General features: G+C 53.7%; 1 protein-coding gene across 3 annotated transcripts; it reads left to right on the forward strand.

The window, feature by feature from the left end:
* The first annotated feature begins 5,648 nt into the window (after positions 1 to 5,648).
* CDH22 (cadherin 22) lies at positions 5,649 to 56,500 on the forward strand. Of its 3 annotated transcripts, XM_062623748.1 has the most exons (11): positions 5,649 to 6,249; positions 10,928 to 11,222; positions 20,436 to 20,555; positions 30,056 to 30,223; positions 30,774 to 30,961; positions 31,735 to 31,988; positions 38,541 to 38,677; positions 45,935 to 46,056; positions 46,341 to 46,458; positions 54,372 to 54,623; positions 55,894 to 56,500. In XM_062623748.1, exons 1-11 carry the CDS (start codon positions 6,025 to 6,027, stop codon positions 56,430 to 56,432), a joined length of 2,418 nt encoding a protein of 805 aa, XP_062479732.1. In that variant the 5' UTR covers positions 5,649 to 6,024; the 3' UTR covers positions 56,433 to 56,500. The 3 variants fall into 3 exon arrangements, with proteins under 3 accessions (XP_062479732.1, XP_062479734.1, XP_062479733.1); XM_062623750.1 differs by lacking the exon at positions 54,372 to 54,623; XM_062623749.1 differs by lacking the exon at positions 20,436 to 20,555.
* The last annotated feature ends 13,002 nt before the right edge of the window (positions 56,501 to 69,502 follow it).

Below are 69,502 nucleotides of genomic sequence, written 5' to 3' on the forward strand. Positions count from 1 at the left end.
GGTGGCCGTTCTGAGCAAATGGAGCAGTCCCAAGGCTGGTGCAGGCAGCTCATGCAACTCTGGAGGTTGTGAGGAGCCAAAGCAGTGCATCCAGGCCTGCGCTAGCTCAGGTAGCAAGCTGGGGTAGAGGAGGGAGGGCTCTCCTACTCCGTTGCATTTTTTGTAGCTGATGGGGAGCTCTCTATGTTCTTTGGCTTATCTCAGAGGAACAGTACTGCTGTGACAGTCTCCCTGATAGAGTTGGAGGCACAGGGGGCACTGCCTCCTGCTGGGATCAACCCTCCTTGGGCTGCAGGGCTGCTACTGCCCTGGCTCTGGGACTGTAGCTCTCTTGGGCAACAGTGTGGTTTGGAGGTGTGGGACTGTGATGTATTGGGCAGTGCTTTGTGTGCTGTCGCTGCCTGTGTCTTCCCCTTCCCTCTTGCCTGCTTCTCCCTGCATCAGCCTGCATTTGTAAAATGAAATAAATATTGACACGGATGGGATGCTATTCAATTTGTCCTGATCACTGGGCTGCAGTGAGTTCTGACAGAGCACAGTGTAAAACATAAGCTCAGGATGTAATTTCTACTGTCAACATGATGTACAGTATGGCTGTGCCAAATACACACCGACAAACTGCACAAGCTCTTGTAGAGAGGGAAGAGGGGAGTTGTGCTGATAATTGGGAATCAGGATGACAGCAGCAGGAGAGGCGGTGTTGGGTTGAACATGGCTGGTGTGGGGCTGGTGCTCCATTGCCTGGCACTGTGAGTGCTGGGCTTGCTGCCGTGGGGTGCCTGTGTGCAGTGCACCCGCAGATGCGTGCTGCTGCCTGCTTCGGATGCTGTGCTGTGGCTCTGGATGCAACTGCAGCTCCCACTAGTTATTTATGGCTCCACTGCTCACGTGTAGCAGAGAGAAGTGGCATTTCCAGCTGCTGGTGGAAGGTCTTCAGTAACATAGGGAAATAAATGTTGTGCGAGTCCTGATTCCTGTGCACGGGATTTCTGTGGCTCTTTGCAGCCCTGGGGTACTTTGAATTCTGTTGCTGCAAAGACACAAGCAGGACTTGGGGCTCTTGGGTCTGCTGTGCCTGGAAGAGTTCTGTCGTGTGATAGCCAGAAAGAAAGATGTGCACACTGAGAAGAGGCGTGACACTGACCCTTGCTCTGGCCCGAAGGTGTGACAGAAGACAAACAGGCTGAGAATTTATGAGTGGAGAAGAATTTGGCTTGTGTCAGAGCCTTGCTACAGATGTGTCCCTGGGTCATTGTTTCTAGGTAGCTCTAGGCACAAAGGGAGTGCACTCTGGGTATGCTGGAGCTCACAATAGGTTGTGCAATGGGCTGTGCAGTCTAGTACCTGACTGTCTCAGAGGCAAACTGGGTACGCCACCCCCATTGCTGCCCATAGGAAGAGCATGTAAAGAGCTGAGAGTAGCTGAGCTTTGGACTCACGAGACAGCCACCAGCAAACCACGTTAGTTCAGACGAAGCAGCAAGATGAGAAATGTGCTAAATGTAATAAACACAAGGTTGTGGTTCCCACAGCAACGCAGCCCAGCCCGTGCTGGACCAGCTCAGCAGGACCCTCCTCCTGTGGCAGTGGCTGCTCCATGGAGTGCTCGGATGCAGCAGGGCTGAGCAAGTTGCCTTGGGAACTGTGGGCCAGGCTGTGCCCAGCCAGGGAGCAGCAGCTCTGCTGCAGCTGTGCTCACCCACTGCTTCATCTTTTGCCCTGGCTTCCTCTTCTAAGCCTGGCGTTCCTGTGTGTATTTAAATTGGTACTTTTGGTTTATTGATACTGTTTAGGATTTAGCTACTTGCTTTTATATGCAAGTAGCAAGTTAACTCCAGCAAGGCTGCAGGAAAAGGCAGAGTGAATGACTAGGGTGCCAGTGCAGTGTGTGGCTGGGGTAGTCGGGCTGTGGCGGGCATCAGTGGCTTGCAGCTGTCACTCAGGTATGGAATGGTGCAACGAGGGTGGCTCTGACTGCACCCATGAGCCGGTACTGGTGCTGTCTGCAGGCTCTGTGCCCTGAGCACTGCACTGAGACTGGCAGGGCAAAGTGCTGCCTTCTTGCCAGCCCAGCTGGGGCTCTTGGATGCTGATGCTGCTGGTGTGGTGCCTGGGTTTGCACCATTGGGTTGGCTTGCTTTTGGTCTCCCTGTGTAGTCAGGAGGTACTCAGTGGCTGCAGACCTGCTCTCTGGCAGCAGCCCTGCTGCCTTGTCAGGCTTCTGGGAGGGCTTTATGAACCAGCATGGAGGAGCCTGGATGGCAAGGAGAGGGTGTCAGGGTGGGAGAATTCAGCAGCTGGTGACTGCCTCTCCCCAAGGCTCTGCTTACACAGTAGTCACTGAGAACATGTGCAAATAGACTATTTAAGTTCTCTTTCTGGTGGTTGCATTTACCAAATACAACTCATTTGTACTCTGACTTCAGGCACATCTGGGGGCATTGCCTGAGAAAGTGCTGCAGAGTAGCAAAGGCAGAGATGCTGGATATGGTGTTCTTGCCACACTTAGTCTTTGCCCTGGGTGCTGGCCTGAAGCTTTTGCTCTGGCTTGGCTTGTGCTGTTTGGCTTATTGACATCTCTCACTGTCTGGGGAACATCCTCCAAAATAGCTACAAATTTCCTGGATGTGAGAAATGGGAGAGATGCTGTTTGAGGCAATGGTATGCTGTATCTTAGAATCATAGAAAGGATTGGAAAGGACCCATCTAGTTCTAATTCCCCTGCCATGGACAGGGACACCTCCCACTAAACCATGTCATCCAAGACTCTGTCCAACCTGGTCTTGAACACTGCCAGGGATGGAGCATTCACAACTTCCCTGGGCAACCCATTCCAGTGCCTCACCACCCTTACAGTAAAGAACTTCTTCCTTATATTTAATCTAAACTTCCCCTGTTTAAGTTTTAACCCGTTACCCCCTGTCCTATCACTACAGTCCCTAATGAAGAGTCCCTCCCCAGCATCCCTATAGGCCCCCCTTCAGATACTAGGAGGCTGCTATGAGGTCCCCACGCAGCCTTCTCTTCTCCAGGCTGAATAGACCCAACTTTCTCAGCCTGTCTCCATATGGGAGGTGATCCTGCCCCTCTACTCTGCTCCTGTGAGACCTCACCTGGAGCATTGTGTGCAGTTCTGGTGTCCTCAACATAGAAAGGACATGGAACTGTTGGAACAAGTGCAGAGAAGGGCCATGAGGATGATCAGGGGCTGGAGCAGCTCCTGCCTGGTGATCACGCTCCTTCTGATGCAGCCCAGGATACGGTTGGCTTTCTGGGCTGCAAGCGCGCACTGAAGCCAGCTCATGTTCATTTTCTCATCAGCCAACACCCCCAAGTCCTTCTCCGCAGGGCTGCTCTGAATCTCTTCTCTGCCCAACCTGTAGCTGTGCCTGGGATTGCTCCGACCCAGGTGTAGGACCTTGCACTTGGCAGGGTTAAACTTCATAAGGCTGGCATCAGCCCTCCTCACAATCGTGTCAAGGTCCCCCTGGATGGCATTCCTTCCCTCCAGCATATCAACCAAATCTTCTTATATGTATTTCTATATATCCATGTAAGCCTCATAAGTAGGTTTGTACGTGTGCTGTTATCATCAGTATCTCTTGCTCTGAAGCCAGCTGTGGGTGGGCAGCCTTAGCTCCATTGCTCCAGGGCAGGGACCTTCATATCTGTGTTTGATCAATGAAGGCTGCAGTTGCTTTACCCTGTGAGACTTCTAACAGCAGGATGGAAAGACTCAGTCCATCACTCATCAACAGGCCACCTTGCTCCCCTATGTATAGTCTCCAATGAGAAATGTCTGATGGTGGGCATTGTCACCAGGTTGGCAAGACTGGCCCTTCAGGAGCAGTGGCAGGAATGGCTTCTGCATGGGGAGGCCTGACTGCAAGAGGGAGTCATGCCGTTGCCAGCAACCCCCCATGGCTGGTGTAGAGATGTCTTAATAGCAAACAGCCTGGGAAGGAAGAGGGGTGGGGAGGAATGTTGGTGCTTCTGTACTGTGATTGCCAAGATAAAAATATACTGGAGACCCTGTGCTCATCGGAGCATGAAGTGCACAGGGATTGCACATGCTACAGCTGATGCACACGTGTGTGTGGAATTAGCATGTGTACCTGGAGGGCATGTGTACACCCACGTAAGGCACAAAACAGAAAAGAGTGCCAATGTGTGTGTGTGCTATTAATTGTGCATGGCATAGAACATGTGTGTGAATAGATCTGTGCACACTGCGTGACACGCTACTTGCAAAAAGGCAGTGTGGAATGATGCCTGGCATTAATGCCTCATGTTTCTCAGCGTTTGTTCAGATGGGCAGATGCAGAGATGTCAGTGGAGCTCGCTGGATGCTTTGGGAAACTGCCCTGCAGTCACACCAGGCAAATGGCAAGTGCAAGTAAGAGCTGGGGAAATAGTTGCAAGCTGCCCCTCCTCTAAACTGCTGAGGTTGTTAAGAATTATGCAGAGGGCTGTGTGAAATAGAATCCAGTTCCCCTTCTATGGGGAGTAGATGGATATCTACTCCAGGAGCATCCCCCTTTCCATTCATCCTCTTCCCCATCCTATTTAGAGTGACAGATGTTGAGGAGATCAGCTCTGCAAACCAATGAAGATGTTTCATGAGTGGTTCTGGCTGTGACTGGTGTCGCTGAGCTCTGGTGGAAGCTCAAGGTGTTGGTTCAGGGAGAGATGGATGCTGCATACCCATCCCCATATCCTGGTCAGGCCTCTTCTCCCCAGGTGCTCACTGAACGCAAGCTAATCTTGGCCACAGGTCTCATGTCTTTACCCTTAGTGCCTTGTGGGTGGCTTGAAGCTTACTTCACAGCCCTTTCTTACACTGTTAAAGTCAGGCAGGTGGTGAGCCAGCGTTTCCCAGTGTCAGGTGCTGCCATCCCCAGCATGAGGGACTGGTGTGGTCTGGCCCTGTGCAGGCAGCAGCAGCTCTGCCATGCTAGGGTCCTGCCCACACATCTCCCACCAGTGCGAGCAGTGATGACCTGTGCTGGCAGCAGACTCCGCTCCCGTCCTCAACCAGGGCAGCATGGTAAGGAGGTACCTGTGACGGGGGCTCCTTGGTCTTGGAGCTCTTGCTGGAGCAAGCAGACATCCATAGTGCTGCAGAGCCTGCTGTAGTTCTATGCAGTTCTGCCCTCCCTTCCGGGGTGTCTGCTCTAACAGGGGCTGGGCTCTGTGGTGGGGCACCTGGGGCAGGGCAGGGTGGGACACAGCAACCAAGGCTGCAGGCAGCAGCACGGTGGGGCATGGAGACCTACTCTCACACCAGCACTGACACCTTGGTCTTTTCCAGGCTCCTGGGGCTGCTGCCGGCTGCCCTGCACCTCCCTGTGTGAGCCAGCAGATGATGGAAGTGACCGGCATCAGCTGGGCAAAGGACCCTTCGCAAGGTGCTGGAATATCATCTCTCGAAAGATGGGATTTACAAATGGGCTTGTGAACTGCATGTGTGACATAGGCACCTCTGCTACCAGAACCCTTGTGCAGTAGCCCAGGGCCAGCAGAGAACAGGCAGACGCTGGCCACAGCAGCTCATCCCGGTAACTCCTCTGTGAAACCGTGCATGGAGAAGCTTCTCTTCCCTTCCCCTCCTGTGGATGCCTGCTGTGGGTACCCGTACCCCACTCGCTGCCTGCTGGCGGGGTGGGCAGCCAGCAGTGCGTGACCCTGTCCCCCAGCCAGAAACGGAGCCACACTGCTCTGTCCCTGGGGACAAATGCCAGCCGCCAGGCTCATCTCTGGAGGCCCAGGAGCAGCTGGTGAGGCACCAGCACTGACTGCTCCCGTGCTAGCAACAGGCGGTCTGGGACGTGTGTTGTCACAGAAGTGACTCCAGCCTGCTGGGACAGAAGTGTTCCAGCTGCAGAACATGGAGTGCAACAAGGATGGGAATGTTCTGCATTGACCAGGGAGCCTTCTGCTGCTAGTGTGGACTTTCCTCGTCTTCCCTAAAGGATGCCAGTTGCCTGTCCAAAAGCTACTGCTCACGCAGCCTCCTGAAGCGCAATGGCGAGCGGTCTGCAGGGCTTCTTGTGGACCATGCTGCTGCTGTTCTGCGCCATGCAGGAGCTGGGAGCCTGGGCCATGCACACTTCTGTTGAGGGCCCTGGCCTTGGGCAGCAGGAAGACCCCGCGCTGCTGGCCAGCGGGCGAGTGAAGCGTGGCTGGGTCTGGAATCAGTTCTTTGTGGTGGAGGAGTACACGGGCACGGAGCCGCTCTATGTGGGGAAGGTAAGGTAACCTGATGTCTCCATGGGGCTGACCAAGCCAGCAGCAGCACAGAGTGTGCCAACAGCATGGTCGAGCCTGGCAGGGAAAGAGGGTCTGCATGAAGGTTGCTTGTGGGGGCCCAGTTAGAGAAGTACTTTCTGGACTGGGATGGCAGGAGCCCGGTCCCTTCTGGGGTGGTGAGGCTGATGTGCTCCCAGAGACTTTGGGGCAGGAGCACACCAAAGTTCACATCTGTGTTCTTGCAGTCATGTGCTGGGTTCCCATGGTGTTTGGGGTGGGTGCAAGAAAGGGGTGCAGCTCTGGGTGTTGTGGGTGTGCAGTGTGGAAGGCTCAGCCACATCTCTGGGAAGATCTGCTGGGCTCAGCAGATGTTCAGACCAGGCTGGCATCTGCTCATGTGCTTACGCTAGTCCCTGCCATGTCTTGGGAGCCAGTACTGTTGTAGCACCAAGAACTTTCCTGATACAGTAGTCGCTGCCTTAAGTGCAACCCTGACTTCCTGAAGGTGGTCCATCCCTTGCCCTAGTCCTTTCAACATGTGGATAATGTGCTGCTGGGTTTTGTTGGGTGGCCCCTCCGTGTGACTCCCTCCTGGTCCTGGAAGGACTGTTCTGTGTTGCACCTGCAAGCTACAGAGGCTGTTTCCTCGCTAGTTCTCTCTGCAGGCTGGGGCTGGCAAAGGAGGTGTCCTCTCTCTCTTTAAGGCAGGGAAATTCTGCTCTTATCTGTGGCCAGAGCAAGATTGTGATAGGATTTATGTATCTCTGGCTGGCCTGCACACTGTGCTGTAGAAGGTGCTTGGTGTGGGGGTGCAGGGCTTGGAGGGACCCTGAGGGTCAGCACTCGGTAGAATTTTCTTAGGTTTTGCAGTAGCTCTGCCCATCAGGCCTGTGCTATGGGTGCTGCTGGGTGCTGGCCAGGAGCTGCACTGCATTACTCTGCTGCTCCCAGGACCATGTCCTTGCTGGGCTTTGCACAGGCATTTGCATCCACAAACATCCAGGGAGAGGCAGTGGGAGGTTTGGCCTTGTGGTAAACAGTGCATCCTGCTCTGCCGTGAGAAGATGTGATGCAGTTGCTGGAGCACACTGGTCTTCCCTGTGCTGGACCAGTCCCAAGCTCCCTCTGGCTGTCTCCCTTCTCTGCAAGCGGGTTGCTGTTGGTGCTGTCCTGGCTCTTGCCGTTGCTTGTGTTGCCGTTGCTGCAGAGAGGATGCTGGCAATCCTGGGGCTGCTGGCAGGTAGCAGTGCCTTCTGGGCAGGGCTGGGTCAGAGCTCTGCTTCCCTGATGTGTGACCTGGGCCAGGGGGAGGCTGGCCATGGGCCTCTGCTCCCTGTGTCCTGGGGCTGAAGGAGCATTTTGCCTCAGGGTTCCAGAGCTTTGGCCCTTTCTGGGAGCTGTGGGGAAGCTGTCCTGTGGCTCCCACATGTTGGGATGATGTTATTTGTACACCGATGAAGGTAGCGCTGGCTGTTGGGACCAGAGGAGCACGCTGCAAGCCAGGTAGAGCCGCTGCTGGAGGCGCATGGGCTGTCCCCAAAGGAAATGCCCAAGAGCTCATGCAATAGGGATATCTGACAGCCTTGGCTGTCTGGTCATCAGTCTGGAGGAGGCTTGAAAATGGGCTTTTTGGCTAGGGGCCAGCTGGGATTTCAGCGGTGATTTGTGTCCATTTCAGCAGACGCTTGAGAGCTGCACTCCTCTGCCGCCACACTTGATGCAGTTACAGCTAATTCACAGCTCCCCTGGGAAGCGACTGGAGGCATCAGGTCCTGTCAAACTCCAGAGGTAGCCTAGCAACCACCTCGGCTCCAGAATGAGCCCAGGCACCTGCCACTAACCCGTTTGACAGCCCCCTTCCACACCATTCACTGCGTCACCCACCCTGCTCAGGATAAAGGCCAGCCTTTGCCAAAATCCGATCCCTGTGAGCTGCTCCCCAGGGCAGCTCCTGGGTCAGGCTTTCCTCTGGAGGAGGTGGGGTGGCCGCCTGGAGCTGCCAGCCCTCATGGCACAGCCGGTGGGCTCCGGAGCCTTCCTGCCCCAGGGACCCAGGTCTCCCTGTGGTGTAGCAGGGGCTCGCCCTCCATCAGCACCTCCTGCACACTTCCGTGTGCTTTTTGAAGGGCCGATACCATTTCTGTAAAATCTGGGCTCTCCAGCTAATCCTTCTGAACTGTAATTTCCCCCGAGGCTGCTGTCAGTTTGATGTGGATTTCTTTGGGTTTTTTAAATAGAATTATGGGGTCAGCACTAGTTACAAACTTCTGCATGTGGACAGATCTATTTTAGATAGAGGAGAGGATTAAAGGGAAAAAAGCAGATTTAATTAAGTTGCTAATATTTAAAGAAAATTGATGAACTCGGGCTTTAGGAGTTGGAGCAAACAGAGTGTGCCTTTATTACGGGCTAGTTTGTATTTGATTTTCTTTCTCTTCCAGCCTCAGAGTAATTTTTGATTTGTGTATCTGTGCTTCCTGTTTAATTGTTTTTAATAAGGAATGTGCACCTCTGCTCACATTTAATTTTGATTTAATTATTAGTATGTAATTAATGGCTTTGTAAAATTCCTCCTTGAAGCATTCTAGGACAAGGAAGCTATTTTCCTGTTTAACAAAGTGAACAGATCAGCGTTTTGTCCACCTTCTGGACAAGCCTGGCTGCTGCGGACACTTGTCCTTGGCCAGGGGAGCTGAGCTGCAGGCAGGGAATTCCCTCCATTCCCGGGCACAGCACACCAGGGTAGAGCTGGGGGAAGGTGCAGAGGGTCTGTGCTGTGCCAGGGCTGCCTGGTGCAACTGGGGTCTCCAGGCCTGCATGGGAGCATGCTGCTCCCTTACCTGCCTGCTGTAGCGGCAAGAGCACCCCTGGATGTGGTGGTCTGGGCCTATGGCATCTCCCCTCAGATGTCTGCAGTCTGTTATCCAGCCCTCCCCCATTAGTTGTTGTTCAGCCAAGCAGCACAGATTTAGCTCTTTTAATCTTCCCTTGTAAATCAATCTCTACAGCCCCTTGAGCCCGGGATCCATTTTTCTTCCTAGCATTTCAGTTTGCAGGGATCCGGTGTCTGCTCCAAGCAGTTAGTGATGAGCAAACATGTAAAGAGGATGTGCTGAGAGCACAGTGTGGTTCTAGGAAGAGGTGCTGGGTGGTTTATCTCTGGCCTAATTATTAACCGTGAGCCTGGTGTTTGGTAGGAAAGTGCAGGTTTCTGTTACCTGTGCTGTGCAGACCAGGTGCCTGGTTCTGTGCCGATCCCTGGCACAGTAACGAACACTAAGGAGAGGATGATAAAGTGGAGTGGCAGCAGGAGCTCAGCAGCCAGGGAGGAGGGCTGAGCTCAGCTCCTTGAGCTACCTGAGTGAAGGTCTCCTTTCCAGGCAGATGTTTCAACATGGGCAGTAATATGTGAATGTTCTGCAAAATGCAGTGAATTGTCTAACGCGTGGGCCCCTCATGAAATAAGTATATAAACTGTATCTAACAAGACAAATATAATGAAGGCATCATAAAAAAAGAGGCAGCTCTGGTATAAATTCTTGCTGGTGGAGCTGTATGTCTGAAAGGTGGATTATAGAACTGCAGTTTTGAAGATTGAATGGCCCATAAACATTTTCATATTTCATTAGCTGATTAATGGACAGGTTTTTTGGGACACACACACACACACGACTGCTCATTTTAAGCAGAAATTGTAGGAAGCAAATGAAAGCAGCTGATGAAACCTTTCCAGGGTCCTGTCCTGTTACGGATTGTCCCAATTAATGCCCATGCTGCTCTCTGTCATGATGCATTCTGCCTGTCCAGTTACCGTTAATAGATTTCTCATAAGTGGCTGGATTGTAACACCCTCATAACTCAGTTTAATGCCACCAATAAAATTATCTCTGGATGTCTGGCCTGGCTTTCACTCAGCTTCTGGTCCGTGAGGAGCTCTTTACCCTTTCTTTTCCTGATTTCAAACACTGTCTTAATTAGAAAATGAAGTGGAGATTGGCTGCAAAAGCGTCTTCCACAGGGTCTGTTTTTCATCCTGAACATGGGCCTGATTTGACACGTTCTCCTGCAGTCTTTGCTTGGGTGGGGGCTGTGGGTGTGATGTTGTGATGGGCTGACTACCCTGTTGCCTTGCCACATAAACCCAATACAGATGTTCAGCGAATACCTGAGCTCTCAAGCAAGGAGACTTGTCAGCACCAACTGCTCTGAAAGCAGAGAGTGGCTGTGGTGGGGCAGAGCAGGCAGGTAGGAACAGATGCTGGTGGAGAGCTGCTTCTGTACCTTGGTCTGCTGTGTGCAGCCTGGGAGAGATGATCCCACACTGGGGTCTGGAGTCCTTGCCCACAGGGAAGCTGCTTTTTTGGGGGTGCTGTTGAGTTGTCTTTACAGCTTCCATTATCTCTGAACCTCATAGTGGTGGGTTTGTCCCTTGGTTTGTGGTGTGGGTGGGTACTGGCAGGATTTGTGATCTGCCAGATGTATGGGTGGCATAGGAAGGACCGAAGTTCCAATTTATTGAGCCTTTTTCCATGCCCAGGCATCAGTTGGTGGTGCTCTGCCCCTCTCCCTGGTGGCAGACATCACACAGGCACCATGAGCTCCACATCATGCAGTCTTGGCCACAGGGGCACAAGCATGGCCCCAGCCTGCTCCTACCCTCTCCCTCTTTCCCTGACAGATCCACTCAGACTCGGATGAGGGGGACGGCTCCATCAAGTACACTATCTCCGGGGAGGGCGCAGGGACGATCTTCCTCATCGATGAGATCACAGGTGACATCCATGCCACCGAGCGCCTGGACCGGGAGCAGAAAACCTTCTACACGCTGCGGGCTCAGGCCCGCGACCGGCAGACGGACCAGCTGCTGGAGCCCGAGTCAGAGTTCATCATCAAGGTGCAGGACATCAACGACAGCGAGCCGCGCTTCCTGGAGGGGCCCTACATCGGCAGCGTGGCTGAGCTGTCCCCCATCGGTAGGTCTCCTGGCTGGGAGGAGGGGGGCTGGGGAACCTGTGCGCAGCTTTGAACCTGTCAAGCCTTAAGCCTGCTGCACCCTGCAAAACCGCCTCCAAATCCCAGGGATTCCAGCTGAGACCAGAGCCAGGGAGCCAAGAGGGAAAAATAAATAAGGTGGCTTAAGGAAAACAAGTGAATAAATCCTCTGAGCTGATTGCCAGCCTGAGGCTGAGCGCTCAGTCTCAGCCCTAAGCTGTGCCCTGGGGATGGGCCATGGCAGAGCCAGCTGCCCACTGGGCATTTACCCTGGTTTTGCACAGCCCCCTCACTCCCAAACACGGGAAGGGAGGGGACAGAGACCAGCTGAGCCCTTGCACGCCTGTGGTGCAGATCAGCTGGAGTGGTGTTTCTCCCTCTCAAGTAGCCTGTGCCCAGCCCCTCCTCAGGACCATCCTCTGTGTGCTGCTTTGCTGCTATCCAGAGCCCTGTGGTAGCTCAGCCATTCCCTTGTGCATCCCCATGCAGCACTGCCAAGCCCCTCTCACCTGGCCCTCTTGCCTTCCTCTGAGGGCTCAAGAGTTGTTGGCTGAGGTTGGGGAATTCATGTCCCTGTAACAGAAGTGTGGCTTCCCCATGTTACTGTCCCCTTGCCCCTATCCTCTTGCCACCAGCGTCTTTAAGTCCATTGGTAATCAGCCTTGCTGAACTGCTGAGGGGCCAGGATGGGACATGTGCCATGAGGCTGTACAAGTCCATTCCCCTGTGCATGGCAGAGCAGGACAGTGAGCTCTGCACTCACCTCAGTGTCAGGAAGGGTACAGGGTGATGTATGAACTGCAGCATTGCTGCCCTTGCTCTCTGATGCTGGGTTCCTGTATTGCTGGGGCACAGCTCAAGTGCACGGAGACTGGCTGGCTTGCTGAGCTGCCAAGAATGTCACACCATTCCCCATCCACATCAGACAATCTGTTATCCCCCATTGACTGGCCGGGCCATGTGTCAGCATTCACTGCAGGCAGGGAGCTATAAATCACTCTTCTCCAAAGGCTGCATGGAGGTAAGAGACAGCTTGCAAAAGGCTGACTGACATCAAAGATAAGGCAGGTCCCCAGCACTGTCAGCAAGGGATGAGTCAGCGAGGGGAGCGTGGCAGTGCCGAGGAGCAAGGGGGGGAAGACAGGGAGCACCCTGGGGGGGGCTGGGGCAGCCTGGCTGAACTGCATGAGGGGCTCTGCTGCCGGGTGAACCTGCCGAGTCCTGCTGCGCCTGGGCAGGCAGGCCTAGCTGAGGAGGCATCCTGGGAGCAGTGCAGGGGATGCTCAGTCTGTGCTGCTTCAGGACGGAGCTCTGCCTCTCCATGGTTGATGTGCAGCATATTGTAAGACTGGTGCATGGCCTCCAGCAGGTTACAGACATGCAGAAATTGCCACAGCAGAGGAGCTGCCACTGCCTGGATTTCAGTTGACAGATGGAGAACAATCTCTCCTGAGGTATCCCGAGCATTCCTTCCTCTCCGTTTACCTGCGTGATCCTTTCCCGTGTCAGAGTGACCTCTTGGACTAGAGCCACGTGCTCCTGGAGAAATGAAAGACGGCATGTGGGCAGCAAAGCAGGAGGCATCCTGTTCCCAGAGGGAAGAAAGAAATTAATCTGTTTTGCTTGAACAACATTTAAAAAGGAATTCTCAACTCTGAGTATTAGACAAGGATTCCAGTTCTTTGAAAATCACAAACAATTATGGAGCTGCCTGATCAGACTGATGTGAACAAGATGTATCAAAGGAGACAGTTTCTATGCAAAATTGGAGATCAGAGGGAAAGAGAAACACGGTTTCACAACATGAAAGGAGGTGATTCCTGCAAATTAAAATACTTGGAAGTTAAAAGTAAAGAGAAGTGCTGTGAGCAGCGTGGGCTGTGCTACCAAGTGGCATGCTCAGACAGGGGAGCTGGAGCCATGAGCCTGTTCTGCTTTCCAGGCTGATGTCTGTTTGCCTGTGGCAAGCTTGGAGATTCCTGAAGCCTGGCCACCCCAGGGAGCATAAGGGCTCCTCTGTAGCAGCTCAGCCTTGGAAATGGCCCATCCAACAGCGCAGGGAGAGCTTCACGTATCATCGCATGGTGCTGCCATGTGGTCCCCTGCAGTATGAATGCAGAGCCTGGAGGGTACCCACATGCTGCTGCTGCAAGCCCCCAGCTTCCTCTCAGTACTCCCTTGGCTTAGCAGTGATTTGCCCAGGAACAGATAGCACAAATGATAGAATGGAGGCATCCTGCAAAAGCATAAATAAGGAAGCTTGGGAAGAGGGAACAAGGAGCATGCCTTGCTGACTGGATGGAGATGACCTTCTGTACCGGCCAAGGAAGGCTAGGCAGCTCAGGCAGAGCTTGGACTGGTTATTAATGCATTAACATCAGGGTCAAAGCCTGGGGACCTGCTGGTGAACATGCCTATTCTCTGCTCTATTCGAGTACAGATGTTTTGCCGATCTTTGCTGGGGAAGTGGCTAGGACAGGCCCACCCCAGTGGCTGGGGCTACTCCCTAGCTTGGAATTTGTTTGCAGGGAGCTGTTCATTCCCTGTATCTGCTGCTCTGACATCCTTTGCTCAGTGGCCAGGCCTGAAAAGTGAAGAGTGGCCTCCTCCTTCCTCCTCCTGTGCCTCTGCCATCCCAAACCTCATGGAGTTTGTGCTTTGGGTTGCCCAAGTGGGTTGTTTTCCTTCTAACTCATTGCAGCTATCAGCTGCAGCTCTCCATTCCCTGCCGAAAGCATAGTCCCAGCTCCCAGGGATAGTGCCTTTCTGGGGCATAAAGAGGAATAAAACAAATACGGTCAGATCCGCTCTGTGACAGCAGGAGCAGATCAAAGGACATTATTTGCATAATGAAGGAGTACTAATTGGGAGGGAAAGTCAACTGATTTCCTAGTGTCTAAGAGGGAATAATAGGTGAGAGAACCACACAAACTCCCACCAAGTAGCTGGGAGTGTTCTGCAACACACCTGCCCCTTGCTCTGCGCTGGGGCCAGAGAGCGTGTTTGGCAGGCACAGCATACATACTGCTTGAGACTATTAAAGTAAGTCAGAGCCGACTAAAGGCCTCTTTGTACCAAGATCTTTTCTTGACAGTGGCCAAAATGGATGCTTACGGAGGAGGAGGAACAGCACACAGCATCTGTGATGCTCCTCTTAATATTCTTCCAGCCAGCAACCAGTTTCAGCTAGGGTATTTCTTTAGCTGTGGGTGGTTTCCGTGGGTTTAGCCTGCTTCAGTGTCTGTCTTCCATGAACTCATCCAGACTCACTGTAAACCTCTGCAAAGAGCAACGAAAAGGCATCGAATGCTGCTCTTGGGGTGCACAGGAGGGAGGTTTGACCTGAGGCTGCAGGGGGGCAGCTGGAGCTGCAGCAGGGCAGCAGGCTGTCTGTGCTCAGCTTCTCACACGAAGCACCGGAGCCACACACATGAATGAGCCCAAATCCAGCACACAGTGCCTCCTGCGAGACATCACTGGTGGTTGCACAGAGTGCTGTTGTAGCCCAGAGCTCACTTCTGGGCTGTTCAGGGTGCGTGCAGAACCCGGAGTGAGGCACGTGCTAGGAAATGTGCATCCTTCCACCAGAACATCACTCCTCCCTTGGGGCATTTTGCTCTCCTTATTTCTTTGTGTAGCACCAAGTCCAGATTAGAGACGATTTGGCTGTACAGACAGAAACTCGGGGTCAAGCCCTGGCTCTAGCACAAAGCTGGTTGAATGCAGAAGTGATTATTGTGAAGAGAAATTGTTTAGTCTCCACACTGCAGCCAGGATGCTTGCAGGCACCTGAGCTTTTTTCTTTCCTTGATGGACAATGCTCAGAACTCTTGTGTGCACCTGGGAGCTGCTGGGGCAGGAGGAAGCTGGAGCTGGGGCTTGCCCTGCCTCTTGGTCCTCAGTGTCCTCTCCCGCAGTGCACTTGGTCATGGGTTTGTTCCCCAAGACGCCGTGTTTACCTGCTTGGTGCCAGGGCTGGGGTCCACTGAGCAATGTGTTTCTCTGGCCAGACAGCCCAAAGGGTATTTCCATAGTTGTGTGTTTTAGCAATTCCACCATAGCCAGGTTAGCTCCCTCAGGCTTGTCCTGTGGGACTCGAGGGCTCTGCAGAATCTCCTCTGGGTCTGATTTGGCTTTGTACCAAGCCAGGATGTTCCTGAGACTGCAAGAAACTCACTTCTGCTCCAGTAATTTCTAAGCTGCCCTGGTTTATTTTGTTCCCTGATACCCTGTTGGCTTGTTTCTGGGGTGCACCAGCCACTGCCTGTCCTGGGGCAAGACAGAAGCTGTAAATTGCATTGTTTATAAAATCTCAGCTGCCTCCAGCCCCCACAGCAACCAGGTTTCCTGAGACCCGAGTGCTGCACCCGGGCGTCAGTCCAGCGTGTGTGGCTTTGCATGACAAAGCACTCCTCTCATGGTGCTTTTTATTCTGCAGGGCTGAAATGACCATGTGCTGTCCTGGAGCTAGCTGAATCTGCGTGGAAAGGGGCTCTCTAAGCACTGGTAGAGTTGTCCTTTGGGCAGCGTTTGAGCTGGAGGTGCAGGCTGTAGCCCTGCGGCTTTCTGGGGAGCAACTGGAGGATCCTGCCCACACCAGGGAAGGGGTGAGGAGGGGTGGTCAAATTTAGCATTGGCTTTTCCTGCTACCTGCTTGTCTCTTTGTAGGCTTGGAGTGCTTCTGTCCCTGGGGAAGTGATGGATTCCATCTGCTTGCTTGTGGATTCAGTGCAGGGCCTCTATACTCTTGGATGTGCCATTTATCAGCATTTAGCTAAATGTGCTTGGAGCAAGTGACACAGCAAGTGGTCTGGAGCCATCAGCCTCCTGTGTGCAGGTGAATGGCTGAAACTGCTGCAAAGGCTCTGGGTCCTGCAGGGAAGGTGGTGATGGACACTAGAACAGGTCTGTATTAGTATTTCAAAGGGGCTCTGCCCCCATATGTCCAAGCCAAGGCACTTGGTGCTGAGCTGCTGCCTGCAGGGCTGGCCTGGAACTTCACTGTGGCAAATGGCTCCTCGATCCTGGCAGCTCCTGGGGCAGTGCTGGGCACCTCTGGAGCTGGCTGCTGAGCCCCTCTGCACTGCCACCAGCTCCATCCTGCACTGCCGGTGGCTCCTGCACCCAGCCTGGCCGGCACCCGCTGCTCTGCAGCCCCAGGGCTGAGAGGGAGGCTTGCTCTGGAAGTGAGGGGCTTGTCCCCTTTTTCCTCTGGGAGAAACCAGTTTGATCGGTTGTGTCAGATCTCACCTTTTGCAGCAGGAGGGTGAGAGATGGACTCTGACTTGTTAATCTTTATGCAAAATTTATGGTTTCCCCTGGTTCTGTGGGGTGAGCTGGCCAGGGAAGGAGCTGAGGTCTGACTCATTTTACATGTCTAACTATCTCTCTGGATATGAGTTCAGGATTTCTGGTTATGGGAGGTGGGTTATGCGGTACATGATGGATGTTTAGGTTTTATTTGTCATATCTTTTATGGCTAAGATACATGCCAGAGAACTAAATAAAAGTCGTACATGCTGTACTTGCTGTGGGCAGTGCTGTGCTTAGAGCAGGGTGGGAGCCAGTATTCCTAGGCTTGTCTCCACAGGAAGGAGGGGATCAGGGTAAAGTGGAATTCAAGACCTTTGTTCTTCACATTGAAAGGGAAGGGGAGGGAGGAAGGGTGGAAAAGGTATAAATGTGGGTCATGAGAGAATGCTGGAAAGTTGGACTCCTAGATTCCTGACACACTATAGGTGACCTTCAGCAGGCTGCATTGCATCTTAACAGACTAGAAGTTAAGGCACAAGGTGGAGTTAATGGTAACTACCTGCTGTTGTTGCTCATCTGCTAGTGAGATGCTGTGAGAGGAGGTGGGGATGGACAGAGCCTTCATCACCTTCAGGGCTGCTGGCTTCATCCGAAGGGCATTTTGCTGTGATCCTGCTGCCTCCAGCTGAGGGTGCCTTGCTGCATGCTCTTCATGCTGCGTGGTTTCCCCTTGCACTAGAGTGGAAAGTGTTGGCCTCAAACATGGAGCTCATGCCTAGGACCTGGAGCCTGGATCTGCTGCCCCACAGCCCTGTTGCTCCAGTGCTTGGGAGTGCCCAGAAGCCAGAGGCAGCCCCATTGGTCCCCAGCCTTCTGTGGAAAACTGAGATCAGAACCTACCTGGCTTGTCAAGGGCATGGCTTAAAACAACTAAACCTCCCCTCTGGGTGGGCAGGGACCCTGTCTGCCATTGGATTCTGCACTGCTGCATGCACGAGTCCTGACGCAGGTTATTCTGTGTACAGGACAAGTACAGGTGAAGAACTCTGATGGGCTCATGTACATGTGGGTGAGTTTGGATTTCCTAACTCTTGCCTCTGAGGTGCCCAGGCAAGAGGAAGTGGTTCTTGGAGCATGGGGCGTTTGTGCAAGGTTCTGCCTGTGGTGACAGTGGGTGCAGGAGCTGCTGTGGGCACTGGGCAGGGACTCCAGGTGGTTGCTGCCAGGCTGGGCGCAGCAGGAGCCCTCCCTGTGGCTTTGTTGGTGCTTTTTGTGATTCTCAGATTTTGGCATCCGCAGTGTCCCCAGCAGGGCTTCCCTGCTACAGCAGGGAGAGGGTTGCTCCGAGACCCTGCTGATCACTTCCTTCTTCACTTCCTGATCAGAAGGAACATGCCATGAGGGGCTGTGCAGTGGAGTTGCTGGTGTGAGGCTGATTTGCCTTGGCTCATGCTTGCTGAAGGAGTTGTGTGATGGCAGGCAGGAGAGGAGGAGGCAGGACAGACCCTTTTGAGGAAATGTAGCCAAAGAATTTCTGTAACAGTTGTTGGCAAGACAGGGAGCTAGTGTAGCTGTGGTGTAATCTGGATGTGCCTGGCAGGGATGCACCGTAACTTCACTGGAGACAGCAAAGCATAAATAAGTTGACTCAAACTAGCTTGTTGCTGAAGACCGAAGAGGGGGATTCTCATGTTATCAGCAGAGCTGCAGCTCTGAGAAGATGAGAGAGAGGCCAGGGAGAGTGTAAAGCAACCATGGTAACTGCTTGTTTCCTCCAGTGAGCATCCTTTCCAGGAGATCAGAAGCAAATGGGCTGGGGGCAACGCGTACATCCCAGCTGCTTGCATCTGCACCGCTATCTCCACTGGCTTGTCTTCTGTCAGAGTCCAGGCTGGGCTGGTGCAGAAGCGCCCAGGCTGCCTGCAAGCCCTGAACTTGTGGTCTCCTCTCTGAACAGAGGAAGACAAAGGCCCAGGACTGGGGCTCCTCATCCTCCATTTGCATGGTTCCAGCTCCATTTCTGCCCACAGGGACATGACCACTTCTGACTTTGTGTGTACCTCTGGTGTTTGGGGATGTAATGGGTCTAAGTCGCAGATCCTGACAACTAGTAGTACGCCTTGCTCTGGGTTATTCATGTCATGGGTCTAGCCAAGATCAGCCTGTGAGACTGTCTTTGCAGCATATGGGTGGGTGCACTGAAGAACAGGTGGTTTTGTGGTCCAGAGTGTGGTACCTCTGATCCTCAGCTGGTTGCACAGCACCCTTAGGAGGTGTGTGAGGCAGAGTGGAGCTGCTGGATGAAGCAGTGTGAGCTGTGAAATGCTCTCTCCTGGCCCCTTCAGTTTGGGGTGGTCTTGTGCCCTGGAGGCATCTCTGAAGCAAAACCTTCCTGTAGTCACTGCTGGGGGATCTTAGAATCATAGAATCATAGAACAGTTAGGGGTGGAAAGGACCTCAAGATCATCCAGTTCCAACCTCCCTGCCACGGGCAGGGACACCTCCCACTAAAGCATGCCACGCAAGGCTTCCTCCAACCTGGCCTTGAACACTGCCAGCTCTCTGGCTGGGTTTAAACCATGACAACCTCCCATATGGAGACAGGCTGAGAAAGTTGGGGCTGTTCAGCCTGGAGAAGAGAAGGCTGCGTGGAGACCTCAGAGCAGCCTTCCAGTATCTGAAGGGGGCCTATAGGGATGCTGGGGAGGGACTCTTCATTGGGGACTGTAGTGACAGGACAAGGGGTAACAGGTTAAAACTTAAACAGGGGAAGTTTAGATTGGATATAAGGAAGAAATTCTTTCCTGTTAGGGTGGTGAGGCACTGGAATGGGTTGCCCAGGGAGGTTGTGAATGCTCCATCCCTGGCGGTGTTCAATCTTGTCCATTACAAATTACTAGTTTCCCTGCTGGCCTTTGTCAGCTCCTGGTCCTGGCAGTATCTTGCAGCAGGGAGTTTCCCAGTTGGTTTCATCTTTCCTGTGAGCAGCTCCAGGCTCTTTCCATCCTGCACATCATCCCAGCAGAGAGGTAACCAGTGCCAGCACTTGACCTGTAGGGTGTGGATGCTCTGAGGCTGGTGCTAGAGGCTGAACTGGGTAGCCTGTCACACAATCTCTTTTCTCAGAGATGTGTGTAGGTGTAGGTAGGATTAGGCTTCCCCTCCTTCCTCACTTCTGCTGTCTGTAGATCTCAGCCCCTTTGCTCCTGGCCCCATTCTCATGTCCCGGGTCTTGCTTTTGCCAGATTGAATGTGATGTCAAATTAAAGCCATCACAGGGACAGTTGGAGTGAAGCACCCAGTTTAATGAGGCAGCATTGAAAATCAATAACTTAATTGCAGACATTCGATGGACTTTTATCCAATTTGTAGTGCTCCTGCCCTGCTACGTGTAGAGCATGAGGACGTGGTGCTGTGTCTGGCTCTGGGCAAGTGAAAGCCTTTCCTTTCCCATGGCTGTCATCCCTTTGCAGATGTTATCTGCTGCAGAGATGTGGTGCTGCAGTGTGGATCAGGCCCTGTGGGCTAGAGGTGACAGTGTCACTCAGTGCTGGCAGGAAAGGGGCAGCTGTGGTGGTAACATCTCGTCCCCAGCTCCTTCCTGGATGGTCCAGCAGAAGTCTGCTGGGAGAAAAGCTGCTGGCTGCTCAGACCCCAGTGTTCTCCTTGAGAGCAGGTCCTGCTTAGACAGCAGCCCCTGCTCCCTCCTGCCACTCTGCAGGACAAAAGGGGCATTTGCAGCAGTGTCTGGAGTCCTGGCTCTGGGGCTTTTGCAGGGAAGCAATGCTGCATTTGCACTCAGCTGGTCTTGTTTCCATCAGCATGTGTGAGTGATCAGCGCTGGCCTCTGCTCAGCCATTCTGCCAGCCCCTGGCCTGGTGGTTTGTGTTGCATTTCTCCCCTCCTCCCTGACGTTGTTTTCCTCCTTGTCCCTGCTGCAGGCACCTCCGTGATGCAGGTGATGGCATCTGATGCTGATGACCCCACGTACGGGAGCAGTGCCCGAGTAGTCTACAGTGTGTTGGAGGGTGAGCAGCACTTTACTGTGGACAGTAAAACAGGTGAGCAGCAGCACCCAGCTCAGGGCACCAGCCTGCGGCCACGTGCCTTGCGTGTGATGCGCATGGCAATGTGCCAGCCACTGGTGCTGGGGTGCTCATGGCACAGGCATTCCTGGGTGCTAAGAGCAAGCTACATAGCCCCACAGGCTGTTGCCTGGCTGGGTGCAGAGCCTGCAGCAGGCAGCACTGTGCAGCAAGACCTGAGGCTGCCAGCCCCGTGCTCTGTCTGCGCCTGCACTGGCCAGAGCCGCGCTGTGCCCAGAGCAGGACTGCACCCACAGGCACATCAAATCGTGTGAAAGGTTTTAGTACCACCAGAGGGGCCTTACCAAAGGCAGCATCGTTATCACCAGGGCCTTGATTAAAGGTAACACTTTCAATTAAGGATTGGTTTATAAATGTTCTATTAATATTTAATGAAAGAACAGTAGAAGCTGCTCCATTCCTTAATAACTTATAATAGAGCCTGTTGTAAAATGCCTCTGTAATAAATCTGTGGCAGATGATGCTCTGACATACTGGTTAGAGTAGGCCATAACCAGGAGATGCTGGGGTATATATTCTCCTTGCCTCCCAGGAGTGTGACTCTCATTACCCTTAATGGGAGCCTTTCCAGCTTTCTGAGGGAAGGCACTCAAATGCTAATAAGAGGTAGTTAAGGCACAAAGCGTGTAGTAAAGTACCCACAGTTTAATGAAAAATTGTCAAAGGACAAGCAATGCTGGGTAGCTTCAGGTCCTGTTGGAAGGCTGGATAGCAAAGTGTCCCCCACCCTATTGGCACAGGCTTGAGATCAACACCTGGACTGAAGTGCCAAATGTCTGTCAGGCTGACCTGTGTGATAGATACCTAATAGATGTTTTGTAAGGCTCTTTTGATGTAAGTCACAATGAAACTTGTTGGGAGGCTCATGTGTAAGGACAGTGTGAGGAGGGTTATGTGTGCCTGAGCCTCTGCATCGGTGTGGAACAGCACACCCCCTGCAAACTGGTCAGGTGGCGTGGGCAAGCCAGTCTCAGCCCTGTCAGTGCCATCAGCCCTAGTTACAGTGGGTGAAAGGCTCAAATTTGGGTGCTCCTAAGCATGCCTAACAGCAGAGCTCGGGCACACAGTGGAAGATGCATTGTCTGGACAGGCTGGTGCAGTGGGGACAGCGCACAAGAAGCAGCCTGGGGCTGTACCCAGGGCTGGCCAAGAAGCTGCTGCCCCTCGGCTTTCTTTGCTCCCAGATTTGCTTTGGTCTGGGGGTGGGAGGATGGATGAGCAATTGGCTAAACACTGAAAATTCAGGTGCGTGTGAGATCCTGTTAATCTGAGACAGCTTTGTGTGAATGGAAGCCTGTCTGGTAGAATGACAAGGGACCACTGGGAGCAAAATGCACAAGCTGGGACATGCAGAGGCTCAGTTTTCTGCATCAACATTAATGCTCTGTATTAAGGCATAAACTAAAATGTGCCCTGTGGGACTGTGGTGAGAATTAATGTCACCCTGGGAATCCAAGCTTCTTCGTTCCTTGACTTTTTGTGTCTTAATTCTCAAGCTGTCTGTTTCATACACCGGGGGGTTGATTTACTGTGCTACTTGCTTGTGATTCATAAAGGCAAAACTGCTGACAAGTCTGCAGAAGAGTCCTCAGCTCCTCTGGAGCACATCTGTTCCCAGAGTATCTGCCCGTTAAAGCAGGTACGGGGGCTGACTCTTTGGTGATGTCGGAGCTAATGCCACCTCTGGAGGCTGCTCGCCTGGGCTGCAGGGGTGCAGCACGCAGCTCTGCCATGGCCTCGTGCCTGGTGTGAGCTGTATGTCCCACAGGGGCTGCAGGGGACAGCAGGGACAGGACTGGTGCTGCCAGGCGGGGTGGGGGGGGGGCGGGACTTTTCACTGTATGTCTCTGATGCTGGCCAGAGCTAGCACATCCACCAAGCAAATCCCATCCTGCTCCCACTTTTGAATAGGTTTTTAGTGCTCCACATGGGAATGCTGCTTGGACTGACCTGGGTGGCCCAGCTTCTGCTCTCAGGGTAACATTTAATTATCCGTAGCAGCAGCATGGATGCTCTCAGAGCCACCATTGTTACTAATGGCCATAAAAAGAACCATAAAAACCTGGCATGTTACATTTCTTATAATTTATTGTAATGAAAAGCAATTTGTTTTCTCTTTTTGGTTTTGATCTCTTTCTCTGCCTTTTCTTGCAGGTCCATACATGCGTGTGCCCTCTTGCACACTGCTTAAGCCCGTAACTCCTTCCAGCACGGGTTGTCTTGTCCTTCCTTGCTTTTACAATCAGCTCTTTTTGAGCTGTCCTTCATAGCATGGATGCTGCATGTAAAAGTGTGGTACAGGATATGGCTTGTGTGTAGGTTGCTTAGTTTGTCTCCTGTTCTTGGATGTTACTAGCTGTAGTATTCAGCTGCAATTTTGGATTTGATGGGACTTTCAAAGGCATACCCGAACTGTCTGGATGCCATGCTATGCCAGCTCTTATCACTCAATAAGCCCTGAATTCCCATAGTGTCTGACATCTTTTTGGAGGGAGATGAGCGACTAAATGGCCCCATTAGACCAATGCTATCTGCAGCATGGCATTTGCTGGTGTCCACAAAGCCGTGGAGGATGATTCCAGTTTCTGCAGTGTTGAATGATGGTGAAGAAAAAGCCCAGCTGTGGCATATGAGCTTTTATTTTTCATATACTCCAGCCACTCTCTCTCATGCTTTGAGAACTGTTTCGGTGAAACAGTGAGACAGTGAAACAGCCTGTGGGTTTGTGTTGTGTGTCACAAATCAGGTCCCAGAACTTACCCTGCACAGATTGAAGGTCTCGACTGGCTTTTTTGGTGTATGAGTGGGGAGCTTTGTATGCACAGACTTTGGAGGCATGATTTTCTGTGCCAGCTATGAGAATATCCCCTAGGCTTCTTGCAAGAGCCTGCAGGTATTTGTCATATTTCGGCTTTGGGCTGTCTTCCTCACTGATTCTTAGCGTGCCTGTAGTGGGCAGCTGATCTTTGCTTGCTCTTTGTAGCAGGAGAGCTGCATTGCACTGCTCGTGGCTGCCCTGTTGCTGCTGGAGGAGGGTGTGCTTTTACAGCAGTCAGCACATACGTGTGCTATGCTGCTTCTGTTGGGAAACAGCCAGTTCTGGTGGTGGTGGTGGATGCTGGTTCTGGTGCGGGCACTGCAGTGTGACTGCACAGAGCCATGTCTCCCCTGCAGCTCACTGGTGGCCAGGAGCCCCAGCTCTGCCCCACAGGACGTGGGTCAGGAGGTTTAGTGCTTGTTCCTATTCTAGATCCAGGAAGCCCATCATCACCAAGATCCTTCTAACTTGTGCTCTTCAGATGCTGAGACAGGCAGAGAGAGGATGTGACTCCCTGTGCATTTATACACGAGAAAGTGTGAAAAATTTGCAGGCCAATTTTTCATATTGCTTTATATCACCCTGCATTCTCTGCACCTCTGCAGATTATCCACCTTTTTGGGTGCAGATCGCTTCTTTGGTGGGCAGCTGTGTGTGCTGCTCGTATCTGTTCCCATGTTCTTTGTAATGCCTTTTCTCATCTCTGGCCAGCATGGAGACTGGCTGCTGCCTGCAATCCCTGCCCGCAGCCTCAGCAGCAAACCTGGAAATACTCTGCACCCAGAAGATCTTGTTCATCCCTTTGCAAGGATAGAACAATCACGGCAGGTAACGTCCTAGGCCTCATGATATTTGGTGCTTCCCTTAAAACCCAGTTCGTTGGTGTGGGGGAGTGCAGGGGAATCTTGCTTTTTGCTGAAAGGAAATGGTTCTTAAGATCTGTCATCCTCCTGTAGGCAGGGAAAAGGCAGAAGGACTGGGAAGGCTAATTGAAATGCAGTTTGGCATTTAGGAGTACTTAAAACAGTGCCTGAATTCTAAAGCCTGTCTCCTGATTCGGAGACAGCGGGTGAGGGCTTAGCGATACCTATGCCAGGGAGAGCAGGACAAGAAGTACTGGCCTGCTGGCATGAAGCTGATGGTTATTCGTTTGCAGTCATTACTTTGCCTGTCAGCCTTGCCCCCTTTGGAGACTGATCACAGCCCTTGTCCCAGGGTGGTGGGGGTAGACTGGGAGAGAAGCTGTTGCTGGGAGCACGCTGCATGCTGAACTGGGCTGAGGAACCGTCGTATTTGTGGAGGCGGAACATGTTTCTCTGCTGCTCTTGCAAGTTTCTTAAAAATGCTCCTTGGTGCCTGGAAACAGATATTGTATGTGCGTGTCTGTGTGCGCTCATGGGTTTATGCGGGTCTGTGCCCGCCCCTGAAGCTCCTTCAGCAGGGCAGTGCAAAGGGACAAGGGATGGGTGATGAGAGGCTGCAGAGAAGCCACACTTATTAAAAGGAATTGCTCTTACTAGCAAGACTGAATGTTAACAGTCCTTCTCGGAGACTGGTGAAGGAACTTCAGTTTATTTGGGACCAAACTGTACGTTTGGTCATCTTGAGGAAATTAAGGGGTATCTACCCATGTGCAGTGGGAATTAATATTAAATGACAAAGGATTAGCTCAAAAGAAGGGACAAAGAAAGAGCGAGTGTGCTGGCCCGTCCCTCAGAGCTCTGCAGGGGCCTCTCCTGGCTGCTGCCTCTGCTGTCATGGGCAAGGCTAATTCCAGCCGGGAACAAGTGCCTCCTCTCAGGGCAGTGGCAGTAGCTCCCTGGGACCTAAGGAACACAGTGGTTTGAAAAGGACTGGCTACCTGTTATGAATGGTCCTGCATTAAGAAACCTGCAGGCTGCAGCATCCCTCAGCCACAGCAGTTGCGCAGTTCTGCACCCCTCCAGTTAACTTTGCTGTTTAGCTTGGTGATGCTGATACAACCACGTTCCTTTTCTGGATCTCAGCTCTGTACCTTATTTGCTGAAGGGTCCTGAACCTTCCAGCAACCAGGGCAGATGAAGTGCTGGTTCTTGGGGCTAAGGTCCCACCTGCAGTGAGCTGCCCTCCTCCAGGATGTCTGCCTTAAGCAGTGCTCATGTCTGTGCAGATACATTGGTATTTCTAAATCCCTGCAGGCGAGGGCACGGGTGAGGGGGGGCACAGGTGAGGGGTCTCCACTCTGTTTGGCAAGTGCCTTCCCACCCCTGTGCTGGTGCAGAGATCTGTTTGCTTTAACTGACTGGGCTGCTGGGAGGAGTGAATCTGTTTTATCCAGATGAACAGGAGGGGATGGAGAAGCCAGATCCAAACTCTTCTTAGGCATGAACAGTAAAAAGACACAAAAGGCAGGAAGATAAAACTTGTCATCATGAAGGTGGCATTTCCATCCTTGGAGATACTCAAAAGCTGACTGGACGTGGTCCTAGGTAATCTCATCTGCCTTTGAAGACTATCTGCTTTGAGCTGTAGTTGGACCAGGGGACTCCTGAGGATACAACCTCTCCATTAATTTCTTGGTTTATGCCTTGTAGCAGGAACATGTTTCTTCTGACTGCCCTCAGAGGGAAGTGGCCTTGTCCGGAGGTTCTTTGAAGATGTGGAGACGTCTGGGCTGGAAGTATCTGGGAACAGACCAAGGCCCATAATGATGGGGTTCCTGGAAGTCAGTTGCCTGCTGAATGCTTTGTCCTGCTTTGGTTTTATCACCCAAAGGGTGTCTGCAGTTTGAGCAGATTTGATGGTATTCATGTGCTGCAGTAAGCGTCCGCTTGCCTAGTAATTATACTGTTTAATCTGGATCATGCTAGAAAGTCACATGTACCTTGTACCAAAGGGTATGCCACCACGCATCTCTATTATTCAACTATAACAGATGCTGACAAGAGCTAGGGAGATGAGTCTGAGCTGGAGGTTGTTCTTGCTTTGTCAGCAGCATCTGGGAAGGACAAGCTTGGCAGTTGTACTGGCTAGAAAGAAGGTGAATCTTGGGAGATGGTAAGGGCGTTTCCCTTCGTCCAGCAGTGGAGGTCCCTGTCTCTTGTGTCTCTGCGCCCTGAGGACAGGTCTGCCACCATCGCTTGCTGCTGCTTTGCAGAGTTCTTGCGGGTCAGGTTTTGGGAGCAGAGGCTATGCTGCTCTAGGAGGTGGAACCAGGTGAGTTTGCTGCTGGTGGGTGTTCATGGCAGCACTCACAGTGCCATATTTAAGGAACTGGTGTGGAGTGTGTTTGGAGACCCTTGTTTGTCAGGGCCGCTGGGAAAGGATAAGTGGTACCTCAGCCTAAAAGACAAAATAAGCTGACACTCAGGGCAGTACCTGGTGTGGCCCATGCAGCTTTAGGGGGAACAGCTTTCTTGGTGAAAAACCCACTGGGGTTCTTGGAGGCCTGGGACATGGGGCAGTTCCCCCGTGTCAGACTCTGCTTTTCCAGGATGGACTGGGCAATCAGCATCTTGGCAGGAGGTGGTTTCTGCTCACAGCCTGCACCCCAGCCAAAGGCAAGGATTTTGTCTGCCTTGTGCCACTAGAAGAACTGGAGCTGTTTGTCCTGCTCTGCACATGCCAAGTGGTGTGGATTTGCCTCCTGCTGGGACAGGTGACCTTGGAGGTGTTCTGGGAAGTGCCTGAGCACTTTCCTCCCATCTTGCATGGTGTATTATGAGCTATATCTTTACGAGCAGCTCAGTTAAGTCATTACAGCCTTGGTGAATGCATGAGCTTTTTCTCTCTCATCCCAATTCATCACTATTGTGCTGACATGAATCATTTTCATTATAAAATGCTTCAGACCCTGTTAATTAACAGAATTGCTTAAATTTCAATGAGATAGTGCTTACCCAGAAATAATGGGTTCGCATTCATAGTGGACTGACAGGAGAAGCCTGTGTGCATGACCAGCTGAGGCCAGTCTTGTGCAGCCTGGGGTGCTTGGGCAAGGCCAGTCCTGCCTGAGCTCAGGTGGGAGGTTGAGATTCTTGCTGGGGCTTGTGCCTGCAAACCTGTTCATCCCTCCCTTGGTGTGCTTCCTTGGTCCTTTGGATGACGTGGAGTTGGGACTGTGGTCAAACAGCTTCCCTTGAACAGAACTGGGATAAAGGAGCTAGTGCAGACCCTGGGCTCCATCACAGGGTGAACGCCTGCTGTCATCCTATGGAGGGGTTGGGATGCTCCATACAGCACTTCTGCATTGCTCCATGCTGCTTGCCAGAGGCTGAGCAAGAGATGGGCTGAGAATGTGTGAACAGGCAGGTCCTGGAAGTGCTCAAGAGATGGTTGGTGAGACGGAGCCCTCCATTCATGTGACTGAAGGCAGTGGGAGTCCAGGTAATTACAGACTAAAATGATGGAGGGACAAGGGAAGCTGGGTGAAATTGTGTGTGGGAACTGCAAGGATCTGAAACAGTGGTTATGTCTCTAGAATAAATCCTAACAATGATAATCGTTGGGATAATTGCTAGTTTCAGGAAGCAAGGAGAGATAAATATCTCCAAAACAGTGTTGCCAGACCCTGCTGCACCTGCAATGTCATGCAAAGGGGAGGAAATTTCATCCTCCCGGCTCAGTGGTATTTCTGGCTGCTGTTGGGACACAGCACCAGGGGCTCCTGGGCATGAGCAGTCCACCCGCAGCCACGGGCAGCAGCGCACAGCATCACACATGAGTGGGAAGCAGTGGCAGCTGGCTGGCACCCAGCCACCTCTTGCCTCCTTGCAGCCTCCTGGCACCCAGCTCTGCCCTCCGCTGTGCTCAGGCTGTGCTGGAGGCTTCTCCCAGTGTCTGCCTTGAGCCAGGCGGTTTGGGCAGCTGAGCTGCTCCGCCGTCGCTTGCTCTGGGGCACCTCAGCAAATACAAGTTGTTGAGAGCAGGGGGGTGATCCCTTGGCAAGGGGGGAGCAAAGTGTTCCCTCAGTCCGGACCCTTCACTGCAGACCCGCATGGCACAGCCAGGCCACCCCCATCCCCTCCCGCGGCCTCCCTGGCACCAGGCAGGATTACTGGGCACAGAAAGCAAAGATGGATTTTGCGGTTCACAGCAGGAGGAGGTAAAGCTGGTGGTTAAACAGAAACGCCTGGAAGAGAGCAATTACAGAAACACAAACCAGTGTCTAAGTCAGTGTTAAGAAACTGAGCTGGAGGGGATTTTAGGCTGATTCCTACTGTTCTGGGGTGCTGCTGGTACAGGAGAGTGGGAATGTGCCGCTAATAACCATGCCTGCGCTCATGTGTGCCCCTGGTGCCACCTCAGGGCAGAGCCTTTTCTTTCATTCTCAAAATATTTCTTCTCTGCTTTGTTTCAATGTAAATGAACCACTCCTGGGTGACAGGGACAGTAGTAACTTTGCCATTCACAGCATTTTCGGGGGTTTACTACCCTTTGTTTCTTGTTTTACATTCCTTTACGTTTCAGTCCTAGTAATTTCCCCCCAGCCCAGATGAATACTGAAGACCTGTAAGCACTTTTTTAAGAGACTGAATTTCATAACGAGTACGAAGATACCACTCGGTTTTTGTTCAGCTTTACAGGCTCTAGTGCATCCTCTGGCGCTGCATGAACGTTATCTCTGGTCCCCTTAACGGAGGAGGACATTTGAAAATGAGGGGTTTTGCACAGACAGACTTTTGGAAATGCGGTGTCCCCGGTCAGACAGGGGCTCCCTGCAGGCGTGCTTGGGCCACAGAAGCCCATGAGATGGAGCTTGGGCAGGTTCTATTCTGCAGTAAGCCTGGCTTCTGCCAGAGCAGGTGAGGGTAAGTGGCTGCTGCAGGTTTGTGCCAAAGGGGTTTGTGACTCAGCCTGGGCTTTTACACAGCCTTTCTGTGCAAGCCTTGAGGCTGGCCCCACTGCAGCCCCATATTGGGGTGAGTTCTTATGCTCCTGAGCCCACCAATCCTTCACCAGCCTCCCTGGAGAGACAAACCTCGTCCGAGCTGAAGTTTAACCCTGTCAGAGCTACTGCAATGGAAGCAGCAGTCAGAACCTTACATGCAACATGCCTGGGAATCCGTTGCAAAGACCTGCTGGAGTCAGGTTGGACCCGAGGCTATGACTGGGCTCTGGAGGATTTTCAGGATGTTTCTGCCTGGCTGACGAGCCCCTGGGCTTGTTCTTCTCTCCAGAGCCCTTCTCTTCCTTCAGTCAGCTTTTGCTTACATGATCTCTGTGAAGGCTGCAAAGGGTTTGCTCCCTTTTGCGCTGGGGTCCAGCAGATGTTCTTTGTTGTTGCCAGCAGTGTGCTCCTATGGCAAAGACAGCAGCAACACCTAGGGCTGTGGTAGGAAGAGCACCACCAGCAGTGGAGAGAGGTCACTTGTCCCTTCTGCTCAGCCCTGGTGAGATGATCCAAGTGCTGTGCCTGGTTCTGGGCTGCCAGATGTAAGAGTCATGGGCAAACCAGAGTGAGTCCAGGGAAGGGCCATGAAGACTGGTGAAGTATTGGAACATCTGGCATCTGCAGAGGCTGGGAAATCCAGCTGATCCTGTTTAGAGCTGGGGCTTGGACAGGGTAATCTCCGGCGGCCCCTTCCAGCCTCCCCCCATCTGTGTCTGCCGATGCTCTGCCACCCACCCATGCTCACGCTGTCCTGCTCGTTTCCAGGTGTGATCCGCACAGCCGTGGCTGACCTGGACCGTGAGACGCAGGACCGGTACGAGGTGGTGATCCGTGCAACGGACATGGCGGGGCAGCTGGGTGGCCTGTCCGGATCCACCACAGTCACCATCGTGGTCACCGATGTTAATGACAACCCACCACGCTTCCCGCAGAGTAAGTCCTGACAGCGGTGGGGGGGGAGCTCCGGTCCTGGACCTGGTCCTGCCTGCTGGGGGTGCTGGGGCAGGCGCTCAGCTCCCGGCACAGCCTGGCACCTACCTGCAGGGTCAGCAGCCTGGCCGCTCGTGCTACTTGCAGGCAGTGCCAAGGTACTACAGCACACACTCCTTGCCTGGGTCTCAATGTGTCCCTGCTTGGCAGTGCGGTGGCGGGGCAGCTCCAATGGCAAATCTTGCAATAGTAAAGCTTGCAAAGAATCAGAGAACACCGATTGCAGAGCACTGTCCTTATGGAGAAATCAGCCCTTACTTCACCCAGCACCTTGGAACATCAGTGCTCCCCAGTTATCTTCCCTCAGCCCTTGTTTTTGGCTGGGGTATGTGTTTCTCCTGGTAGGGTGTTCTGGACTATAGGCACTGGTAGAGTCTGGGCAACCCTTGTAGTCCAAGGGTGCCCCCAGAGGGGCGTAAAGGGCTGTGTCAGGCTGGAGGCAGGGGGTGGTCAAAGGCAGAAGCAGTGACCCTGGTATCTCTTTCTGCTCCAGAGATGTATCAGTTCAGTGTTGTTGAAACTGCCCCTGTTGGCACAGCTATTGGGAGGGTGAAGGCAGAGGACTCAGACATCGGGGAGAACACGGATATGACTTACCAGGTGAAGGATGAGGAAGGAGTGGAGATGTTCAAAGTCACCACAGACGGCAATACCCAAGAGGCTGTCATCACAGTGCAGAAGGTGAGAGCTGAGGAAAGCTGGCTGGTTATGGAGGGCACAGATCTCTAGGAGGATCCTTTCCTTTGGGAGCTCTTGCTGCTACGTTTGAGTTGAAACGAATGGTCCTCTGCTCCTCAACTGCAGTAGCAGTTGAATTTTTGTGCTTGCAGATGCAGGGAGAGACCTGCCTCTGTTCTGCCTGGATGGCAAAGCGCAGACCTGTGCCTGGGAGGAGAGGCTGAACAGAAGCAGCAGGGCAGTGCCTGCTGGAGCCTGCCCAGGGCTCCCTGGGTGGTAGCGGAGGGAGCCCTGCATAGGTGAAGCTCTGTGTGCGGCTATGGAGGGGACTGCTGGCAGTTGTCACTGATAGCATCTGTGAGGGAAGAAATATGCTCACCCAATTCCTATTCTGACCAACAGCGCTTTGACTGTATGTGGTTTTGGTGGCAAAAACAATCAAGCAAACACTTGATGCAGGCAAGGAAGAATGATTGTTCACCAAGGCCACTGCTTTCAGCTCGCATCCTCTGGGGAAATAATAGCAGGGTGATTAATGACCAAACCCCCGTGGCAGCACACACTGTGCTGTCTTCCCAGTGAATCCTGGCTGCCCGCAGCCTGGACACTGTGCTGGGGGGAGCAGGCTGGAGGCTTCCTCCTGCCCCCTCAGCGTGGGCACAGCGGGAGAGCTCGGGCTAGGGGAGTGGGTGGCTTTGATGGTGTCCCTGGTGTCTCTGGTGGAGGAAGGGGATCCCCTCAGCCTGGGTTTGGCTAACCCCCTCCTGCTGTCCCAGCCCCTCGACTATGAGTCGAAAAAGGTGCACACCGTTGTGCTGGAGGCCCTCAACAAGTTCGTGGACCCGCGCTTCTTGGACCTGGGCACCTTTCGGGACCAGACCATCGTGCGGGTCTCAGTGCTGGATGTTGACGAGCCCCCCGAGTTCCGGCCCCCCTCCAACCTGATGGAGGTCCAGGAGGATGCACACATCGGCTCCATCGTGGGGGTGGTCACTGCCCTGGACCCAGACACCGCGAATCGTCCTGTCCGGTAAAGCAGCCTCCTAAACCCCAGTGGGCATAGGGTGACCTGCCAGGGATGCACATGGCCTGGGGGCCGAGGGAGGTGATGGCGGGGGGGCAGTGTGGCTGGCAAGTGACAAGGGCTGCACGCGTGGCCGAGCTTGTGGGTGTGCTGTGGGACAGGCATTGGCAGGTGAGTGGCAGTCTGTGTGCGGCGAGAGCAGCCATCTCGCAGGTGACGGGTACGTCACTGCCAGTGATGGGTGTGTGAGTGGCAAGGGAGTGTCGGGGAGGGTGGCAGGGGGGAGACGGCACGCTCTTGCTGCTGACAGTGAGGTGTCTGACACAGTGGATGCCTGACACAGCCAGGGAAGGAACCAGCAATGGCGGGAGGCAGTGATGGAGGGTGACAAATGAGGTGAGGCTTGGGAGGTACAGAGCCACAGCTTTGCTGTGTGTGCTTGTGTGTGCATGTGTGCGCAGGGATCAAAGATCAGAGGAGTTTATATTTAGGCAGGGGACAGACTCCAGGCAGCAGCTTATCAGCAAAGGACATTTCCCGTTTCTATTTAATTTGTGACTAAAGAGATTGTTACCTTGTTAAATTGCTGCTACCTGAGGCACAAAGCAGTTTCTGGCTCTGCCAACTGGCCTGAGTCATGAGCAGTTGGGTTGGAAAACTGGTGTTCAGAAAACGCCCTCAATGTGTGGAAAGCATGGCCAGAGCGTGTGTTCTCGTGCCAGCGGCACAGCTGCAGGCACGCTTCAAAGGGGCAGCAGTGCCTTTGCCTTTCAGAGCTCTGCAGGGAGCACATCCCAGGCAGTGGTAGACTGGGATGGAGGAGGACATGGCCAGGCAGGCCTCAGTTACAGTACTGATCCCTTTTAGTGATGTCCCCACATGGTTGCTTAGGGTGCTGAGGCTCCAGTGCCGTGTAGCCATGGAGAACTCTCTTGTTCAAGGTGGGGTATGGGGTATCTCTTGATCTTCATGTAAATTGAGATTAAGACACTTTATAAAGCTCAGAAAAGAACTTACACTTGGCAAGCTGCCATCTACAGATGCTTGGCAGCTTGCAGAGAGTATTGTGTGTCAAGGCTAGGTGCTAGAAGTTGTCTTCAGGGTGAAAGTGAATGAGATCAGCCTTGGTGTGCACGTCTTGCAGCACTTCCAGTGGTCAGTGCTGTCTGTTGGATGTGTTCTCAACGTACTTCTGCTCACCTTCTCATGTGGCTGCCCTCTTCATTCAGGCTACATATCTGCTTTCTTTGTGGCCTGCCCTGAGCACATGGTTGTTGGCTTGTGCTCTTCAGATGTGTGCAGTCTTTCTGCACATCTGTGTGTGTATACGTGTGCATGTGCTTTTTCACTTGACTATTTCTAGCAGTGCTACAGAACATAGATTTTCTTTTCTGATCTGTAATTGTAGGAAAGGGGCCTTGGGGACAGAACTATTCATATTCTCGTTTTCTCTTGTTCTTTGTGCTGCTTCCCTGTGGAGCTTGTTGCATTGTTTGCAGACAGAACAAAAGAAAGCGGTGGAGGGAGTCTTTCTACTGCTGTGCAGAAGGTGGTGGGGACTCAGAGCAGACAGAGGCAGACTCAAGTACTCCTTAGGAACAAGAGGGTTAGAGCCCAAACCTTGCTATGTGATTGTGTCTCTTACAGTGTGCTTAGTGCCAGTCAAGGCAATGCCTCAAGCTCAGGCACAAGGGCCCAGCCAGCAGGACTCTCAGGCATCTGCTGCAGCTTGGGAATTGCGGTGTGTTTTCCCGTGTCAGGCCTGACACATTCAAATATGTGTCCTCCCTCCAGCTATCCGCAGGCAGGTAGCTCATCCTGCATCCCCCGTGCTCCCCTGTGGCACTCGGGCTCTGTCCGTCCACCTCTTCACTCCTCTCTGTTCTTGCCGTGTGTCTCCTCACTCCACTGCCCGCTCTCACGAGCAGCGGCAGCTCCATGCCTTGCGGTGCTCCCCTGTGCTTGCTGGGGTGCAGGTGGGTGACCATTCTCTGCCATTTCAACATGGACTAAGTGGAGATGCAGGTTTATATCGGTCGCACTGACATGGCACCCGTGCAGAAGGAAGATGCTGTTGGATCTCTCCTGCTTTCCTGCCCTCTGGCTAGCTCAGCAATTTAATAACATATTTTGCCGTGTAGGCAGCTGTTCACAGCTTCAGAATGATGCAGGAACATTGATGCAGGCATCCTGCAGCACCCTGCCAGGATGTGACACTAACCCGTCAGCAGGAGACTGCAGTAAGTCACCTCACATTTCAAGTGTTCTACTCCAAAGTACAGTCACAAGAAGTCAGCACTTGTACTTCACCTCTGATACATTAGAGAGCAACCGGTCCTGGCAGCATGACCAGTATTTGATCCTTGGCTCCTTGAAGTTAGAATGAACCCTTTCAAGTTGCTGCAGTTCAGTGGATCCCTTTAACTTCCTGATCCTCATCTGCCAGAGGTGGGAGCAAAGACGTGGCTGTGTTTCTGCAGTGGCTGCTCTCTCTCAGACTCTGATGCATGTGTTGGCTCTGCCCCGTAAACAGGGGAGAGCCACAACCTTCTGTCATTGCAAGACACGCTCTCCCCTTGAGTCAGGAAAGAGCAAGGATTGCCAAAGACAGCAGAGCAGAAATCAGCTCTGTCAGTGTTTCCAGGTCATGCTGACACCAGGCTGCCAATAATGAGGTTTGGGAAGTATTTTTAGCCAAATGGGAAAAGAGATGCCTTTGGCTCTTTGTTTCCATCCCTAGGCCAGCACAGCAGGGCTACTGCTGCACCACCTGGCCTGAAGCAGCTGCTGGAGACACGTTTCAGCCTGAGGCTCCCCTCCTGGTGATCTGCTTGTCCCACAAGGATGAAGACGCTTCATATGAGAGCAGACCCCTTCCACACAAGCCAGGCTTGTCCCTGAGACACTGCTCGCTGCCCCATCTGGCTGCATCTGGATGTAGAGCCCCTGGCAGCCGCTTACCCAGGTGGGAGGAAAGCTGGGGCTCAGGGTGTCCAGGGAGCACCCCACTGCTCTGGGCATGTTTGTCCCCAGCTTGTGGCTGCTCAGAGGGGGACTCGCTCCCTGCGGCACCAGGGCTGTGAAGCAGGGAGCGATGCACAAGTGCTGCATCTTGTGGGAACACAGAAACCCTCCGTGGTAGAGGCAGGAAATGCCTTTCTAAAGGACTAGTGCTTTTTATTTTATTCCATCCTTGTTTGTTGCCTAACAAAAGCTGGAACCGCTCTCTTTCAGAAGGAATTTAGCTTCCAGTTGGCTTTTTTGTCTTTAGCTGTACATTTCCTGGGTGTACTGCATTTTTTCTCAGCTAAGCCGTTGTATGAGGTAATACAGTGATAGACTGTCTGTGTATGTGAGCTTGTTTGTATGGGAGCCTTTTGTTTTTCTCTCTGCAGTGGGAGCCTGTGCTTTGATTGTGTGCAGTCCAGGCTTTATCAGCACTGGAAAGATGTTGCTTAGGATTTAAGGTTCTTGGAGATATTCTTGTTTGGCATTCACCAAATCCGGACACATGTGTTGGACATGGGCATTTTGTAGACTCCAACAGCACAGCAAGAACTACAACCTGCTTCAACACAAAAGGGAGAGGAGGAAAAAACCAAACACAACAAAAAGCTTTTCACACTGTGTTTGAAAAGCTCCCTGTTAACAAAACACATGGCATAAAATGTGCTCCTTGTTGCATTCGGGGGGGGAGAAGTGAAACAAACTGCTTGAGAAATGCATTCACAAAAAAGATGAGCACCGAGAAAGCTGTCTAAATTAAATAGTCACTTGTAACATCCAAACCAACAGGCAGTGCCAGCAGGAAGAGAGGAAAATGGATTACAAGGTCTGCATCCCAATCAGAACTGGGCAATGCAGCTCCAGATACGAAGCACCAGGCAGCTTTAGGAGGAACAAGTATATGTCCTATTTCTGAGTACCTGGAGGACCCAGGGGTTAATCACTACCTCTTTCTAGGTGAGAAGCACTGTTTGAGTTCAGTGGGATGGGTGAATATGAAGCTGGACGACCAGAAGTGGAGAGGCTTGTGATGGTCAGCACAGACTTGAGTAGGTAAAGATCATACTGCACAGTGATGTAAACTGAGCGCAGTGCCAGCCTCTCACTCTGCCTTCTCTAGAACCTGAGCTCTCTGGAGTCTGTCCTGTGTAGAGCAGCGTGGATTGGTTGTTCTGCAGGTCTGAGCCTGTTATGGCTGTGGCTTTGGGGGGAGGGTGGACATCCCTGTGCACCTCAGTCCCCAGCTCCTCAAGCTCCAGAGCCTCCACAGCACTTTGTGCAGCTGGGGAGCTCCTGGACTAACCACCTCCAAAGTCCCAGCGTGTAGAAGCAGGCTCAGCCCTGCTCTCATGGGATGCAGACAGTGCTGGCGCAGCATTGCGAAGGTGACAGCTCTCTGTACTGGTGGTGACAAAGGGACCAGATTTGCGGTTTGGTTTGTGCCCTGCCAGGGCCATGGGCAGTCAGTCCTCAGCAGGCAATTAGGAAGCGACAGAAGACAACCTCAGCAGCAAAACAATTAGAAGCATAAGAAAAGGTTACGAGTGGCATGACACAGAGTGCTCCCCTACCAGCCTCCTGCCCTCTGGCCATGCAGGCAGCCACTCTCAGATGTTCCCAGGCTCAGTGATGTCTCCCATCGCTGTTTTTTTTGTGTGCAGCTATTTTTTCCAGACATTTCTGTTTATGCAGCAATGACATGAGTGCGAGCAAAACAGGCATGTGCTTACCCGAGAAGCAAGGAAGGCATATGGAGAGTGAAGTGCTATCCTGAACTCTAACAGTATTAAAAAGTGGAATGGAGGACAGTGTGGAATGGATCAGGTGATGTGGGAGAACAGTGGAAGCAGTTACGCTATTGGAAAGATATTGGGTATTGTCATCCCCATTTCTGCTCCTCCTTCCAGCAGCACGGTGGACTGATGTGTACAAGCCAGAGTGGCCAGACCTCTCCTTTCCCTTTGTAGTGGGTGAGAAGAGTGGATGAGAGGCTGCAGTACCTGCCAAAACAGGTACTGTCCCTTCTGGAGCTGCCTACCTGCCTGCAGAGGCAGTTTCCAGCTGGGAGTTGGAGCAGAAAATGCAGGATGGCTAGGAAGTCCCTGGCAGTTGGTTCAGAGGTGCCTAGGCTTGTACCTGGCTTTGGGTGGCAGATTCCCATTGCCTCTAGATGTGAGAAGGGGGGAAGAAGTCAGACACATAGGTGTAGAACACGTGAAATTGTGCATGTGCCCAGACACAATTTCCATAGTGATTTTAACTTAACTACAAGCGAGTGCTGTTGTATTTTCTCCTCCCTGTGTCTGAAAGGGAGAGTGCTGTAATCTGGGTCTGTATAACACTTTAAATAGCGTAGAAATGCCTTTGTATGTGCCTCCAGCAGAGATGGAGCTGCCTGGCTGGGGGGATAGGTGCCCTCAGGGAGGCATTCTCATCTGCAGCTAGTTTCCCCCCAGGGCACAGAAAGGCACTGAGGTCATCAGTGCCTCTGTAGAGCAGTGGTCCTTGCATGCAGGTGAGCTGGTTGGTGTTCCTCAGCTGCAAGCCATATGGATGATAGAAACACAGGCTGCAGCTGGACTGTGCCAGGTGAGGTGCAAGCACTAGGAAGCTGCCTGCAGCATGCCTCCACTTTCCTGGACGTGCTTCGAGCCTAGAGCTGTCCTGCTCTGCTCCCCTTGTCTGATGTGGCCTCTCAGTACTGTCCTGTCTTGTTGGCTTTCCAGCTTGCTTTGTCCATAAATTTATCTTCCCTCTATTGTTAGACAAGTGACTGAAGGCTTTAATTTATTCACAGTCCTCCTTTTGATAATCTATCCTTTGTACTCTTTGCTGTCTTGTATTATCTAATTCTGTAAAGTGCTCTGGGATGCAGTCTGTGTGAAAGATGCTATACACAATAACATTATGCTGTATTGTTTGCAGTTTGATGGGCCTTCTGGGTTTCCAATTCTGATTGCAGAGGTGGTGGTTGTTATTTGTGCACAATCAGGTGTGTGCTCATTGGGGAGGGGATGGGAAGGGAAGTCCCATCCAGCTGAGGCCCTCAAGCACAACCTCAGCCTACCTGTGTGCTGCTGTGCCGTCCTCCAGGTCTCTCACTTGGGTGGGTGCTGTGGCAGGATCAGGAGGGAGGGTGGGAGGTGAGGTGGGCTCCTCAAGCCAGGGTGGCCTCCTCTGGTCTGGGTTGATGTTTCTCCTGAACCTGTAGTTCAGAAGCTTTCCTGAGTAATGAGTGGAGTTACAGGCCATGACTTTTATATCACTCTGTCTATGCTGAGCAAAATGTTACCATCTGAGTGGGTTTTTCCGCTTGTCCACAGTTTGTGCTTAGTTCTACTTCATGCACCAAAAGCCACACTTTAATTTGCTTGAGGGCTCTGGGCTTGCAACCTGGTAAAGCCATGGCTCTTGTGCACCATGCTGCAGCAGAGGAAAAGTGACAGTGGTGATAGAGCTGCTTGTGTTAGATCCCTGTTCTCCTGGGGCTAATGGCAAGTTTGGGCTTGGCACTTCCAGCTGTTCACGGTTTCCCCTTTTGCCTGGTCTCAGGTACGCCATCGACCGCAGCACGGATGCAGAGAGGATCTTTGACATTGATGCCAACACAGGTGCCATTGTGACAGGAAAGGTCCTGGACCGGGAGACGGCAGGGTGGCACAACATCACTGTCCTGGCGATGGAAGCAGGTGAGGTGGGAGTGCTGTGTGGAGCAGACAGTCTGTGCTGGGCCAGAGTGGAGCAGAGGGGAATATGCAGGTCCGTGCACTGTGGAGGTGACCAAGATGCAAGTGTTAGTTAATGCTGAGGTAATAAATAAATGCAGCAGCACCGAGCCTGACATCTCCCTAGACAACCTAAAAATACTCTTCCTGACTTGAGCGCTAATAAGGGAGCGGGGTCGAATAGTATATTTGATGAACTCTAATCAAATCTGTGTTATCTGTGCGCCGGCTCTGCCAGTCATCCAGTGCAGCTTGCTCCCTGCGCTCACCTCCAAGCGGCGCTGGGGCTCCCGGGGGGGCTGTGTTCATGTCACCTGCATCCGCCACGTGCTGGGGTGATGCCCCGTCAACTGGAGCCCTGTGGCAGAGATGGCTTCTGCTGGGCGCTCGCAGCGGGTGGGATTTGCAGCCTATACCTGCACATCATGTTTGTGGCTCTGGGTGCCCCCCCGCCTGCTGTGTGGCTGCAGGCTTGGCAAGGCACGGTGAGGAGTGGATGGGAGGTCCCGGCACTGAAGCAGTGGAAAGGGGCTAGAGGAGCAATGTTCTGAGACCCTGCGCTGGGAACAGGGGGCAGTGATGCTGCCAGAGTTGGTACTGCCAGGCTGCTGTGGCTCTGGCTGCAGTGCTTGGCCTCACCCTGCAGCCCACCAGGAAGAACTTCAGGCAGAGGATGAGGTGAAGCTTTCTGTCTTTTCTGCAATTAGCTTCTTTCTGCCCCTCCCATGAGAGGCCTGGTGATGGGCTCTTCCTTCCCTGAGGCCATGCAATCCTTTAGCCTGTGTTTACAGCAACTGCCAAACCTACTCCCACCCAGCTGGGAAAGCCGGGAGGGAGCATCTCAGTGGCTCGGGGGGTTTTGTCAGTTTATCTTCCCTCTGTGCTGGAGGTGGTGGAGCCCAGCATGGACGCTTCCAGCAGAAGTTCTGTTTGTCTTTTCTTCTCCAGTTCAGAAAGAAAAGAACAAACCTGGGTCCTGCTGCTCAAAGGAGCTCTGAATAGACTCCTTTTGAGGAATGAAAACAAAATAATAGCATCAAAGAGCAGGCTTTGCTTCCCCCCAGGGGTTTTGCTGGGGTAGGAAGCTGCTCCGGGCATCCTGCTGCCCTCCACTGAGTTTGCACAGTGCCTTGGCTCATGGGCCCTGCAGGTCCCGTGTGTGATGGTGCATCTGGCCCCTTGCACCCCACAGAGATGCTCTGTCTTACTCCTTAAGCCTGCAGATGGAGAAAGGGCTTCATCGAGGCACTGTGCTGGGAAGCACAGTAGGAAGCAGAAAGGCATTGCTGTAGTCTTCGAAGTTCTCCACATTTTGGACACAGCAGTGGCCAGGGCACTGGCACCTGCAGTGCTTTGCCACCCCACAGCTGCAAAGCACCTTCTGACATTGCAAAAGTGCACCAAGACCTGTCTGTCTGCAGGCAGGAGCCTTCCCCAGGCTTTGCTCCAAGAGACCCCTCAAGAGTTCTGGTGGTTCTTTCTTTGCTTGTTCTTCAGCAGGAAAATGCTGCTCAAATTCAAGGAGTTGGGTCAGGCCTTGGCTCGAGGCACAGAGACTGGTTCCTGCTGCCCTGCCATGGTAATCATCTGCCCTGGCTGGGCAAGGACCCAGGCCCTGCTGTCCTAGGAGAGGAAGGGGACTGCATGTCCCAAGCCCCTCTCTGTGCTGATGCTTTGCGCCTCTGGCCAGGGTGACCCCTGTGCTGTTGGGCTGTGGTGCTGTCATGAGACCTGCCCAGCATCAGGCAGCAATGGGCAGGCAAGGAGGGGACCACAGCGTTGCAGCGCAACTCAGCATCCAGAGGAAACACGAGGTGACAAGAATCAGAAGGACAATATTTACACACAGTGGCTGGGATTTCAGAGCAAGTCAGTAAACGCTGCAGCTCCCCTCCGGCAGGGAAGCCTGTCGTGCTGGATCGCTTCAAAAGCCAGCGAGACTCTTCAGCGCTCTGACTTCTCCTGTGGTGAGCTCTGACTCATCCATTTTAACTGCCCAGACGTTCCTCCCACTGACATTATCCTTAACGTTTTGTAATCATGAATTATTAATGACTGATATTGAATTTAAAGTACAATTTATGTCTGAATCCTCTGGTGGAAAGGGCAGTTGTAAAGGTGCGGCTGCCCAAGTGATGGAGCGGGGTTTTGGAGCAGGGCTCAGCGCGGAGTGGACACGGGGCTGGCGGAACCGCTGGCGTTGGCGTGTCCGTTGGTGTGTCCGGCGCGGCAGTGCCTAACACACGGTGTCTGGGGCTGGGGGGCTGGCGGGGCCCTGCGCGTGCTTGCCATGGGTGTGCGGGTTGCGGCTGGCTGCCACAGGCTCTGCTGCGAGGCCAGGCAGGACGTTAGCAGCTCCGGCAGAGGCAGGTGGTAAAATACCCTTCCTCTTTCCTTGCTGAGATGTGAGCTTTGCAGAAGGAATGAGGTGAAGCTGGTAGGTTCACTCCATTCCTGCCTACTCAATTCCTGTGGGGCTGTGCCCTCTCAATTCCCACGGCGCACCTTGCATGGGGCATGTTGCACCAAGGTTTTGCCTCCCTGCAACCTCCTCAAGCTGCTTGCCCTGTCAGCTGGCAGGACTGTCCGGAGAAGGGTTTAGCAAATGGCAGCTGATGGAAAGCTTGCCCGCAGGCAGCCTGTCTGTTAGGTTTGAGCAGCCTTGGAGAGCCCTGCCTGGGACCTGGTACTGCTGCAGCAGAGGCCGTGTCCAGGGTGCATGCCCCACCAACACACAACCAGAGAGCACGTGTGCATCTAAGGAGCAGTACTAAGAAGCTGCAGAAGGTGTCTGGCTGTAGCTATGAGGTCGCTGGGCTGGGGGCTGCAGGCAGGATGAGGAACAGGTCCCCCCCTGGAACAGGCACTCCCGAGCGTGAGCTTCCTCGGTGGCTTGTGACCAGCATTATGCTTGGCCTCGAGACATGGCAGCCAGCAGGAAGCATGGGGCTGTTCAGCCAATCTGGCTGGGACCAGGCCAAGCATTCCCAGAGATAAATCTTCATCTCCCTTGCAAGCTGTTTACCTTCCTTGGGCTAATATTAGTGATTCTCTTCCTGTTTTCATCTTTGCTCATGTAAAATGATGAGGCTTTGACTGCTGTGTCCACTGCTGGTAATTGAGATGATAAATCTTCCTGCTGGAGTCTGGCTTTAATCAGAGCATTGTGTTTGGATGCGATTTAATGACTCTCATGCTGCTGAGTTTGGGCAGGACTCCGGAGAGGTGAGAGCCATTTATATGTCACTTGGCTTAACTGCTGCTTCCACTTTGCTTCCCCTCAGCTGGGAGTCACGTTTTCAGCTCCAGCCTCTGATGTAGCTGGTGTGTCCGAGGAGTGGTACTCCTGGCATGCCCCTGCTTTGTCCTTGCCATCGGAGTTGGGCTTTGCAGGCAACTGCGCCCACATCTCCAAAACCACCCTGTGCTTCACAGCCATGGCGTGAGTGCTGGGGAGCAGAACGGCCCATCGCAGCCTTCCATTCTGCACTTTGTTCTCCCAGTTTGCCAAGATACAAGAAATAAATTCCACCCCTGCCTCTTCTTCCCTGCTAACGTGAACATTTTCAATTCAGTGCTGTACCAGTGTGGTCTCGATGCAGAAGAGAGCAGGTCGCATGCTGTGCACAGCAGCGTCCATGAACTGTTTCCACAGGTGCTGCAGCCCCAGGCTGCAGCCCGCAGTGCATTGGGCTTTACTCAACCTGTGCCTCAGAGCCAGGAAAGCTGCAGAGTGCCTTTCTGTGTGTGATGTCGCTGCATGGCCCTGTGTGCAGGCAGGAGGGCAACTGCATGTGTGCCTCAGCAATGGCTGAGTTTGGGGCTTCACGGCAGAGGTCTGGGTGTAAAAATGCAAAGTGTTTTAGGTGAGTTTGCGTAAGGGTCTGGTGGGGTAAGGACCGGATCCCAGTGTAGCAGTAACAGCAGGTCTCCTCTTTTCCTGCCATGGCAGGGATGGCCAAGGATCTCAGCAACCCCTTCCCATCACTGCGCGCTCTGCTGCAAAGCTTTCAGCATTTGAGAGTAGCTTCCTGGGGGAGGTCGGTGTTGGTCCTGCAGAACCCAGGGAGAGGGCACGCTGCTGATGTTCTGCATCCAAATATTTTACACAACAATATTGTCCTGTTCAGATTACTCTCGTGCTCAGTTAATTTAAGAAAAACCACTTTGGGATGTGGCTGCAGGTTCAGCTGGTCTGTTTGAGTCTGCCTGTAGCACTGAGGCAAGTGCCACTGCTGAGCATGGGAGCAATGGGTGGCAGAGCTCCATCCCCTGCCCCGGCAGGCTCCAGTGGCTCCGAAATAATTCAGCCTGTGTTGGCAAAGGCAGCTGCCTGTCCTCAGCCTGAAGCTCCCGTAGTGCACTGCTGTGCTTCCAGCATTTCCCCCTTCTTCTGTGTATTTTCCATGTCTCTTTCAGATTAATAGCATTCCAGCTCCTGAAGGAAATGCAGAAAAATGGCATGTTTAATTTTAATTTAGGAAAGCGTTTAGGTAGCAGCCTAGTTTCCTCACTGCTGTCAATCAGGTTTTCTCAAGGCTGACATCAATTAGTTTAAAAATATTGAATGTAATTTTGCCTGACACAACATATTGCAGCCACTGCAAAATATAATTTATTTTAGAAGAAGAAATAATTGAACTAATTTGCATGTCAGTCAGCTGAGCTGGGATACGGAGGAGAGGCGCTGCAAGGGAAGGTGACTGGTTTTCCTCTCCCGTCGCACTTGGCCCGGCCCGTGCAGCCTCCACTGCACACTGGCTGCGCGCTGCGTGCAGAGCCCTTCCAGGGTGTGTTTCTGTGCCATCCTGTGGCCCCTGTCCACCCAGGACATTAATTTCTGTGTGCTGCAGCCTGTGAAGAGGTGCGTGCACACAACTGGTGTGCGCGTAGAGGAAGCTTTTGGCCTTGCACATCATGCCTTTCATCACAGGCATACTCCAACAGTCTGAATTGCGCTTCTGACCATCATAAGATCAGTTTATGCCACATAGTTACAGAAAGCACCTCTCATATGCTTTGGAGTTAACTTTTCTCAAATACATCTAACCATATTTTATATTTTCCACCCATAAATCCAGGTACTGCCTCAAAGGAAAGGGGGAAGTTGATAAGTAAAGCATTGAGGAACCTTCAAATAGATTACAGTCCAGCCAAAATAAGAAGAAGCCGATGTGTGCTTCACTGAAAGAGTAGAAAATCATGCAGTGATTGCATTTTTAGCCTTGATGTTCCTGGAGATGATGAATTTTAACCCTGTCACTGAGCCACGAGTAAGTGTGAACCTCAGGGTTCAGCAGCTTCAGAAGGGGCAAAAGGAGAGGGGGTTTATGACAGGACAGCCGTGCTTCAAGCTGTGCTCAGGGCAGCAGGATGTTAGTTATGGCTCTGGCAGAGGGTCGGTGTGGGTCCTTGGCACATAGATGAACCCACTCATGTGCGTGCCATAAACCATTCCTGGCAGCTGCTCACTGATGATGGGGATGGGGCTAGGCCTATGGGTACGTCAAGCTCTAAAAGTACTGGCCCTCCTGATGGGGCTGTGAGAGGTCTTGAAGGGAAGTGGCTGCGCTCAGGCTCACCCAGAGTCCACCTTGACCCCACAGAGCCCCCGTGGATGTGCCATGCCGAGAGGTCCTGGGGAGACTCGGCAGCACTGGGATCGGCTCCCGCTCACAGCTTGGGCACTCTGGAACTGCTCCTCCCGGTTGTGCGTAGGAAGGGAAAGAGATGGGGTCCTCCCTGCTCTTTTTGCCTTTCCTAATCGTTCTCTCAGCAGTGCCTCCAGGGCAATGCCAGCCTGCTCAGAGCTGAGCAGCGGGGATGGCTGTCCGTCTGCCTGCAGGCTGGGGAGGGGGTGATGAGATGCTGTTGTCCTCCTTACAGGAACTGAGCCCTTTTTCCTCCTCATCTGTGGCGCCGTGGCCATCAGGCGCATCTCCTCCACCTCCCCTGGATCCCTTCCCACCCCGCTGCCTCCCCCTTGCTCTCTCCCTGAAAGCAATTGCAGTTTACTTCACTGCACCAACATACCTTTTAAAATAACACATAGTTCCAGGCTTTTAGTCACGACTTCTGCCTCCCTCCTCCAAATCTAATCACTAGAGCAGCTGGTCTGGGTGAGAGGGAGTGATAACGTGAGAACAGGGTGAAGGCAGCTCAGGGGAGGGGGCTTAGGTTCCTGGCTAATTATGGAGCAGCACTAAATCTCCTCTCCCCTGGGTTCTCCCCCACCTGATGGGGGGGGGGGGGGGGGGGGCAGCATTAATTTCATAGGCAAACAGGCAGCAGAGCTGCTGCCTGAGCGAGGGGAGAGGCATCAGGTCTGTCACAGTTGCAACCTCTGGGTAAAACAAAGGAGATGGGGCATGAGGGAGTTCTCATTTCTGGAAGTGCATGAGGTGCTTCAGAAAACATTAGGCTCTCCGGAGTGATTTATAACCTTACAGCCGAGGGCTCAATGTACCTTTGCAGCGCGTGCCTGCGCTGGAGCAGCACTGCAGTGAATGGAGCTGTAGATGCAATCCCTGTCCCATGTGCCAAGAGCAGCACCAGTGGGCGCAGCTCCGGCCCAGCAGCTCCATGCCCCAGGAGAGGGGAGATCCGGCTGCGGCCCCTGGGCTGGTGAGTGTGGGGTGCCCTTGGTCTTGCTGCATGACCCCCCCGGCACCAGCTGGCAAACAGTGGCGGGCTCAGTGCAAGCTGCTGATGGCAACGCAAGAACGGGTGTCAGTGTGCAAGGCTCGGTCCCAGGGCAGGAGCCTCCTGCCCTGACAGGCAGCGTTCACCCCCAGGTCACTACCATGTGCTGGAGGTGCTCTGATCACTGCCCTGTGCTCTTGGTTGATCCTAGGTCTTTCCTATCCCGGCTCTGCTCACTCGCCTCTCAGCTGCTGCTGCTAACCCCTGGGCTGTCAAGGTCAGGATCCAGTCAGGGTGCGATGCCCTCACACCTGGGTTTGCTCAGCCTTTCCAGGGTAGATCAGACCAACAGCAGCATTTTGGGAGTCCTTGTTGCTCAGCACAGCTCACTCTTTGCTGCAAAGCAGAGCAGGGAGACTGCGGGAGCCCACAGGAATGGTCTGTGCCATGGGACCCTCTGTGCTGGCAGCAGCTGCGTGGCTGCAGTGCCCTCTGGATGGGCAGGGGTGAGGAGGGTTTGCTCCCTGCTAGCAGCAGATGGCACTTCCTGCTGAAGCTCTGCTTCTTTCTGTGTTTCAGATAATCACTCACAGGTGTCGAGAGCCTCCCTCCGTATTCGTATCCTGGACGTGAATGACAATCCGCCTGAGCTTGCCACCCCATATGAAGCTGCTGTGTGTGAGGATGCCAAGCCAGGCCAGGTAGTGGGTATTCCCCAGCCCTTCTCCCAGGTTTCCATCAGTGCCTGCAGAGCTCTGGACCATGCCAGCCTGCCCGTTCTTCCCCTTCTGCCTGAACATCTTCCCATGCAACCACCGTCACGGCTTTGCTGGTGTCCCGCAGCTAAGCCCATCTGTGGGGCAAAGGCTTGTCCCTTGCTGTGGCAGCAGGCAGTGGTGCTCTGCTGGGCTGGACCTGGTGAGCAGGGCCTGTGCGCAGGGCTGCAGAGGCAGCAATGACACTCACCTCTGCTTTCTCCCCACAGCTGATCCAGACAATAAGTGTTGTGGACCGTGATGAGCCTCAGAGCGGCCATCGCTTCTATTTCACACTGGCACCTGAAGCCACCAACAATCACCACTTTTCCCTGCTGGATATCAAGGGTAAGCCCTGCTGCACCCTTCCCAATCCTGCTGCCTGTGGGCTGGGTGGCACTGCTGGCCATGGGGAGGGAGGCAGAGCTGTGGGCATATGGTCCGTCTATGCCGGATGGAGCTGAGGATCCTCCGGGCACTCCACAAGGCTCCTTTGCCAACCTGGAATGGTGGGACAGATCAGCTAGCAGTTTGGATTTCCTCAGGGAGGCTCTGCTAGCTTCCTTCTCTGCTGCCGAAGCTCCAAAGCTCCTCTTGCGCTGTCTCCTTAGGCTTTGTGTTTTCAGGGCCCTCGGTCCCTTTCTTGATGCAAAATCTCCAACCTGCCTGAAGGCAAGGACACGATGTGGATTTACAGATGAACATGCTCCCAGTTTGAGCATTGTGATTTATCTGTCCCGGAGTGCCGGTCATCCCAGGTCTGCCGTGCGGGTGGGCAGCCCCTGTGCCTCGACACAGGCTCGGGAGCCTGCAGCAGCCCTTGGGGTTACCTGGGATGTGGCCAGCAGAGCTGGATCCCCCGTTTAGGTGGTGGCTCAGGAGTACCCTCCCCTGGGAAGCTCCCAGTTCTTTGCATCTCTGGGCTGGGGGGCTCCCCATGATCCCAAACTGCCGATGTAACCAACAGGCTGTGATGCAGGATTTTTCTGGCTGAGCCCTCGCTTGTGGACTGCAGGGTCAGGCTTCGTGCGTGTGGACAATAACAACCCAGAAAGGTCGTTACCAGGCTGCTTCCTATTTTTGACTGGGCTTCTGAGTGAATTTAGGTGCTGATTGCAACAGTAAGTACAGCAGGGACCCTTGCACATACTGGGGTTTTATCCAGCCAGATATGTACTTTCTTGCCAAAGGAGCCAGCCCAGATGGAAACCAGCAAATCACATTAAAATACTTCTTTGTTTTCCAAACCCTTTTTTTCCTCTGTTTTTGCAGTTTCATCTATCAAAAGTCTGATTTAGTTTGTTCTGAGCTTATCGGAGGAACCTTCTGCCGACATAAGATCGTGCTCGCTCAGTTTGCTTCAGCATTATTAGGGATAGTCAAAATGGAATTTGCACCAGAAAGCTTCAGACACAATCATAGAAGGACCAGTAATGCTTTGTGTCTTAAAAAGTGCCACTGTCCCTGGCCCAAGTCCCTCCCTGGCACTCCCGGGCAGCTGTTCTCACAAGACCTTTGCTTCTTATCATCTAAGCAAGCTTAAATCCTTTGCAAGCTTTTGCCCCACGCCCAGTGATTAACTTGCTCGAAGGACCTTGTGAGGATGTGCCTAAGCGTGCCAGATTCCACCCTGCTGCCCATCCTCACCAGAGCTCTCCAGGAGCTCTGAGGAGCACGGGGCTGCACTCGCTGCCCTGAGCCGTGGCTGGTTCCGACCCCGGAGCCGTGGCTGCTGCTCCACCTGCCCGGCAGGAGGGACCTGTCCGGACGTGGTGGGGGCTGCCGGAGGGCACAGGGCATGGGCTCGTGCGCTGCTGCCTCCTCCAGAGCTGCTGCTCTCTTGAGTGGGATGAGGCTCTCGTTGCACCTTCGTGCTAAACGATCCCACAAACTCTGCATGTGGTGCAACACTGCATAAAATGAGTGAAAGCTGGCATCACCTCCCGCCTTCTGCTCTTGGGAAAACAAATGCTGTTGCTGCAGGGTTATTCCCAGGGTGCTTGGAGACCCTCCCAATTGCAAGCAGTGCTGTCTTCCACGGCAAGAGGAGGCAGCTGCCTGTGCAGATGGAGGCACCTCTCACTTCTAACATGCATGTGTTTAAGTGCTATCTCCCTTCTTTTGATTCCTTCCCCCTAGTCCATTGAGCACCTAAGTGTGCTCACCTTCGCTCCCTGCCCTCCTGGGTTCCTTTGCTGCACCCTCTTTTGCTCCCCCTCTTGCCTCGCTCTTGTGCGTTTGCCCCTCTTGCACTTGGCTCTACTCCTCCATATAAATATCAGTGGTGACAAACTGCTACCACCAGCCCATCTGTTTCTTCGTGCAAATTTGTAACCAGTTTTGAAACGTGATTTATAAATATTGCTTTTGCAGCCAAGGAGTGACACTGATGGATGTCAGCACAGATGGATTCTCTCAGCTTTGCTTAAATCCTCTCTTTTGCTTTGCACCTACTTCGCTCGGCCCCTGCAAGCCATCTCAGGAGGGTGACTTGTCGTCAGTGCGGTAGAGATCAGCATCCACTTGGGAGAGCTCCCTTTACCATTCTTCAGGCAGGGCAAGAGCCCCAGGCTGTGGCAGGGCTAGCAGCTGGGAGGAGCACCAGTGGCTGCAGCACTGCTGGGCTCTTAGAGGGCTCCTCATGGAGTGTGGAGGAAGACTGCAAGGGTTTTGGAGAAGGCCCAGGGTGATGGATGGGGCATCCTGTCCATCAGATGAGGAACTTGAGGATGGAGTACCTGCCGGTAAGTGTGGTGGTCACAGGGCAGGTCTCCTGCAGCCTGATACACCATGGTATGGTCATGGTGCTGCTGCTCACCCAGACCCCACTGGGTCAGGTCCCGCTGCAGCCAGAACAGCTCAGAGTGGGGGTGGCCCTTGCAAGGTGCCTGCAGTGAACATCTGCAGCCCCGTTCGTCACCTCCCAGCAGCACCCAGAGCTGCCTCTGATGCTCCAGTTCAGGGATACAGGAGCGAAAGGTGACCCTGCAGGAAACTGCACTAGCTGGATTAGAGCCACTTTGCACAAGTCAGGCTTCTAGCAATACTACCATTTCCGGTGGGTATCTCTCCTTCCTTGATCTTGCTCTGTCCAAGGGAGTGCTCAAGCACTTCCTAATTCATCGCACAAGGAATAAATGTGTCATGTGTGGTAACAACAGCCGCAATCAAGAAGGAAGATGCCCAGCAAATTAAGGGGCGTAAGGAAGAGATAAAACTGGAAAAGCTGACCTCACCCAGCTCCAGTTGGTGCAATTCCAAAGGCATTCACCATCCTCTGCCTCCCAACTTGCCTTTTGCTGCATCTTTCTGGCCTGAGAAAATTGATTACAGCAGGATCAAAGGCGATTAAAGCCTGAAATCATACTCTCCAAGAAATGCTAATTGTGTTGGAAGGGAGGGTAGAAAGCATCCGAGCCCAGCAACCTGGAGGGGGTGGTAGATAATATGGAGTGACACATGGAGCTACTGACTCCAGAGCTCAAGGGCTAGGCAAGCAGATGTCTGAACTCTCTGCAGGTCTCATTAAGAGTATGTAACGGGTGATAGAAGATCAGAAAATCCTAACAATCAAAAGCAAAATGTTAGGATTCCAGGATTGCCTCAGGATAGAGAAAGCCTCCTCCAGCCCCGCAGGGATGTTGTTGTTAGCATGAGCAGCTCAGACACTGGTCTGACAGTGAAGTGAAAAAGAGCATCGAATCTGTGTGGGGCTGAGCAAAGGCAAAGAGCAGGAGTGGTCTGGTCTGGCCCAGAGAACCTGGGAGAAGGAAGAGGCAAAAGAGAAGAATCAGATTCTTCTTCTGCAGCTGCTCCTGCCTGGGGCTGGAGGGGTCTGAACGCACCTCCCTGGAGCCGGCGTGCCTGGGCACCGGAGCTGCAGAACGGCTGCCAGAGCAGGGAAAGGCACGTGCTGGTGGGGTCCTGGGGCATGGGAGAGGGCATGGATGTCGAAATCCAAACTGGAGGTAGCTTGCTCCCTTCTGGTCTCCTAACACTGTTTAAGATTGAGTTATGGGAAGGATTTATTATTTCTATCTTTGAAGCTGCCAAGAGCCTCTTTGGAGACAGAGTCTGAGAGACAGAATTCCTGTATTACTCCTAGAGTACCACCAGAGTATATTGCATTCTTGAGCTTTCCTCTTGCAGCAGTATTGACTGGTCCCTGCATTCTTGACTCATCTTGATTTCTGGCTTGTCTGCTCCTCAGAGCAGGCAGAGGTGCCATCTCCTGTCCGTTGCACAAGGTGATATGATGTGACATGGGATAACATCACTGTGTGGTCAGGAAGAGGGCGGCGTAGGAAACCTGCAGAGGAAATGTCAGTTTGTGCAGCAAGATGGCAACGATAGGAGAAGATTTGGCTTGAGGCTTCAGAGAACACATGGCATGACCGTTAGAGTGGTGTGACCACAGCGCAAAGTACAGCCTTGGAAAGACAGGCCAGGAAAGCATAAATGTAGTGATTCAAATGCATCTGTGCAGGAAAGCTGTGGATTAACATCTGCTCGAATATCAGTACCACTGCCTGGGAAATGCTGTTCCTCAACCTCGTGACCCCAGAACTGGACTTAAGAGAAAGCTGCTACAGAGGAAGAGATGCGAGAGGCCGCTGGGCCAGGCTTGCCTGGCTTTCCACAACGACTCAGGCTGTGCTGATACAAACAAATCTGCACCAAGACACATTCTGAAGCAACTGCCTTCAGTCAGCAGCATGTAGAAAAGCAACTGTGCAGAGAAATTACGCTGTTTCATAGGAGGTTTGGATGCATTTTCCCAGATCTGGGCAAAATTTTCTTTACGTCTATGGTCAGATAGACTACGCTGCATGGCAGCAGCAGTGCTTTTTCTGGAGTATCTCACAAAGAAATACAGAAGAAGTTTGGGAATAACAGGGGTGTAACTATGGAACAGAGAAGAGTTATCCAGGTGCTTAGGAAGCTTGGGCACAGTGGTGGCCAGCAGGGAGGTAGCTAGAGCCATCCCAGCGCCTGAAGTGAACTGGTCTCAGCTGGACTGGGGTCTGACTGGCCAGCCTTGGTAAAGCAACATCATAGGTGGTGTGAAATTCCTGTGGATCTCCGTCCTGTGGGAAGTGCTCACATCACCTTGTTCAGGAGAAAATGGTATTTGAAATACTGGTTTGTAGTTGTAATGTTTCTCTCTCTCCCTAGCACCAAGTCTGGGGTTATGGGGCAAGACTCAGCCCCTCCTGAGCTGAGCTTTCTCAGAGCAGAGCTGTCTGTTGTGCTGCTGATATATTTAAGTACTAGCTGCTTTATTTTCACTTTGAGAGTTCAGCAGTGAGAATACTTCTTCCCCTACTTGGCGGTGAGGGGGCTCAGCGGTGCGATGTGCTGCCTGAGCAGTCTCAGCTGAGCTGAGGTTAGCGGCTGCCTCTCTGTGACTTGCACATGTATTTCCCCTTGATTCCTAGAGATTGTTTCTAAAAATATGGTGTGCCTTGTGGCAAGTCCCTCACAGGAGCTGGAGCTGGCTGTGAACAGAAGGGGAGTCGCCAGCCTTCTGCTGCATTTCCAGGGAGGTGAAGAGCTGGAGCTGCACCGGCGGTTTCGCAGTGCTGGAGGGATGCTCCCTGGGCGGCTGCGGGAGCTCCCAAGCACAGCGGTTTATCACACCCAGGCCAGACACAGGCTGAGCAGCACGTGGAGGTACTGGGCTGTGTGCCAGGGTCCTCTGATCCCCAGCTCAGGCTTAGCTACTTGACTGCTGTGGTGGTGCCAGCAAAGGCGAACTTCCTGGGGCAAGGGCCAGAGCCTTGCTCACGCACGGTGAGGTGGTCTGTCCCGTTTGTCCTGTGGCTTTATCTCCCCTGGTTCCAGATGCCCAAGGCTTATGTTTAGCTGGGCAAGCTAGGAGTTAGTCCTTGGCCTCTTGCTAACCTGGTGCCATTAACATTATTTATATGTGCCTCCTATGCTGCAGCAAGCTGATCGAGCAGCACTCAGTGAGATCTGGTTACCTTTGTGTGAAGGATTAGCATAACAATAATTATTTTCCTCTCTCATCCTTAGTAGGTAATAGGCAGCTTCTCAGCAGACTCCGCTGCTGGTGCTCCCCAGTGGCTATGCCAGTTGCCTCTGTGCTGGTGCCACATCTCAGACAAGGTGGCCACGTCTGGCAGGACCTGGTGGCTGCCCAGGTAGAGTCGGTGGTCCCTGCCTCCTGTACGGAGAAGCCAGGCAATGCGTGTGGTGCAGAAAGGTTGTGCTCTCCAATCTGGGTGATGCCCTCCATGTGCTGGGGACACTGCAGCACTCAGATCACATCTGACTCAAAGCATGGGTCAGTGCTGGGTGTGCAGCCTTGCAGGCAGCGAGCTGACATTGTGTGAAGTGTCTCCCTCTGAGGCAAATTATCCCCAGATCGACTCGTGCAAGCATTTGCCTTATGCTATCTTGTGCTCTGTGCTCCTAAGGATGTTGCCTGCCTGAAGTCTTCTGCTGTGAGCAGGGATAAGTGAGGTTACCCAGAAAATTCCTTTAGTGGATAAAAGATGCTACATCCGAATGAAGAGTTTTGTCTAGTGACCTGCAGCACAGTTCTGTGTGCATGAGTAAGATCTGGTTTTGAGTATCGCCCTTGTGGCATTCAGTGCAGCCTCCTGATGTTGGCTGGTGTGGTCTTCTCTCCAGTGTCCTTGCCTTTCCCACGTTGAGCTCTTCAAGGCAGACCTGGGCTCTGAGGTGAGCTGAAAGAGATGGCTTTCTCCGTGTCTCCTTTATGGTGGAATCAGCTCTCCCCAGCTGAAAGGCTCCACTCTCCCCAGCAATGCAGCCATATTCTGGCAACACAGAAAACTGGTGGGCTGAGTCCAGGAGCCTGACAATAGGAAGCAGCAGCTGGTATTTAGCACCATGAGAGCTCAGTGCTGTTCTAGACACCAGCCTGTGCACGGCTTCCTCCCCTCTGGGCACAGACAGCCCATCTTCCTCCTTCTTGCTGCACTTACCCATGCTGGGCTGCAGCACACGCTGGGGGAGCACAGATTGCCCCAGCTCCTCCTCTTCCAGGCTGCCCTGAAGCAGAGACCAGCCTTACCCCAGCCAGGGGCAGATGAGCTCTGCTGCAGCTGCAGCGCCGAGGGATCTGCCCTGCTTCCAGGTGGGCGCCTGTCTCCCTGCTGTGCTCTTGCCTTGCTCCTGTCCCTGCCGTGCCCGCATGCTCCCGTGCAGCACCCAATCCATACAGCAATTTCCGTGGTGGCAGGCAGCCCAGGAGCCAGAATTAGAATAGATGCCTTTTCCAATCGAAAAGCTGACTGATACAGAAAGGGGCCAGTCCAGCATAAATCAGGTGCAACGAGAAGAAAGTCTGTAGACAGCAGCACCTCGCTGTGAGTGCACCAATCTACCTTTTATTAGATAAAGACTTCAGACAGCAGCAACTTCTGGCTGCAATTGTTCAACTACTGTTCAATCCCTTCTTGCCCATTCAAGCTGGCAGTAAGTAGCACACATGAGCAGGGAGCTGAGCTGATTTTCAGTCCCTGTTCCTACCCTCCCTGCTCCAGGTTTTCCGGGCACCGCTGCTGCTTGGGTTCATCTCTGGCACTGGGGCCCTGGAGGGTCCCATGAAGTGGCCGTGTTAATGGGATTGTAATGGGTTGTGCTGTGCCGGCTGAGCCCCTGAAACTGCAGGGTTTGAGCAGATGGGGAGGAGGATGCTGGCTTGGCTGGGAGGCTTGGAAGGAGCTCTGCCTGCTCCTCAATAAGTGACTGCGGGTCCTAGGGTCCTCCGCCTGAGGCAGGACCCTTCACCCACAGCTCTTGGGTTTGGAAGCAGTTAATTGTCTACTCTGGTCTCCATGTCAGCAACTGATTTTTATCATTCCTGCCCTGTGTCACTCTTTGAGGGTCTTCAGGAAGGTTTTTCCCTCTCTCTACTCCTACTGCATTGTCTGTCAGCACGGCCCAAGCACCCGCGTGCTGCTGCTCCTTTGCCGGGCTCGCCGTTTGCTGAGGAGATGCTGGGCTGCCCTGGGGGACCTGGCCAAGGGGCACATGCTGGAGCAGAGCTGGCTGCCCCTGGCTGCTCAGGTTGCTGCAGTGCAGGGGAGCCTCAGGCTGGCTCCCTGCTCCCCTGTGATGGAGAGGACGGAGGCCCCATCCCCTCCTGGGGTGGCTGCTGGTGTTGGTACAAACAGCCGCTGATGTCTTGAGCACAGGGGAGCTCCTGGCAAGTCCTGCTGGCTGTGCTATGGGAGTGACTTGGATGTGGGTTTACTTGTTCCCTGCAGACAACACGGCTGCGGTGCACACACAGAGAGTGGGCTTCAATCGCCAGGAGCAGGATGTGTACTTGCTGCCCATTTTGGTGGTGGACCGTGGCCCCCCCGCCCTCAGCAGCACAGGGACTCTGACCATCCGTATCTGTGGCTGTGACAGCAGCGGGGCCATCCAGTCCTGCAACAGCACAGCCTACGTTGTGTCAGCTACGCTGAGCCCCGGGGCCCTCATCGCACTGCTAGTGTGCATCCTCATCCTGGTTGGTGAGTGCCTGCCTGTCCCCAGCCTCCTCCTGTTCTGTCCATCCCCTTTCCATCCAGCATCACACAACGAGCACAGGCCACAGCCATGGTGCAGGCTCCTCTGCTCGCTGGTAGCTGCAGCGTGGGGACAGGAAGCTTGGCCCTGCCAGCGAGTGAACATCGGGAAGCTCCGGCGTGCACTGGGCCTGGTGGCAGCCAAAGCAGGGCTCCCTGTGCACAGCTGCATGCTGCTGCCCCGTGGGCACCGGAGGGCTGCCGGCTGGCTGCCATGCTGTGCCACAGCAGGCGTCCCGCAGTGCATGGGCTGCGTGTGTGTCCCAAGGTGGTGGCCAGTGGCGGCCCATGAGGGACGCGTGGTTGTGCTCTTGCCTCGGGTGGCTGGGTCGGTGTTAGAGTGCGCATGAGTGTGTGGCAGGAGGTGCACGCAAACCAGAGCGTTGCCCACATAGGGCCCTGCACCCCGTGAAAGCTGCTGGCTGCCACTGACATGGTGGCACAAGCTTGTGCTGGGGCACCACGGGATGGCATAAAGGTGCAGGAAAGTGTGGGCTTGTGTGCACGTGGGAAGGGGCTCTGAGAGGGGTGTTGCGCTGTCCTCAGCTTTAACATAGGGCACCTGATGGCTGCTGCTGCTGAAAGCCCTCCGACACCAGTGCTGCCCTCAGCTGAGTCCTGGGCTGTCCAGACAGCCACTGGCTTGTGGAGGCCAGCTCAGTGTTCAGTGAAGTCTCCTCTCCTTGGCATATCTCTGCTCCCAGCCTCCTGCCATGTCTCCATTTAGAAAGCCCTTTCCCACAGGGTGCACTTTACACCGGTTTCATTTTCTGACGCAGCGCAAACAAATTTCTGCCTAATTGCCCAAACGAATAAAGTGCACATCGGTGCTTTAAAGGTGATGGGATGAATGGATGATGATCCAGGACACAGCTGCGGCTCGCTGCTCAGGCTCTGTGCCATCTGCTCCACATTCACCCTCCCAGCATTTGGCTGCTGCTGTGATTCATGCACCCCCTTTTCCTACTCATCTTCTGCAGAATCCGTCCGTTTGTCTGTCCAGCCGTGTGTCCATCCATCTCTCGCTCCTGTTTCAGTGGTCACACTGCATGGGGAAGGAAGCTCCTGGTCCACACTGGAGCCAGGGCAAACCTCCCCGAGCTAGTGAGACAGCACATGCTTCTTGATGAGCCTGGCTGGCAGGAGCCAGTGCTCTGTGCCCACCAGCTGTGTGCACAAGCCCCTGTGCCCATCTGACCATCTCCTCCTTTCCTAGTGCTGATCCTGCTGATCCTCACGCTGAAGCGACACCACAAAAGCCACCTGACATCTGAGGATGATGAGGACATGCGGGACAATGTCATCAAATACAACGATGAAGGGGGTGGTGAGCAGGACACAGAGGCCTATGACATGTCAGCCCTGCGCAGCCTCTACGACTTCAGTGAGATCAAAGGTGGTGACGGAGGGGGGATAGCAGGAGAGGGGGGCCTGAGTGGAAACCCGGCCTCCGAGCTCCATTCCCTCCCACAGTGGGTGCAGAGCCCAGACCTGGACTTCTCGGTGTTCAGAGACTATATCTGCAGGAAGGTGGAGCAGGCGGACGAGGACCAATCTGTGCCGCCCTACGACTCGTTCCAGACCTACGCCTTCGAGGGCTCAGACTCCCCGGTGCCCTCGCTGAGCTCCATCAACACGTGGTCCAGCAGCTCGGAGCAGGACTTCTCCTACCTGGGGGGCTGGGGGCCGCGTTTCCGGCAGCTGGCAGCGCTGTATGCGGGGCGCAGGGGCGAGGAGGACGCCGACGCCTCGTAGCCATCCCACCACCCCCTGGGAGGTGCCAGCAGCTCCTGGACCGGGCTCCATGCCAGGAGGGCTCAGCGTGTGCCGAGGGGATGCAGTGATGGCTGATGGGCTCCTCGGCACACGCCTCCTGTTCATGACACCTCCACACAAGGGGCTGGCGTTCCCAAAGGAGCCGCTGTGGCAACAACATCTCCTAAATACTGGTCTCTGTTAAAGCACTACGCATTCATTTCAGAAAGAGAAAATCTAATTCAGGAGAGTTTGCAGAGGGTTTCTGCCCCACAAATTATCATTTAAATTGATCTGTTCAGTGAGCCCTTTCCAGGAGAGGAAGAGCAAACTGGGAGCCTTTTGTTGCCTAAATTGTTTTTGTCACTTGAGTCAGAGCATTTGAAGTGCTTTGATTTCTCTAAGAGCTTTCCTTGCAGAGGGAAACAAGCTTTTAGCTTCTCTTCAGCTTTTCCCCACAAGTTCTCTCACTCTTTGGGGTCCTCCTCTCTGTGCATGGGCTCCTCGGCAGCACCCAGCTGCTGGCGCAGGGTGGAGGCAGTGTGTGCTGGGGGTGCGTGTCCTGGATCTGGGCTCCAAGGTTACGTTCTGCACTAGAGTTCACTTCAAAACACACTTCACCTCTAAATGCGATTGCATCGCCTCTCAGTTCTTATACCTTGTGGTTATGAGACACTCGTGATTTGAAGGGGCTCTCTCCCTCCCTCCCTGCACAGCAGACATTGTCTGCGAGGTCCTGATGTGCTCCATGGCACTGGTGATGGACAGGGACATCCCCATCACCACCAAGGCATAGGGGGTGCAGAGCAGCACTTACCCGATAGGCTCTGCAGCCCCTCAGCAGGCTGGGCCTGGTTCTGCAGGGCTCTCAGCCAGGCACCAGCTTCCTACCAAACACCACGGGCTGCACAGGGCAGGGGCAGGATGTAGGGGCACCCTGGCCTCCAGTGGTAGGGGAGCTGTCTCCTGGCTTGAGGACCACGCTGTAGGGTGCGAGAGAACCCCAGCTCCTGGTTTGGAGTGATAATTCCTGTTTACACCCAGCTGACAGCAAAGCATCACCACTGGTGACAGAAAAGCCATCCCCAGGACATGTGCACAAGGCCAGATCCTGCTGGTGCTGCCGCATGGCCGAGCCGGTTGCTGCAGGCTGGGCAGTGGGCCTGTGACACCACAGGGTGCCCGGTGTGTCCCCAGCCTGCCACAGTGCCCTGCAGAAACTGGTACCAGCTCCCACGGCGGGGGCTGCCTTCACAAGCAGTTTATTTGAGGAGGAGGCCGGCGAGATGTGCCGTTGCTCCTCCTGCTCCAGATGATGCTGGGGAGAGCACTCCCTGCCCTGCACCCATCCAGCCTGCAGACTCCCGCCGCAGCAATCGAGCAGCAGCCTTGGGCAGCTCTCGGCCATGCTGGAGAGTGCAGCTCCTTATCTGTTCATGCTGGGGCAAAAAATCAGTTACATGATTGATAGGTAACTGATAGGGCCTCCCAGGCCTGACACATCCTGGGCTTGTCATTGGGTTTGTCCTTTTAGTTTAGCCACAGAGAGTGTTTTCCTCTCCTCGGAGAAGGTTTAACTGTAAATGTACAGCATGTTCATTTTGCTCACTTTTTCCTGTGTTCTGTTTCCCGGCTGCTGGTGTTGGTCCCTTGCCTGCAGCGCGAGACCTGACGGCAGAGAGGGGCAGGACGCATCTTTGCCATGGCTCCTGCCCGCTGCCCCCATGTCTGCCCACACAGGAGCTGCAGCTTGGCTTTCATGCTGGGACCAGGAGCTGCTGCTTCTCAGGATCTCTCCGCTCCCCCCCAAAGGAGGCAGCAGGTGCCTGCTGCTGGCACCCATGCCCTGGGTGCTGCTGGTTCACTGTGATGATGCTGAGGAGGCAGCAGGGCCGACACGCTGCTTCCCACTGGCTCTGGCCGCACCGCCCCGGAGCAGGAGAATGGAGAAAGCCCTCTCTTTCCTCAGGAATGTGTTTGTGTTTTCCCTCCAGGCTGAAGAGCTGTGCCCGAGCCCCTCCAGAGCTGGCCCTTCCTCTAGCAAAAGTGTTGTGCAATAGCAAGACTCTGTCCGTAGGAGATGGGGTCTGACAGGGTACATGTTTTAGCAGCCCTCCCAGCAGGTTACTCCCCATCCCAACCAGGCAGTCCATGCACGTGCACCTGCAGTTTCATTTCTGTTCCCACATGTGAATCGGAGCAGCGCGGTGCCCTGTGCTCCCTGCGCCCCGCACACAGCACGAGGAGCTGGTGGCTGTCAGGGCAGCTGATGGAATCATTTCGGGTTTCTTTCTCTACCCCGATCAAATTAGAAGGTTGATTTCCTCACCCTTGTTATTTTTTTCAAGGTCTTTGTGGGACCTGGAAATAAATTATTCCTTGTCGTCTAGCCTGTGTATTATTGCCTCATTTTGTCTTCTTTTTTTTTGTTTCCTCATGGGGCACTGCCAACATGGTCCCACAGGGCCATCCCAGAGGGACAGGGCTGGCTGCTCCCGCAGCACATTCCCCGTGGCAGAATGCTGTTTCTCTGGCTTCTTCCCATTTTTCACTGAAATGCTCATCAGAAAAAGCATCTCCAAGAGCAGGGTCAGTTTTTCTGTCTGAATTTGAAGTAAATGATGAAAAAAATGCCCTTGGCTTTCTCCATCTCTTCAGAAGGAGAAAGTCAAGTTGTGCTTTGAGTGGCACAAGGTGCTGCACATGTGCTCCAGGCTGGCCGTGCTGGCTGCTGCCCTGGCTACTCCCAGCACCAGGGTCTAAGCTGCTGCAGCCAGTCCCAGAAGCTGGGAGGGGGTTAGCATCCTTCATCCTGCAGAACAGCAGCAGATAGAACAAGAGGCAAACTGCACACCAGATGACAAGGTCTGATGGTGTATCCTCACGATCTTCCTTTCTCAGCCAACGGAGTTCCTTAACGTTCTTTAAAAAGTGCAACTTTAGTGTTGTCTTGAAGTCATGGACAGCCTCGTAGCTCACCAGCTGACCGCTCGCGAGCACTCATTCCAGTCATCTTCTTCCCAGCTTCAGTTCAGCTGAGCACTGTCAGTGGGTTTGGTTACCATGGCCTGTTCTCATGTTGGTCATGGTGTGAATTTTGGCAATGTTCAGTTACTGGCTGCAGCAAAACAACCTCCTTCATACTCAGTTTTAATAGTAAAGCGATGCAAATAAATGACACTCTAGCCTGACCACAGATAAATCAATTGCTGGTGGTTTTCTTGCAGGGAAGGGACTGGGGAATGATCCACACGCTAACGTACATCAACCTCCCTGGCCCAGGCCCGCGGCTGCGCATGCCCTGGCACTGTCAGTGGGGACAGCACACTGTGGAGGGCACAAAGCAGGACCTCTGTGCGGCACAGAGAGGGACCTGCAGTAAACTCAGTGGGGCATCAGTGTGGGTCAGCAAATAGCACAGGCAGAATTTAAACCTCTTCATAAAGCAAGTCATTGAAGTAGCATCTTGCAGTCCTTGCTACAAAAGAGACTTACTGATCCCTGAGGTCTTTGAGCATTTCCATATCCTTCACCAACCCTGTGCCTCCACTCCCATCCTGCTCCCATGGTTATTCACTAAATGTTACGGAAGAAGCATCTGGTAATCTTTGACAGCAGCAGTTAGAAGGATGCTGCAACAGAAGAGAGAAGTCTTGAGGTTGGTGGGTTTCCAGACTGGCAAGATGAGCTGCCAGACCCCAGTGCACGCAGACTTTCTTTGCACAGTTGCAGCGAGTGCCTCTCTAGCTGCCAGCCAGGAGGAGGCCTTTTTGAGAGCATCATTGTTAACTTCCCCGCAGAGCAAGTGTGTCCGCAGCGCACTCACTGCTGTATGCTTCAGGGGCTGCTGTTTGCAGGGAGATGGTGATGGTTGCTATGGGTTTGCATCCCAGGTTTTCAGACTCTTGGCAACAAGAACTCTAATGTTCCAGCTGCAGCCAGCACAGAGGTGTGCTCTCTTTAAATCCTGCTGTCCATCTTCAGGCACCCAAACCAGCAGCCTTAGTTATCTTGGGACTCAGGGGATCAGGCGGAATGGGTTGTCCTAGGAATTCCCCACTGACAGAGGAAGTGCCTGCAGTTAGCGTGCTCCTAACAAAGGAGGTAACAAGTGCCTAGCATTAAGGTGATGAGCCTGGGCCATGCAGAAAGACTTGATGCTTGGTACAGTGGGGGAATGGAGAGAGCTCAAAGCAACAAATTGCCAGCCAGAACCAGACCCTTAACTACAAAAGAGGAGGATTATTGAGAGCTCTGATTGCAGAAGCATCTGTGAAGATGTTTTAAGAGCTCCATGCCCCTCAACACAGCCCCTTTTGAGAAAATTTTTCTATAGCACTTTCTCTCTCTTCAGCAGAGGCACAGCAACCTCTGGCTCCTTGCTGGGCAGGTTGATCTCCTTGCTTCTGCAGGAGAGGAAGCCAGTCCTGCTCTGTGGACTGGTGTCCAGTGCAGGGCTGTCCTGGATCTGAGCTGGCTGGGCAAACCCAGGGGCTGCTCTGCTTGTGAGTGTGGAGTGAAGATTCTTCTTCCAGGTCAGTTTTCTCACACCAAAGACAGCCCAGGGGTGCAGCCCCACGGCCCAAGGGCTCCGAGCTCGTCAATGACCCAACGCGTCTGCGTGCAGTGGGTCAGGGCGTGCGCAGAACAGGCAGTCGCTAGGCAGAGCAGACTCGGGTAGGAGCAAAGTAGGTGTGCGTGGGTGCGACTGCTGCATCCTCAGAAGGCTGAACCTGGCCATGCTGTGCCCTGTCCATGCTGTGCCCTGTGCGCTGACACCCGCAGCTCTGCGTGTTCCTCTGCCTGAAGGAAGTCTGCTGCAGGTGGCTGCTTTGCCAGAGCAGAGCATGGCAGCCCCAGTGGGGCTGCACTGTCAGTGTTTTTGCCAAAGTGCAGCTGCTCCCTGGGTGCCCTAGCTCCTGCGGTGCTCCGCATCCTCCCATAGGGCTCCTTCCACAGGGGTCACCCCCACCCCAAGGCAGGACCTTCGCCACACACAATGCATCCTGTGGCCGTCTGCTGGCAGAGGACGGTGGCATTTGCCACTATCACCCTCTGAATGAGTCCTGCAAGGTGAGTGCCCCTCTGCTAGGGGCAGCAGCTGGATGCTGCAGCTCCACTCCTGGCCCCAGCACAGAGACGCTGCAGCGGTCACCTCTAACACTGTCACTCCACTCCATGGCAAGCTCCAGAAGGCAAAGTGTCCGAGCCACCTCCAGAGGGTTATTTACAAAAGATGGATGTGATCCACTGGAATCATTAAGGGGAAATGAAAAAAGGGCAGTGATATCTGCACCCCCAGGAGAAAAACACATCTCTGGTAACTGAGTGCAAGTAAGGCTGTGTAAGCCTCCACCTCCTGTGTGCGTCAGTAATATACTGCTCGGGAAGGTGATCACTTCTCCCCATATCCTCTGAGGAAGCTGATCTGTCACTAGAAAGCGGACTCCTTTAACCACCTCTGCCACAGCTAATGTCACAGCTTCCTGCATCCTTTCATTTACCAAGCCCTTGAGCTTCTTTTGGAGTTGGTATCAGACTCTCACTGCTCAGCATATCTGAATTTTGCATTTCTGGTCACTGTGCTCAGTGCAAAGACAGCAGCCGTGACTTGTTAAGGGTTTCTTGCTGTGCCGCGTGCTCCACTTTGTGCTCTCTCTTTGCTGTGGCTCCACTGGCTCCCAGCCCATCCCAGGAGTGTTTCCAGCACCCCGGAGGTGACCTAGGCTTGTGGTCTGCAATGGCAGGTATTCCTCCCACTCACTGGCAGGGACGGGACAGGGTTTCCAGGCAGCTGTCACAGCTACGTGTTGCCACAGCCGGAGAAGCTAGAGAGCAAGATCATTGAATTTTGCTTGGCCTCGGAGTCTTGTTCCTGGCTGGTCAGTCTGTGGGGCTGAAACCTGCCCCTGTCCTGTGCACACACCAGGGCATGCGGTGGGGATGGGCACTGCTGCTGCCAGTGCTGCTCCCCGCTCAGGACCTGGTGCTGGGGCTCCCAGCAGCTCAGACAGCCCCAGGCTCGTTGCCAGCCTCATGAACGTGGATTTAATGACTGTTCTTCAAATTCTTAGGGAAAGACCTTGGCCTTCGCAAAGCTGGATCCAGTACAGGTGGGCAGACTGGGAAGCAGTCGGGATACGTGGCTATTGCACCAATGCAGCCAAGCAAAGCCAGGGCCCCTGTACAGTAACTGCACAGCCCCAGCTTTACAAAGGGCCTCAGTCCCACCGCCTTTGCCACCGCCCCCACCAAGGCTGGAACAGAGGTGTGAGGAATCAGCATCTGGTGTTTAATGTCATGATGCTGGGCAGCAAGGAAGGGTGGAGATGGGAGTGGGAGCATTTGCCTCTCTGGAGCACTCTGCCCACCACCACTTCTGGTGTGTTCGCAGCCGGTGATTGGGATGCCGGGGGCTGCTCAGGCATCCCTCATCTGCTGCTAGCCACAGTGAGTGTTTGTGGCTCGGGGATTGTTAACTGCCCTGCCCAGCTACACTGCAGTTTTATGGACACACATTTTTCATCTGTCTCCGTTGCTGCTGTAGAGGAGCTGCTCAGGTGAGCATGAGTTAGTCCAGCTGCTCTCGGGGGGAGCAGACACCGGCCATTTCTAAGCAGAATGCATCTCCTTAGCTGGTGTTTTAACCGTGGTAACTGAAGAAGTTTTAATCCCTCTTCTGCCAGGGGAAGCACGCACTGCTAACAGAGACCAGGCACCCCGGCTCAGCCTGGCTGAGCCAGCCCGCAGCAGCTTCCTCCACGGTCACAAGTCACTCACCTTTAGCCAGGCACCAGGCAGCTGTTGAAATCCCTTTACATTGCACGCAAATTAGGCATTAAAAACGCTCATTACAGCCAACATGACACGCCTTCATTATTCCAGAATAATTGTCTGAAAGGCTCAGCTCGAAGCACAAGCTTCACTTGGTGCAGAAATGTGATAAAAAGAAAACAGGAAGTGCAATCAATGCTTGTAATCCTTTTAAATAAAAAGGTACTTGCTAGTAGCTGCCAGCATCTTTAAAAAGCTGTGATTTCCCTGGAGAGAGCCCTTATCAGCTATGACTGCATATCATTCTGGCTGGCTGTCAATCCATCAGACTTCAGTGCCACTGACATTAGGAAGCCAGGCGTTAAGATTATCACATTTAGCCATAATGTAGCACAGATTGTGTTGACATTTGGGAAGTATTCCACCACAGGAGCCATTTGACTTCAAGATTTTCTTCCCAAAGAAAAAAAAAATGCTTTGAAATACTGGGTGGAGGGAGCGTGCTCTACCTGCAGGGTGCTGGGCAGCCTCTGCGCCCTGCGCTGGGCAGGAGGAGTGAGGGCACAGCCGACGGCCATGAGCAGGAGGGATGCTGCTGCCGGGGGCGGTGGCGGTGGCGCTGCTCCACGGCGGCTGCTGGGCAGCTCTGCGAGGCCTGAGCCCGCACACGCAGTCAGGGCATGGATGACTTTGGAGGTTCAGCACCCAGAGCTGCTGCCCAGCCCTGGCCTGCCGCGGAGGCCACTTCCCAGGAGCGCTGCTCCCTCATCCCTTTGCTGCCCCTGGTGCAAAGCGCACGGCACCTGTGTCAGCATCCCCCGTGCGCGCCCCGCAGCCCTGGTGCAGCACCTGCAGGGACCAGGAGAGCAGTGCTCTGTGCTCTCTGCTCTCTCGGGGAGAGGGGGATATTTCAGGCCATGCACTGTGGGGAGGCTCAGCAGTAGAAACAATGGTAAATGACCTAAAATGAACTGATTAATCTCTTTAAATAACTGTGAAACCATTTTCCAGAAAAAGTTAATCTACTCTAAATGGCTCTCGTGCTTTTCCTGGGCTCCAATCAATATGTGCTTGCTTGCTTTTCATGTGTAATTCACAGTAATTGCAAAAGAGCATTTTCTGAAGAAAATGACACTCTGCAAGCAGAAATGCAAAAAGACACTAGGACCAATTAACTTTAAATCCCAGAACAAGGCTTGCTGTCGTATGCTGTGAATGCTGCAGCATCACAGCTCAGTGTCCTGGCTTCCTCTCCAAGAAGCTGCTGGAGGTGTCGGAGCAGGTTATGTCCATCTAGCTTGGCTGGAAGTCCCTGCTGCTTCCAGGTCTGGCTGCCAGAGCCCTGGCCTATGGACATCCAGACCACCAGCTGTGGTGAGAAGGTGGCTGCAGGATTACAAAGTTAGGTACATCCCTTTCCACCACCACAGCAACAGGCATTACTGGCACCCAGAGGCAGGACTGCTCTCCTGCCCCACTGTCCTGCCCAGGGCTGCCTCTGCACAGCACCACTTTCCCATCGCCCTGGCGTCACTGTGGTCCAGGATGAGCCCCTGTGTGCAGAGCTGATGTAGCCCAGGTGCAGTCAGATCCTCACATCTGTCCCATCCCCTTCATCTCCTGCTCAGGTTTGCATTTGCTGGGTTGCCTCATCCTTGCCCACCCCGCTAGCACGTGCCCACAAAACTGCTCCTGGTCTGCACCCCCAGGGCTAAGGAGGGCTGGCAGGGGGGGCATACAGGTAGCTGGGTGGAGGGGCAGATGTTCCCAGCAGGGCAGAACTCACCTAGGCTGCCCAACACGGGGTACTGAGGGCCTGCCCAGCCCTCACCCCCTTCCAAGAAGTCCATTGCTTTTCCATCATCTGCTGTAAAACCAGAGCATAATTTTCCAGGATGTCATGCTAATTCTAGTGGGAAAGCTTATTTTGTGTGATTTACCCTTAAAAAAGCCTGGTGACTTATGACTGTGTGTCTGTGGGTTTACCCATCAATCCAACACGGGGGCTGCAGCCAGGATCTCTGCAGGGGAGGAGGAGCATGATATAGGGACTGAGGTGAGCATGCCACTGTGACTGATATGCTGCTTTTACCATCTGTAAAGTCTCTGACATATTCCTTTTGGCTCAGTGCAGATCCGCACTGCTGAGCTCCAGCACAAATGTCATTAAAACATGTTCTACCCGTGGTACCTATAAATAATTGAGGCAGCAGGTCTGCACTGAGCTCTATGCTGCAGCTTTCTGCTCCTTCAGTAAGGGGGCCTGGGAAGATGACCTTTCCTTCTCCCATTTAGCATCTTTGAAATGAAGGAGTGCCTGGTGCTTTGTCTCCACACCCATTTCTGTGCTATATCCCCCAGGTCATGCAGGATGCTCCCTGGGGTTGGTGGAGTGCTCCTAGCAGTGAGGTGAGCAGGGACTGGCCAAGCTCCAGACCTGTTTCCCCCTTGGAGCTCAGCCACCCCTTGGCTCCACCAACCTGCAGCCAGGCTGCTTGCAGCAGACTCATGGCTTCTGGGGTTCAGGTGAGTGCACGTGCAAGAGAGCAGTGTCGTGGCTATGGCAGAGCTGTGCCCCACTGACCAGCACCAAGGCATGCACAGAGCGATAGCGAGGTGTTCTGGTGGTGGAGGAGCAGCCTCTGCCCCAGCAGCAGACCTGTGCCACCGTGTGCTGGGCCAGGCTGGCAGCACCAGGCAGCACCAGACAGCACCAGGAAGCAGGTCTCTCCTGCCCCCCACATCCCCACATGCTGCACATCGGTGGGCACGTGAAGCGGCGGGTGCTGCAGCCTGCATGCGGAGGTAGGTGTGCAGCCATGCAGTGTGCGCCGAAGAGCACACACAGCGCTGTGCAGTGTGCCTATGCCCTGACAGATCATGAAGTACATTAAATAGCAGCTGTCTGGCACAGTGGTAACACAGCTGGGACCATTGTGATGTCTTCTTAATTTAAACTCGTGTTGTCTTTCAGCCACGTGCTAATGAGGGCTAATGGGGAGATCTGTGTGTGCTGCTTGCCAGCGTCGCTGTGTGCTTGCTATGGCGCTGTCTCTCCTGCAACCTGGTTGTCCTCGCTAGCTGCTGCCATTCCCTGCCTTGCTGGTCTTGTGGGGAGGGGGACTTCAGGTCTGCTCCCCAGGGAGTAAGCTCCAGCTTGATGTGTCAGATCCTGCTTCCCTGAACCATCTGCTCCAACCGTGGAGCAACAGAACTCGTGGGCGGGTTAAGCCTCCTTGTGCTGTTTGTGGGCAGGTCCTGTGGTCAGCAGGGCTCCTTCAGCAGCATCAACAGCCCCTAGAGCCCTGAACAGATCCTGTGGCTGGATGCCTGTGGTGCTGGCATGTCCCCTCCTGAAGCCCCAGCACAGCTGTACCCCTGGGACCCTCCTCACAGAGAAGGGGTAGCTGAACGCTCCTGTGGCCCGTGTCAGCCCCTTGTACTGCCCCACTGTGTGCCGGAGGCTGTCTGGGTGCAGTGGTCTTTGCTAACCAGAGGAGTGGTACCTCTGGCTCATTTTGCCACGGCTCAGTAACTTCATCACCTGCATGCCTATTCCAACTTGTGTGGCTGTGGTGCTGGTGCCAGGGATGCAGCAGCTCTGCATGGGAAATCTCTGCTTTGAAGCTCTTAGGAAGGATGGAACTCTGGGAGCAACCCTTAGGGCCCAACATTCCTGTCCTTGCCTGTCCAGAGCTGCAAGCTTTGCCTTGTACCGGGGCAGCAGCAGGGACCTCGAGTGCCATGGGGCACAGCTGGTGGCCGGGCGGCCCCATGGGTACCAGCAGGAGCAGGGCACCGGAGGCTCCAGCATCCCTGGAGCTTCTTCTCCCATCCCAGTCTCCCCAGCCCCGTGTAGCACTAATCCACATATTTATCAGGATTAATGAAGTGTGAAAGAAACGTATAGGCGAGGCAAAGCAACCAGCAGAAAGACAGAGACTGGATGACAGCCGGTGAGGAGGAAGATAAAGCAGACCTGGGAGCAGTGCAAAACCATGTGCACTTGCTGGCCAGGGCTGCATGCGAGCAATGCACGCTCCCCTTGTCCATGCTCCCACACACCTGCACAGACACGTGGCAGTGCTCACGCTTGCTCACCATCACATCTCTGTGCATGCAGGCACAGAGATCATCTTCCCAGAAATCAGTCGCCAAGGTTTAAGAGAAGCCGAGTACTAACACAGCCACTTACACCATATTTGCATACTTGCTTAATAAAAGAATTATAGCTTTTGAAAACCCAATCATTAATTACCAGCATATTTTCTTTTAACTCCCTCCCTGGTTTATTACAGACTAAGCTATTTTTCTGCTTATTCAGCAAAAACTCCTCACTATTCCACCAGGACAAGACGTGCAATAAATATGTACTTATTAAGTGTGCGTTACAACTACACGAGCTGGGAGAAGTAATAACAGGCCCAACATAAAGCTGAAGTATTTATGCATGTACCTAGGGCCACTTTAGCTATTTATTTTCACAAAGAAATTAAATTAGATAGTTTGATAGCTCTCAGTGTGATTATGGTGGGAATTTACATAAGGCCCAGCCTGTCAGGAGGAGACAGACATCGGGGGGGGGGGACCAGCCCCGGCGGAGGACGGTCTGCGGATGCTCCTCACAGCACGGATGCCTCTCGGCACCGGCAGCTGCCTCCTCTGGGGGGACACCGGGCTGCTGGATGTGGCCGCACACCCGCTGGCGCCCGGAACGCCGGGAACCGCGACTCTGGGGAACGCGGCCCGTGCAGAAACACCTGGGACACGTAAGAGGGACGAGTTTTATGAGAAAAATGAGCTTTTAAACCGCTTGTCTCTGGAGAGCCGCAGCAGCTCTGCGGGTGCTCATCGCCGGTCGGCCAAGGACGCGACACCCGCCCGCGTGGAGTGGGGATGGGCAACCCAGCGCCCCGCCCGCTGCGGGCCCTCAACCCATCACCACCCGGCGGGAGGCCCCGCAATTAGCGAGCTGCTGATTAGCGCTGATTGCGCGCTGCCTGCGGCGCTGCCGGCCCCGGCGGGGGCACTGAGCTGCCCCTTCGTGCCCGGTGTTTCCCCCCCGCTCTCCTGCGGAACCCTGACGTCTTCGAGCTCTTAAAGACAGATTTTGAGAGGGCGCCGAGGAAGCCAGTGCAAGGTCTGTGGGGTCAGCACGGGGCAGTGACAGGGAGCTGCTGGGAACCAGCCCCGCCGGTGGCTGTGTCCTTTAATTACTGCTGATAACCTGCACCCCCCCTCCCTTGGTGCTCACCACCCTGCAGTGGGCACCCCAGGCCCCATCCTACCGGTCCCCTGGGCACAGGCGCACTCTGCTCTGCTCCCCCCCTTTGCACAAGTTTGTCTTATCAATAATAATCCCAGGGCAGTGGTGGAGTCTCTGGAAGTGTTCACAAACCGTATAGGTGAGGCCCTTAGTGACATGGTTTAGTGGTGGCCTTGGCAGTGCTTTGTAAAGGTTGGATATAGAAAAGACCTTCAAGATCAACTCGGTTGATTTGATAATTCTATGAACATGAAACCCTAGCCAGATGTCTCCCAGGGAGGCAGAGGCATCTCTTGGAGAAGTGCCCTGTGCTCTTTGGCAACTGCTTCCAGCGGGGGCTTGCAGAGGCACCAGCAGCTCCCAGGTGTGGGAGATGGTGTTTGCTGGCAGGGGGAGTGACAGGAAAACTGCCCCTGCCCCGGGCACGGCTGGGGCAGGAGTGGGTGGGCTGAGCGTGGAGTGGATGTGCCAGCTTGCCTAGAGCAGTGTGAGAACTGCCTCTCTGGGAAGCAGGAGGGAGCACAGCTCAGCAATTACAGCACAATTAGCTCAAACAGCAGGTTGATTGTAAATTGCAGCTCTGTGCCAGCTACAAGTGTGGAGCGAGTGGCAGGCGGGAGATCTCCCGCTGCCTCTGCCTGGGGCTGAGCCAAACTGGAGGTGTAGGGGCACTGCCCCAGCATCCCCTGTGAGGTGTCCTGGCACTCGGCCCCACTTCCCCACCCCATCGGGCCACTGTGGACACAGGAGAGGTGGTGAGGAGCCCCGAGGGCTCACTGTGGCTCAATTCCTCTGTGGGAGGGCTGCCAGGAGCCACTCCATGGGCACCCAGCACAGCTGCCATGGGCATTGCCAGCCCTTCCTGGGCACCAGAGCCATGCTGACTTCCCGGGAGCATCCCGACAGAGCCCCTGCACAGCCCCTGCTCCGGGGCTGACCCGTGGCACCAAGCCTGCTGCGGGGTGGTGGGGATGAGCAGTGCCATGGGCTGCCTCTGTCATGAAGCCCCAAACCAAGTGCTGGGCTGTGG

Source organism: Pezoporus occidentalis, unplaced genomic scaffold, assembly GCF_034315485.1.
Source record: "Pezoporus occidentalis ecotype Australia unplaced genomic scaffold, CSIRO_AGI_Poc_V1 ctg259, whole genome shotgun sequence".
NCBI classification, from domain to species: Eukaryota; Metazoa; Chordata; class Aves; order Psittaciformes; family Psittacidae; genus Pezoporus; species Pezoporus occidentalis.

Excerpts from the sequence above, each read along its gene's own strand:
- CDH22 (XM_062623748.1), top strand. The coding sequence starts at position 6,025 with ATGGCGAGCGGTCTGCAGGGCTTCTTGTGGACCATGCTGCTGCTGTTC. Across the intron at positions 30,962-31,734 it reads CTGTCATCACAGTGCAGAAG|CCCCTCGACTATGAGTCGAA; the intron begins GTGAGAGCTGAG and ends CTGCTGTCCCAG. Across the intron at positions 54,624-55,893 it reads GTGCATCCTCATCCTGGTTG|TGCTGATCCTGCTGATCCTC; the intron begins GTGAGTGCCTGC and ends CTCCTTTCCTAG.